General features: G+C 33.2%; 1 long non-coding RNA gene and 1 other non-coding gene across 4 annotated transcripts; one reads left to right on the top strand and one right to left on the bottom strand.

The window, feature by feature from the left end:
- The first annotated feature begins 2,494 nt into the window (after positions 1-2,494).
- On the top strand, positions 2,495-52,042 carry LOC102156840. 3 transcript variants are annotated; one of them, XR_005376454.1, is made up of 5 exons: positions 2,495-2,601; positions 45,532-45,725; positions 49,961-50,151; positions 50,607-50,678; positions 51,982-51,996. It is a non-coding gene; the product is annotated as an uncharacterized LOC102156840 (long non-coding RNA). The 3 variants fall into 3 exon arrangements; XR_005376452.1 differs by lacking the exon at positions 50,607-50,678 and having other exon boundaries at positions 51,982-52,042; XR_005376453.1 differs by lacking the exon at positions 51,982-51,996 and having other exon boundaries at positions 50,607-51,813.
- Positions 52,043-57,063: 5,021 nt separating this feature from the next.
- Positions 57,064-57,223, bottom strand: LOC119865251. The gene has a single exon (XR_005376641.1). It is a non-coding gene; the product is annotated as a U1 spliceosomal RNA (small nuclear RNA).
- Between the last annotated feature and the right edge of the window lie 4,463 nt (positions 57,224-61,686).

The raw sequence follows: 61,686 nt of genomic DNA, 5'->3' as shown, positions 1-61,686 counted from the left end.
GTGGAATCTTCTTTTTGGATGTGGTTTGAAAATTCATGAACATATTTGTAGTCATTTGAAAATAGAGGCAACAGGAGTGCAAACTGGTACAGCCACTCTAGAAAAGAGTATATAGGCTCCTCAAAAAATTAAAAATAGAACCACCATACAACCCCGCAATTGCACTACCAGGATACAAACACAGTGATTTAAAGGGCACATGCAACCCAATGTTTATAGCAGCAATGTCCCCAATAGCCAAATTTGGAAAGAGCCCAAATCCCAGATGTCCATCAACATATGAATGGATAAAGATGTGGAGATATGTGTGTGTGTGTGTGTGTGTGTGTGTGTGTGAATTTAAATTTTAAAAAAAGGAACTTAAAAAAAGAAGGAAAGTAGAAGCAGTATTCCTGGTTAATAAGAGAACTAACCCTTTCCCTTGCTCTGAAAGGTGAACAAACAAAGATATGTAATTCTGTAAGTCCATAGTTCTAATGGAAATCATCACAACTGTAGGTAGTTTTAAACCATGTAGAACAGGGATCCTGTATCATTGTTCTAAAATATTTGCTAAGTATTTGATCTCTCAAATAGACTCTGAAATGCCATAAAAGGAGAGTTTTTCTTTCCCAAATTTGATGTTTTATGGAAGTCATAGGTGTTGTTAGACTTTTCCTTAGAGAAAGTTGGAGGTTGACACAAGATAGGAACAAAATAGCATACATATCAAAAGTCAATTCAAACATAGATAAGTCCACAAATGACATACGTGCCATTGTAAATCACTGTACATTCTTTCTTCAATCAGTAAGTCACGTGCAGGAACAAAGTGGCATGGTCCTTTGTAAAGACTGGATTTTCAGTACAGGCAATAAGATAACTAGATACACTGAATCCTTTCAAAAGGATACTATCTTTCACAGAGTACAATAATACAGGGACGCCATTAAATGCTAAATAAAGGCAGGTTTACAATTTGCATTTGGCAGAGATCCAAAGAAAGATAGAGGAGTGGTAAAACTGTACAGTGAAAATGGGAAAGATTCAGATATGCCTCATTTAAAGGCTGTTAGCATGGGAAAGCTATAAGTGAGTTGACTCAGTTATAGGAAAGCAGGGCACCTCATGTGATTGGTTAGGGGTGAATATTTAGCTTTCTTTATTTGGCCCTAAATTGGAAGAGGGGGGGAAGCTATTGGTTATTAACAAGTCCTGGTCATTTGGGAACAATTGCTACAGGGGTTATTGCCTGGCTTCTTGAAATAATAGGAAGTAATAATAATAGGTTGGCTTTTTGAACTGGCTACTTCAGATAGTAAATCGGCTTCCTGGATTGGTTACTATAGATTGTGGGTCAGAGTTTCATCTTTATATATTTTATGCCTATAATCCATTTCTATATTCAGTTTTATATGTTCAGTTTATCATGGTGAAATCCTACAATACAGCTGCCACTAATGTCCTTATTATAAATATGAGGAAATTAAAACCTAAATGAATTAAGAAATGGTTTAAGATCACTCAGCTAAGAAATGGTGATGATGTGCTTTGAGTGCTCTAATATCATTCCTAATTTGTAGAGTGATGCTAACTGTAGAACTTTCTGTGATGAACAAATATTAATAAACTATGCTGTACAATAACATAACTCATGACCACATGTGGCTATTGAGCACTTGAAATGTGGCTACTGTGACTGAAGAACTGAATTTTTAAGTGTAATTAGTTTAAGTATGTATTCAAATAGCTAAATGTGGTTCATGGCTTCTGTATGAAAGAATACAGCTCTAATACAGGGTCTCTGAAAACAGGAGTTTTGAGGGAAATGTCTTAGTTCAGGCTGCATTAACTAAAAATCATAACTATGTGGCATAAAAAAAGAAAAAAATATTCTTCATTGTTCTGGAGTCTGAGAAGTCCAAGATCAAGTTGCCAGCATAGTCAGGTTCTGGTAAGAGCCCTCTTACTGGTCTCAGCGGTTTTCTTTCTATGTTTTTACATGGAAGAGAAAAATCATTTCTCTCATGTCTCTTCCTGTAAGGGCACTAATCCCATTTGTGAGGGATCCACCCTCATGACCTAATTATTTCCCAAAGGCCCCACAGTCAAATACCATCACTGGAAATCAGGCCTCAATATATCAATTTTGGAAACATAAATATTCATTCCAGGAAATAAAACATCGTTTGTAAACCTAAGTCATTTAGAAAGGGGAAAAAAAACAAACAAACAAAACACTTAGAAAACAAATGGAAGAGAGTAGAAGAGACTAGAATGAAGCATACTTGTGTTACATCATATATATATATGTGTATATATATATGCGATATATATATGTGTTTATATTATATATTCTCTCTATGTGTGCATGTTCTATATTTCATATACATGTTAGTGTTTTGCATATAAAATAGATTTACAATAGTTATAAGTAGAATAGAATAGAATTGAATGGAATAGAAGAATAGAATAGAATAGAATAGAATAGAATAGAATAGAATAGAATAGAATAGGAGAATACTAGAAGTGTTAGTAACAACGGTAAGAGAGAAGAAAGCTGATTCACTATAATACTGAAAATTTAAGAATTCCAGTTGTTGAGAAGGATCAAAGAGATACGTGAGTTGCTGAAGATCTTTCTACATCCCAACTGTGCAGCAGTCTCCATAGGAAGAGTTGTCATTGGGTTTATATGACAATTCTGATAATCTTATTTCTATACCCCATTAGTTGATATTACTTGGTGCTATCAGTTCTTGAAAATCAAATGAGCCAAAGACATTACACTTAATGTGTGTAATTTTTCATTGAAATCAAACACTAATTTCCTCTTTAATCCCATATGCATTTTATGATACACCATATTTTAGGTGGTGAGATTTAGATTGTCTTTCTTCCTATATAGCATTCAGCATACAAAAAATGGTAATCAGATACATAAAATGAAAATGTAAATGCATCATTTCTGAAATAAGGATCTTAAAGTTGTTATATCTCAATACACATTCTATGAAGCTAATATTTTATACTTCTGTTCAACCCTAACAAATTCTTAATGGAATATATATTCTCCTATTATTGACAAATGCTAAGCATCAACTTCTCTACCCTTATATTTTGCATAATGATAGATATTTCCAGTTAAAATCAAGTCAAAGCTATATTGTAATAGTAAATTTTACTTTTGAATCCACTGTTAAAGGAAGAATCAACTTTGTTTATCTACATGCTGCTGCTTCTGACCTTATCTTATTTTTTAAACAAGGAATATTTTAAATTCTTCCATCTATATTAACCAGTTGTGAGTTTTACTTCTCAGAATTTCTATCAATCTTGCATATGTTAGAGACAGAAAATCTTAATGCTTTTTATTCTCTTCCATACTTCAATTTGACCACCATTGCTGAGTGACTACTGTTCTCACAGATTGAAGATAATCACAGATAACTACAGTCTTAGTCTTCACATTGGATTTTGGACAAATAGTAAACTTTTGAAAAGGTGAACATTTGTAATATAATAGGATTATTATACTGAAGGCCAATGGTAGCTTTACATAGAAAATGCTACGGAAACACAGACATGGAAAATTCTAGCACACTTTGAAGTTCAAGGGAAGCTTCCTGAGAGAAGCACTATCATATAATAAAGCTAATAATAAGTCAACTATAATATTAATGCCAAGTGAAATAAAACATCTCACTCTTTTCAGTTCATTTTCAGTTGTTTTGGATGCAGAAATTGTAAGAAAATTATTCAAAGAATATTGTTTCATAGTTTTGCACCATCAGTGAGAGTTTGAAGCATTGACATGCATTTGTTACCTTAATATGGTTTTGATAATGGGTAATCAATCCAGATTTACATTTTTGACAGTTTAGAAACATAGTGAAACAAAGTAAATCAAATACAAATCAAGACATAATAAATTACTCATGAAAAATCCCATTTCAGCATTTCCAAATGTTTCTTTCTTAATTCATAAATAATAATAAAGTGAATGCTTATTAAATATTTTCCTGTATAGAAGACTCTGGATCCTCAAATTAAGTTAGAATTACACTTTAAAAATATTAATTAACCTAATGATATAAGAATGTGTTAATAGGTTAACAAGTTTATGACTCACTCACTCATTAAAGAATTCCTTTTTTTTTTTTTTAGATTTTATTTGTTTATACATGAAAGACACAGAGAGAGAGAGGCAGAGACACAGGCAGAGGGAGAAGCAGGCCCCATGCAAAAAGTCTGGATCATGCCCTGGGCCAAAGGCAGGCACTCAACGGCTGAGCTACCCAGGCATCCCTCATTAAATCATCCCTACAACAAATATTTTCTGAACACTTTCCACATATGTAACACTGTCCTAGGTGCTAAGTATCTGGCAATGGAAAACAAAACAAATTAAAATAGGAAAAATATCTGCCTTCCTCCAGTCTACTTTCTGGATGGGGGAGAAATAAGTAAAGAGATGCATAAATATACTCTATAGTAGTTTGTATGTGAGTACATAAACATGAATAAATTTTAGTAAGTGGTCATATGCATCAAACATCCTTTGATTTGGAAAACCTGCATTTTCTTTTAAAAATTTCAGTGTTTATGGAGACAGTCCTTTGTTTAAAACTTCTTTGGAAAAAATTCCATTTTAATGTTTTTTGACTTTAGGTGAGACTTTGCAGGCCATTTTAACTTTAATGAAGGCCAAGCTGATATTCACATTTAGAGGTCTAGAAATTGCAATTTATTCATTAATACTGAGGATGATAACCTGACTGTTCAATTTGTAAAATGTGTCTGAAGAAGAAGAACAACCTGCAGATTGGTTGTTTGATAAATTTAAAATAGGATCCTGCCTATTCTTTGGAGCTATTTTCATAGCAGGTTTATAAGTAGTTCTATATCATTGTGCAAACATTTCTTTAAGGGTCAAAAATTTAAGCACACTTAACAGTGATAAAGAGATACAGAAAACTTCTTAATCTTTTATTTTTCCTTATTCGGATATCACACAGACTTTGGTATAATAATCCTGCTATGTTAAAGCATGCAAATGTGAGTCTTTTTTGAGATCTGAACTTTGAAGATCCTCTTTTAGTCTTTGACAGAAACATTTAGACTTTTGTAAATGTAGGAAACACCCATACTCTTCACTCAGACATCTGCAAATTATCTTTTGACTTCATTCAAACTCCTTATGCATTTAATTTTAATACCACTTTATTGTTTTCAGCTTTAAAGAGCACATTTTCTCATTTAGTCCTTCAATTTTCTCATAGAGAAAAGAACCTTGACCAGCAGTTTTAGATTCTTATAGACAGGGATGGTTAGGAGCTCTGACTCTGAGACAACTTTAACTTGTGTCTCGCTAAAACCTGGAATAAGGAATTCACTGATCAGTCTTGCTGCCAGTATCCTGGGTATCACACCTCAATGACAGCATAAAGCTCTTCCACTGCCCAAATCAGGAAATTCCAAGAAGAATGATGGGTGTGTTTCCTATAACTGATGGGACAAAATTAATTCTGCTCAATTTCCTCCTTAGAATGGGGACTAATGGTGAATCAGTCGATTTCTCTCTGACTCAGTTATTCTGCAATTCAAGATCTAGGGAAATCAAGCAACCCAATTTCTCTGTAGGAACTAATTTCATTTTCCTACCTAGACTACCAGAAATTCTTTACAGGCTTTAATTACTTTTTCATTCATTCATTTCTTTATTTCAGTATGGATCCAGAAATATTCATTTCTTACTTTTGGCTATAAATCCATTCTGATTTCATTTCATTTCACTTTATTTTATTTTATTCACACTCCAGTTTTGGTTATTTGAGAGCTTCACAATTGGTTCCTGTATCCTTCTGATATGCCCTCATCATTATATTGCTTTTCCTGGTTTTTTGAACACTTTCTTATTTTCTGGCACTGCAAGATGCTTTAGATGCTTCTTGTATATCTCCTGCCCAGTCCTAAAATTAGTCATTTCTCAGTGGAGTCCTGTCAAACACATAGCAACTATCTCTGATCTGTTTAACATCTTTGTAATTCTGCTTTTTCTATAATGTCATATAAATGGAATCATACTCTGAGTAGCTTTTTCACACTGGTTCTTTCACTTAGAAATACACTTTTAAGATTCATCTATATCTTTCCAAGTCTTGATTGCTCATATTTTTATGATTCAATAAAATTCCATTAAGGAATATATGAGTTCATCTGTCCATTCACCTATTAAAGTGTATCAATTGTTTCCAAGTTTGAAAGAATCTGAGTAAAGCTGTTATTAACATACACACGCCGGTTTTGAACACAATTTTCAAATTATTTGGGTAAGTACTTAGGAATGCAAATGCCAGCCTTTTGCCTTACAAAAAACTGCTAAGCTTTCTTCCATACTGGGTCTACCATTTTCACTATCACTAGCAATAAATGAGAGTGTCTAGTATTCCAAAATCTTTCTAACAATTTGTAGTATCTATTTTCTGGGTTTTACAGATTCTGTTAAGTATTAGCATTGTTGTTTTAATTCAAAATTCCCAGATGACAGGGTTTGAGCATATTTTCACAACTTATTTGCCTTCTGTATATCTTCTTTTGCAAGATGTCTGTTTAGATCTTTGGCTCATTTGTTAACTTGGTTGTTAATTTTCTTACTGAATTTTTTTGTGAATTTTAAATACAAGTGCTTTTACAGATATGTGCTTTGCAAATAATTTCTCTTCATTTGTGGTATTTTCTTTTGATTCTCTCAACAATGTCTATCACAGAGTTAAAAGTTTTTAATGTTAATAAGATTAAACTTATTATGTATTGCTTACATTGATCATAGTTTATAGTTGTACTTAAAAACTCATCATAAAATACATGTTCATCTAGATTTTTCTCCTATAGTTTAATAAATTTAAGAGTTTAGCATTTTATATTTATATAAATAAATTTTGCATTAATTTTTGTAATAGGTGTAATTTTTAAAAAAAATATTGTATTTATTTATTCATGAGAGACACACAGAGAGAGGCAGAGACACAGGCAGAGGGAGAAGCAGGCTCCAATGAAGGAAGCCTGATGTGGGACTTGATTCTGGGTCTCCAGGATCATGCCCCGGGCTGAAGGCAGTGCTAAACCACTGGGCCACCGGGGCTGCCCTAGGTGTAATTTTGTAATCGGTAGAAGATCTGTGCTCAAGTTAAAGTTGTCTCAGAGTCAGAGCTCCTAACCAGCACTGTCTATACACATTATTTTACATATAATGTATATAATTGTTTCAACACCATTTGTTTAAAAAGACCTTCGCCATAATATTATCTTTTTTTGTTCTTTTGTCAAAGATCAGTTAAGTACACTTTTGGTATCTATTCCCAGGCTACTTATGCTATCCCATGTATCTACCTGTCTGTTTCCTTGCCATATTACTCTGTTTTGAACACTGTGACTTTACAGCAAGACTTGATATCAGGTAGTATAAGCCCAACTTTGTTCTTCATCATTGTTGTCTTACATGTACTAGTTGTATCACCTTTCCAGTTAATCATCTGAAACTGTTGATATCTATAAAACAGATATAGATAGATAAATAAAGATAGATAGATCTATAGATAGATAGATAAAATAGATACATCTATAAAATAGCTTGCTGTGGTTTTCATTGGGATTATGTTGAATCTATATATCAAGTTGGAAATAACTGACATCTTAACAACAATGTATCGTCTGATCCATTAACATGGAAATAGATCTGCAGTGTAAGGATTTATGTTAATCTAGCAAGTAATTGGACTTTATTTCATATTTGCTGTTGTTATAGACATCAGAACCTTCAAAATTCTAGTATTTGTTCCTTCTCTCCTCTTGACTTTGGTGCATCCTAAATGATGAGAGAGCAAAAGGCAAACTGAGTGCAAAAGGTGAGCTGACTGCCCGCCAGTCCTTTCAAGGTGGATACATTTGACATTCCTCAGATACTTGAGACTGTCTGAGAACAAACACAAGGGAGAAACAAATGGTGAACTGATAAAGATCACAGTCATGCAGGACATGAAACTACATCATAGTTTGTAATTGTTTTAGCAATTTACTACAAAAACACAATCTTAACAATAGCGCAATCTCCAGGAACCTATAGACTCAATTTCCTGGAACCCTAATGTCACCTTCACCCCTATAGGATAGAAAACCCTATATAATCAGTCACTCTTCACAAACACAAGTGCAGCTCTTTCTGCCCATGGTCCCTGTCCCTGTGCAATAATAAAAGTACCTTTCTTTGTGAGGTAAAATGTCTCAGAATTCTTTCTTGACCCTGACACTCAACGACCCCACATCATATCTGAATAAACAACTTAGATTCTTTATACTAAAACTCTTCCAAAAAAAAAAAAATAAATAAAACTCTTCCAGCTTCAATCCACTATTATTCTGGAGTTTTCTGAATATGGTGGTAGAGTGTCAAGGTGGGGATCCATTCTATATTCTTCCAATTAATCATCAGCCTGTTAGTGGTCCTGTAATTCTGGACAGTGACTTTCAGGGATGTTTCTTCTTCTACAGCACCCCCACCATTAGTTGAGAAAGGAAGTCTAAATGGGACTGGAGTTAAAAAAAAAATCCCTTTCACTGTGTTTGGCACAAGATTCAGGTAATGACTTTTACTCTGAAGATTATAACTTTATTACAGAAAAGGCTTTTGTTATATTTCACCAGGATTATACTACCTTTCCCACAGTCAGAGCCAGAAAGGGATCTTTTTAGGATCTTCATTGTAAGAAACTGGTGGGATCCTGGAAGATAAGCAGCCAAATGTATGAGGCTCCTTTGGGAGATTCTCACTATTACTGTAGTTAGCTTCCAGTAATTTGTCAGATGTACAATGTAAGTGTCCCTGCCCCTTCCCTTACACATTGGAGTTTAGGTCTCTAATGACTTGTGTACCAGTTGAGCAGAATTCCAACTGTGACTTTCTAAATTCATATGTCTCTTCAGATTTGTGGGGGTGACTGTTTTCAAATATTTTCTCTGAAGAGTCCAAGAAAAGCTATGGACTTTCACTGTATCCAGCTTTATCTAACTAGTTGGTCTTGATAATAATTTTATTGACAGGCTTGAAAATCTTAGCCACAATTTTTAAAGTCCATATAATATTCTATAGTCTGATGTACAAATGTAAACAACTTTAAATGGTTTAGCAACTTCAAACCATTTAATTAATTTAATAGGCAAACACTATTTTTTGAAAACAGTTCCATTACTTGATTTTTATAGGCAAAATAATTTTAAGGATCACATAATTATTTTAATTTCAAGAGATTAAAATGATGACTCTGAGGAATCTGTTTGAATCTAAAAAATTTGCAAGTCTTAATAAATTATTCAATATATTTTACCCTGGAATTGTAAGACTGTTATTCTAATAGATAAATTTTTCATATATGTTTTAATATATAAAAACCTAACATCCAGATATTCTTTACTATTAGGAAAGTTTAGTACCATGCTTTCTATTTTCTTAAGCTTTTTGTACTTAATGTAAAATCTACCTGGTGATAAAAGATGCACTGCTGCTAAAGAAGAGAAAATTACTTCCTTGATTAATTGATTTACTGGGAGATTTTATTTGATTGTTAGTAATGAAGCTACAAAAATTCAAAGATGCTTCTCATTTCCATGACCATTGTGAGCCTGTATACAATATTCACTATGTCATGGCCTTTTGAACTTAAAAAATGTGTTTGGACTCAGTTTATGTAGCCTATGGTCTTTGACTCATGTCATTAATTAATTATCCCTTCTATATATTTTAAGCCTCACACTGACACCAACTGAAATAATAGAAAAAGCAATGTCCGTTTTTTCAAATAGAATCTTACTCTATGAAGTTCACTCTTCTTTGCATTAATAATGGCTATTTCCTCACTATTTTCATGACAATTGTAATAGATTCACTAGATAAAATTTGAAGAAAAACAACATAAGATCTGGAAAATAACTGAAATCTGAGATGTTCAGTTTTCTAATAAATAGTGAATAGGGCCAAATAGAAAACTGAGTGACTGACATGCCTGATCTCATGAACAAAATATAACAGAGAACTAATTAAGAACACTTAGAGAGTAAGTGATGATTCTCCAGTCATCTTCAAGATCTAACCAAAAATATATTAAATCCTAACTTTAGCAAACTCTGTCTCCTGTCATAAGATAAAACATTTGATCTACTGTAAAACAGACCACAACACTCTAACAGGATCTTAGAGGGAATAAAATGATTCAAGGAATGAGTAGGCTCCCTTCTCTTATGTAAAACTGTGGGGAGGAGGATAATTAGGAATAGCCGTGCTAATCTGAAAAAGAACATGTTAGCAGATGGGAGAGGGAGGTAATGACACACTCAAATGCCTGACTCTGGTTTAAAATGAAATGTGGTGCTGGACAACATGTTTGCTGACATTAGATTTTGCAAACAACTCAGCAGAAAGGAAAAAAAAAAAAAAGAAAGAAATAATAAACAGCAGAAAACACAATGGCCCAGCTCCAAATTGTACTCAAATTATAGGAATAGGATGAGCATTTACTTTATTTACCATCCTTAATCTGAAGAAGAGTTTCTGGACTACAAAAGCATCCTGAGTAGAATCAACAGTATAAAAAAGGCTATGTAACTTGAGTATTTTGTTGGTTGCAGCAAATAAATACTGCCTTTTCCTTTTGCACTCAAATAAATATTTCACCTTCCTGTCTTCCTCTCTTCTTCTCCTCCCCCTTTGTCCTTTCCTCTCTTTTCTGTTCCTTATCTCATTTCCTTTGATTTTCTTTCCTTTAAATCAAACAAAAGGAGTGTTTAATTTGCTGAAAAATGTGTTGTGCCATCAATGATTTATACAAACCATTCCATAATCCATTTTGCAACAAAATCCATGCAAATTAATTGTTTTCACCCACTGCTGACAAGTTAAAGCTTTACACAGTCATTTCACATAGATTGTATAAAATTTGAATTTAACTGGAAAATAGATGAACATTCTCTCCTGTAATCTCAATAGACTATTTTGCCAGTGGAACAGGAGAACTCAGATTCCCACAAAGGGAATACAGATATGCTGAGCTCAGTTTAAAACAAAACAAAACAACAAAAACAAAAAACCAAAAATGAAATTCAAAGATTGTTCCAACTTATCAGTGTTTGCATAAACCATTGCTTTACAAGCATTGAAATAAAACAAAGATAAAGAATTAGTTTGTAGGTTAAGGCTAAACTAGAACATACAAAAGAAAGAAAAAAGAACAGAGATTCAGAAAAACACAGTAACAACACCAGTTATTCTTTCTAATCAGTGGATGGAAATACAATAACTTCTCTAGAGATATAAAACTATATACTGGTTTAATGACGCACTGCATATTCAATATAATGTCTTTAGAAAAACAGTTAATATATACTTGGAATTATTATTATTATTATTATTATTATTATTATTATTTTAAGAGGGACATAATTTCTGGTAATAAACTCAACTTGTATTGGTAAATATATTAAGAATATTGATATATTAGCTCTTTGAACCAAATTTTCATCCCAAAGTAGGTAAAACCAAGTAAGCAGAGAAATTATTTTTTTTCATTTTTTTTAAAGATCTTATTTATTTATTCATGAGAGACAGAGAGAGAGAGAGAGAGAGAGAGAGAGAAGCAGAGACACAGGAAGAGGGAGAAGCAGGCCCCATGCAGGAAGCCTTGACGTGGGACTTAATCCTGGGTCTCTAGGATCATGCCCTGGGCTGAAGGCAGCACTAAACCGCTGAGCCACCCACCTGCCCAAAACCAAGTAAGCAAATTCCTTTTAGATATGATCTGTATGTGGGATTCCTGGGTGGCTCTGTGATTGAGTGTCTGCCTCTGGCTCAGGGCGTTATCCCATGGTTCCGGGATCGAGTCCCACATCAGGCTCCCTGCATGGTGCCTGCTTCTCCCTCTGACTATGTCTCTCCCCCTCTCTCTCTGTGTCTCTCATGAATAAATAAATAAAATCTTAAAAAAAAAATTTGATCTGTATGAATATTCTCTCAATCTTTGTCTGTAATAGATTTTTTTTCAAATTCTCTAAATACAATTATTTTTCTTTGGTCTGGCAATATTTTCAATTCTTTTGTTTCATGAAATCTACTTACTTCAAGATAGACTAGGCTTGTGGATACTGAGCAGGTGCCAGTATGCTTTTTTGTTTTTTTAACTTCAGTGTGAATTTTGCTAAAGAAACAAGATTCCTTCCAGTCAGGCATGAACTGCTTACTACTCAACAAAATGTTTTTTTAGTGATAAAAATTCCAGAAGAATCGGAGGGGCTTATTTCTACTTTTGTTTTGGCTCTCGACACACAGATTTATATTAGACCCGTTAACATTCTCATTAATGCATTTACTAGATATTGTTTGCCTTTTATTTCCACTGGCTGTGGAAGACTATGAGGCATCCAATTACCTCAGACTCACCCACAGTCTCATCTACACCCAGTGTAGACTGTAAATGGAAAACCAAAACTGGAAATGACTAGTGAGTAAGAAGCCCTATCCCCAATCTGCCATTTTACATGCCTGCTAACCAACTCTTCCGTAATTCACAATTATCTGTAATTTGATTCCCCAATTCTACAAATACCCCATTATAGATGTGAGAGTCCTAATATTTGGCAGTAAGAACATTGGCTTATTTGTAAAACCGTAGGCACTGCTAAAAATAAGTGGCTGATTTTGGCAACATGGATGTTTTAATCCCAACCTGGATTTTGCAAATCTTAAAAAAATTAAGTAACAAAATTCAGGGCATTCACATCTGAGGAATGTAGTCACTATGCTTGCTTTGTCTCTTTTCAGGGAGGATAGTTAGAAATGACATCTGTACATTTGTTCAGCTTTCTTGAAATCTAATGACCATTCTCTCATGTATGCACATTTGGTTAGAAATCATCCAAAGCCATGCCTTAGTGAGCCTGTGGACTAATTATGAAAGTATTACAAGCAGTAGTCACATCAGTTGTGATAATTTGTAATGTTATGGTACGCTGTCTTAGGCCACAGTGCAAGAATCCTAATTAGTAGCCACCATGCCAAGACTCCGCAGTCAGTAACAGGCTGTTGCTAGTAAATACGTTCAAGAGCATTAATATATATCCTAGGAGGACTGCTTTTAAAAGAGAAATTCATTCCAAATCAGATCAAAAGGTGATTGTTTTTATAAATGTCTGTAGGTATGTATGTAAATATATACAATGTATGTATGTAAACATAATAAAATATCAATACAGTGAAAATGTATTATTTTTAGCATTAACCAAGGACTAGCTGCTGAGCTGATAATGTAACAAGGATTATCTCTCTCAGTTCTCACAAAAAACATATTTCTGTGCTCATTGTACAGTTGTGATAACTGAGACGCAGTCATTTTAGCCATTTGTTTATGTTATAACAGCCAAAAATGAGTTGGCAGAGGTTTCTATGTGCTTATGATCACCATGGAAAAGAAGCATGCCATAGAATCTGATTTACTGTAAATATACCTTATCTCCATTGGAAGGAATAAGTTATCAGGCAGCTCATTTTTCATAGTATCTCATGTTCACATTTGTTGTCCAGCTTGTTGCTCCCTTACTCCCCCATTTTTTCTCCCTCTTCTCCTCCAATCTCTCATCTGTGCTTCTCTTGGCATTTTTCCCCTAACTTCTTGTCTGCAGAAAAGCTTCCTCTGGTAAAAATTCCATAATCTGACTGGTTTCTAACTTAACTGGAGTATATATCTCATTTAAAAATTATCAAAAGACAACCAATTGTCTGAATTAGGTTCAGAGTACAGATACTTACTCATATAGATTTTAATCATTAGACACTGGTGAAGTGGTCAATTAAAAATTTGATTATTCAGCTCTGAGGGTTGATATGTTTTTTCATAGGATATGTTTGACCTATGATTTAATGGAAAGCCTGAAATAGCTAAGTCAAATACTTATTTAGAACACTTATTTCAAGAATTCTAAAATTTTAGAAATCTCACATAAACTTTTCAATCCCTTACTCATACCTAAACATCTATGGGTATAAAATAGTAAATTGTATATCTATTTTGAATCCCACTTCAATAGCCACCTCATGCTCATATTTTTTTTTCACCTACCCTAGAAACACTATTCTGTTCCTTCAAAGTACATCAGTGCCTATACTTTTTTCACCTGCCTCATTCAGCATTTAGAACGTAATAGAGATAAGGTTGACACCCTTGTCTGTTCCGCTATATTCAATTTCGCAGTAGTTACCAATTCCATAAAAGAGCCTGTCATTACTCTGAATCTATTTCGTGTAAAAACTCAGGAAATTTATCTCAGGCTGTTTATTTCAAAGACAGACACCTTGAATTGGGACTCAGATATACATGTTCACTTTTATTCAATATTCCTCTGGCATATGCTATGACAACTAAATTTCCATTTGGAAGTTGATGTTAAGCAGCCTCTAAGCAAGTAGCAGTAGTATTAGCAGCATAAGGCAAATGCAATAATCCCGTTATCAATCCCTTTGCTTCTAGTTTATTCCCTACCAAAATCAATCATTTTAACTGCTGCTATATAATCTTCCAAAATATCACTTTCATCATGTCATAATATTGGCCAAAATGCTATAGTTGTCAAAATCCATTGTCTCAAAGAATAGGAATAATTTCCTTTCTACATTTTTTCAGTTTCCAAACTGCCTTTCTAACATTATATATTAATATTATAATATCAATGTTTTCCATGCTAATTGAAGTGTTTGACTAAAAGCTTTCATACTGTATCTTCCTGATTTTCTAACACTTCCTGAAATAACATTGAAGACGTACTTCTTCATAAGTCACAATCTTCTCTATATTTGCATGGGAATTTCAGAATAGATATTTACCTTTTTCTGATTCCACCTACCCACAAAAGTCTGAGGTTGTTCTGGTCATAAATATTCTAACATCTATTAACTTACTAATTAAAGGATGTATACAATTGCGTACTGTGTCTTAAACTGTTGCAGTTTTGTTGTTTTTTTTTTAATTTACCATGTAGGACTGAAAATAATGCATTGTCCTCAGCCAGGTTGCTTTTATCTCTATTCTGAATATGATGGAACATCAATGAAGCATGATTTTTCAAACAGTGTGCTGGAAGTTCTATCAATATCATATTAGGTCACATCTATAAGCTTACTTCATTCATTAAAATTACTTTGACTTCCCAATACAATGTCATAATATTTTGATTTTAAAACTTTATGTTCTCAATCTATTACTTTCTTCAGCATAATGTAATATATGTATTATGTGTTCATGTCTTATTTCAACAAAACAGATTATGTTTTGAAGGCTGGCATCCTGTCTTGAGTTAGTATACCACTAGAAGAGTTCCAAATCTCTTTTACTGGCTGTAGCATTTTAAGAGATAGCCTACATCTTTATACTTTTATCCTATATACAAAAAGTGATTTAACAATTGTTCAATTATTCACTTGTTAATTTAATAAATATTTACTAGATGCACTAATATATCAAGCACAGTGAATAAAAGAATGGGTAAGGTAGAGTTCTCACCTTTAAGGTCTTTAAGTGCTAATTAAAGCCAATGGCTAAACAATAAAAATCGCAATTTCTGATGTTTATTTATAGGCAACAAGAAAAGGATATATGAAAATGTGGACTTTGGCAACTATTCAGTCTTATCTCATGGGGGAGGGTGTAAATATAATGAAGCTAGTAATAATGGAAATTATCATTTGTTGTTTATTATATAAAACACAGAGTATAGGGATGCCTGGGTGGCTCAGCGGTTGAGAGTCTGCCTTCAGCTCAGGGCATGATCCTGGAGTCCCGGGATCAAGTCCCACATCGGACTAACTGTATGGAGCCTGCTTTTCCCTCTGCCTATGTCTCCGCCTCTCTCTCTCTCTCTCTCTCTCTCTCTGTTTCTCATGAATAAATCAATAAAATCTTAAAAAACACAGCGCATAACATTCAGTTTAATGACACAACAAAATTTCGGGTACATTGACATTCTAAAAGGATCATGAAGGAAAATTTCAGAAAATTGCACTGGTGCCAAGTATACTTAACTAATAGTTAGACTGCATCCTGTCAGAGTAAGAGTATCTTTAAACTGAGGTCTGAACGAAAAGTCTAAGAGAGAAAGAAAAAATATAGAGAGAGGAGGATAGATTTCATACAGAAATATGTTCAAAAGCCAGAGGCAAGGAAAGCAAAATGAATTTTTGGAATAAAAATTTTTCAGGATCAACTGAATAAAGAGTAGAGTGAGATATAACTCTGGTCTAGGTCTCAAGTGTCATAGCACTACATTTTAAATTTAGAGAAAATTTTAAGAAAGGAATGAGGGTGGTAAGAAGGTAGTAAAAATTTTAAGACAAAATATGATAAGGTTTGTAGGAAGGTATGCAGAAAGATCATTCTACCTTCAATGCAAAAAACAAATTGCAGAAAGTCCAGTTCTGGTAAGGATAGGCCAAATTATTTAAAGGAATCTAAAGCGAGGAAAACTCTATCTAAATTTTAAAATACATGCCCTAAAACTTAGAATAAATAAAAAAAAAAGACAACAGTTTGAAATGTCCATGCAAATTATGGAGAAAAGCCTGAAATTATAATGGCAAAAAGAGTATTGAAGAAAAAAAAAAAAGTTTTCTTATTCGAATGGCATTTGTGAATACCACAAACTTAGACTTAGTTTGAAAATCTTCCAGTGTTAAGGAGGGAAAAGTCAAAGCCAAAAAATTACCTCCAGGTAGGAAGTTTCTAAAAGTCTCTGCTCTGCATTATGGTGATAGCACAAATCTCTATGTACCTTCAGGATAGTAGCAAAGAAGAAATTCAACCATCCTGCCCTACACACGATAAAACTGAGTTGGTGCTAAGCAGGAAAGAACAACTACAGTAACAACAACAATAAAGTTGAGAAATGGAGAAATCCCTAAAAAGCCGTGGCAGCAGATGAACAATATAAAAATTCCTAGCCTAGATACACATACACAGTCTGTGCTGATCAAAGAACCTGAAGCAAGGAATCTGTATTTTACTAGTTTAGATCTGGTTATGCCCCCAGAAAGCAAACACAAAGCATTTCCAAAACGCTTCTTTCTTAGACAATGAACAGCACACAAGAAGTCAGGTGCACAAGAGGCCAAGCAAACTGTCAAGCATACATGACAACAGATCCACACACATTTTGCATATATATACATTATCAAATTATATGGTAGCCTAAAAAGATCAATATAAGACAAAGTTTGGGCAAGTTTACTATAAGAAACATTATGAGGCTTTATTTAAAGAAGATTTAGGGTAGTTTAGCAATTGAATGTCTCTTTGGCTCAGAGCATAATCCCGGGTCTGAAGATCGAGTCCCACGCATCAGGCTCGTTGTGAGGAGCCTGCTTCTCCCTCTATGTCTCTGCCTATCTCTGTGGGTCTCTCATGAATGAGTGAATAAATAAATAAATAAATAATAAATAAATAAATAAATAAATAAATAAATAAATAAATATCTTAAAAAAAGATTTAAGTAAATTATATATACCATGCTCATCAATTGGAAGACTCAGTTACGTAAAGCTATAGTTTTGCACAAAAGTCTTAATAGATTCAATGCAATATTAAGTAAAAAAACTGCAACATTAAAAAAATTCAATATTTTTTTAAAATGGAAATGGATAAGCTAAGATTCATAAGAAAACCCAGTGAAGAGCCAAGACACCCTTGAAAGCTGAAGAACAATTATGAAAGGAGAAGTTACTCTACCAAATACAAAGATTTACTACAAAAAAATGAGTAATACTCTCTCATTTAGTCTCAGGCATAGATAAATAAATGCCTAAAAGAGAAAAGAGAGCCTCTAAATAATATGCCTGTGGACATATGATAATTTGATGCATAACAGATGTTCCACTACAAATCAAAGGGAAAAACACAGGCCTTTTTTTTTTTTTTTTTTTTTAATAAATGGAGTTTGGCAACACTATGTGACTATAAAGATTTTATAAGAGAGGAAACTTTAGGTAACATATCAATAAATTCAATACTTGGTAGGAAGAGAAGTATACAAAGAAAATCCCAAAGCAAGTCTAAGGGATTAAAAACAAACAAAAAAGAATGCCATTTTTGGAGCCAAAGTCGGGGGGAGGGAAGCAATTATTCAGTCAAAAACCTTGACTGTCAAGGTTTTTGAAAATATCCTTTGGAAATCACATCAACATGATACTGATATTGTTGGTGCAATTTTTACAGATTTGAAGAACTAACATGTTGGGGAGCATTTCTGGTGTAATGAAGTCAACTGTAACTTAGTGTAATGGTCTTGGTGATGTGTATGTGAGGTCCACACAGGAAGACAGCTGTGATCGGCCTTTCTGTTCTCTGTTACATGCCTCTAAGGTAATTATTACATCACCATGAGCCAGATATATAACAGGGTTGTCACATCTAGGGTGGGGGTAAAGAACAGGGATTGACAGCTTCCTCCCTGTTACACTATAAACAAACAGGGAGAAAAGCTAATGAAACAGGTGAAGACAATTTCTCTGACATTCAGAATTTTCTGAAGAGAAAATTCTTGATCTGAATGGCCAAGCTCAACCATAATACTATAGTCTCTGCCATGGAGAATGCCTCCCCTTCTTCACACTTTAAAACTATCAGAAGGAGTAAGGCCTTGGCCTTGCTCCTTCTACCTTATACACACTACAAGCCAAGTATGTGGTACCTCCAAGGATAAACAAGTTCAAAATCCAAAATCATAGGTACTTAAGAATCAAACTATAATAAGAAAAAGACATCAGAATTAAAAACACACACACACACTAAATAAACTAGATTTGATGAAACACAAGAAAATATTACATTAAGAATGATACCTCAAAGAGATGATATTCGAAATAACATAATGAGAAAGTAAGAACTGGTTATAAAGAAGATTGAGCATAAATATTAGATAAAAATAATGAGTTGAAATAATTCACTAGAAGGAGAAATAACAGAACTAAAAATATAAAAATATTTAAAATTTTTATTTATATTTAAATAAATTTAAATTTAAATTTAAATATATAAGCTAAACTGGAAATTCAATAAAGGAACTCTTATAAAATTCACATGAAAAATAAAGGAACAGGTGACATATAACAAAAAATATTAGATGTGTAGGATTACTATTGAGGTAGTCCAGATGTATGAGAAAGAAAAAAAGAAAAAAATTATTATACAGACTTTTAAAGAATTATAAGAACATAGAACACCTCTGATTGAAAGGAATATGACAATTTCAAATAGAATATTTAAAAATCCGCACATAGAATGATAAGAAGGTCATCAAAGAAAGAGTTATTTTCAAAAGTTGTTAAAGCTAATAGAATCTCAAAGGAAAAAAGAAAATCAGATTTTGACCAGTGTCATAGTAGTGACAAGGGGATAAGAAAACAGTGATCTTTTCTAAATTTTCATAGAAAAAAATTTGAACTACTGATTTTCTATCTAATTAATATATTAATAAAACATGAGCATATTATATGAATATTCTTTCAATAAATGTAAAGTTTTAAAAGTTTACCGATACTTACCAATACTGAAAACCCTTAGTAGAAATAATTTTAAAAAACAAGAGACAGAGAGAGGTATAGACATAAAAAGATTTTTTGAAGAAAGAATTAAAAATTTAAATAGGAAACAAAGACAAGTAAATATTTAATAAAGAGAAGAAATAGATGTTAGCTAAACCTTGTTCGATACCAGTCAAGTAATAATGGAACAAGAATCAAATAAACAAAACAGAATAGAAAAAAAAATAATTTAGGAAAAGGACAGGAATTCATCCAAAGCAGTGACACAGGCATGGAAGTGTGCAAGCAGCCCTGACAGCTGAGCATACCCCAAAGGGGCTCCTGCCCCAGGGAGAGGGAAAGAAAACCCCACCTACCAGTTCACTGCAGTCCCAGCAGTGGGCAGGGAGCCTAGATCCAGTCTGACTGCAGGACTGACCACCAATGAAAGCTTCTCAGGAGACAACAAAGGGAGAACACCATGCAATTCAGTGCTACTAGAGTTCTGGTAAATGCCTGGCCCAACCCCACTCAAGCAGAAGTAGCCCCAGACTAGCCCACTAACAACACAGGAACCAAAGAAAAAAAAATGCCCCCAATAGGCAAAGAGAGCCATTACAGATGACTGAACTAAAGGCAAACATGGGTTAGCTACAATAAGGGGGTTCACGTATCACAGGAGACACCCCTGAAGCTCCAGGTTCTGGTTAATAGAGGACACTGCATTGCAGAGCATTATAGGGTCACTTCTCAATAAGGTTGCTATTTTCAAAAGCAGAGACATAACTGACTTTCCGAACACATAGAAACAGATTCAGTGGGTTAAAAATAGCACTACCATAAGACTCTATAACACCACTACTGGATATTTACCCAAAGAATACAAAAACACCAATTTAAAAGAATATATATATATATATGTTTACTGCAACATTATTTACAATAGCTAAAATATGTAAGCCACCCAATTATATGTATATATATATATATATATATACATACATAAACCTATACATATATATTTTTATATACACACAGAATACATATGCATACACACACACACACACACATACTGGAATATTGCTCACCCATAAAAAGAAATGAGAACTTGCCATTTGAAAAAACTTGGATGGATCTAGAGGATATAATGCTAAATGAAATAAGTCAGTCAGAGAAAGACAAATATCACATGATTTCACTCATATGTGGAATTTAAGAAACAGCAAACACAGAAAAAAAGAAAACAGAAAAAAAACAACACACTCAAGTACAGAGAACAAATTGGTGGTTATAACAAGGAAATTAGTTGGGGAGATGGGTGAAATAGGTGAAGGGAATTAAGAGTACACATTGTGATGAGCACTGAGTAATGTACAGAATTGTTGAATCACTGTAATGTACACCTGAAACTAAAAAAAAAAAAACATTAAATAAAAATAAGCCCTACAGGTACAAAAAATATTAAATGACTGAAAAAGAATATTAGAAGGAATGTATACCAAACTTGGATCTTGGGACACCTTGGTGGCTCAGCAGTTGAGCATCTGCCTTTGGCTCAAGGAGTGATTCTGGAGTCCAGGGTTCGAGTCCCACATTGGGTTCCCTTCTCTTTCTCTCTCCCTTCTGTGTGTGTGTGTGTGTGTGTGTGTGTGTGTGTGTCTCAAAAATAAACAAATAGAATCTTTAAAAAAATGCTTAACATCATTAGTCATTAGGAAAATACAAATCAAAAGGACAAGAATATTTCATTCACATCCAGTAGTATGGCAACAGTTGGAATGGAAAACAGTAAACATTGGTGAAAACATGAAATTAGAAACCTTTTATATTGCTGATGGAAATGTAAAATGGTTCAATGGTTATAGAAAATTATTTGGCAGTACCTGAAATAGTTAAACATAGAATTATCAAATGATCCAGCCATTTCACTCCTAGGTGTACATACAAATACAAAAAGAAAGGGAATAGGCAAACCAGCTTATGTACATGCATGATCAGAGCATCATTGCTCACTGTAATAAAAAGATGGAATCAACCAAAATGTTTATCAACAGATGAATGAATAATAAATTATGGAATATACATACATTGGAATATTATTCAGCCATAAAATGAAATTAAATACTAAGACAAGGGGATCCCTGGGTGGCGCAGCGGTTTGGCGCCTGCCTTTGGCCCAGGGCGCGATCCTGGAATCCCACATCGGGGTCCCGGTGCATGGAGCCTGCTTCTCCCTCTGCCTGTGTCTCTGTCTCTCTGTCTCTGTCTCTCTCTCTCTCTCTGTGACTATCATAAATAAAAAAAAAATTAAAAAAAAATACTAAGACATGATATACCACATGCACGAACCTTGAAACATTGTGTTTGGTGAAAGGAGTCAGAAACAATGAACTACAGGGTGCCTGAGTAGCTCAGTTGGTTAAGCATCTGCCTTCTCTTCAGCTGGTGATCCCAGGGTCCTGGTATGAGCTCCGTGTCAGAGTCCTTGCCCTGCAGGGAGCCTGCTTCTCCCTCACCCTCTGCCACTTCCCAGTGCTCTCTCTCTCTCTCTTTCAAATAAATAAACAAAATATTAAAAAAGTAAAAGAAACAATGAGCTACATATTATATCATCCACTTACATGAAGTATCTACAATAGGTAAATCCATAGAGGCAGAAAGCAAATTGGTGGTTGCCAGGCGCTTAGAAAGAGATAATGGAGAGTAATTGCTTTAAATGAATATGGGATTTCCTTTGTGTTGACGAAATTTTTTTTCGAAGTAGAAAGCTTTAGTTGCTGTTCAACTTTGTGAATATACTGAATATAACTGAATTGGTCACTTTAAAACTTAATTTTAGTTATGGGAATTTCACCTCAAAAAAGAAATCATAAAAAATACAGGAATGGAAATTTCACAGTAGAAAAATATAAACAAAGAAAAAATGCCATGAAAACAAGTTTTTAAATACACACACACACACACACCTACACACACACTGAAAAATCATACTTTGATAAAGAGAAATGCTATAAATTCAAGTATAAAAACACTGGTAGGGATTCCTGGGTGGCGCAGTGGTTTGGCGCCTGCCTTTGGCCCAGGGCGCGATCCTGGAGACCCGGGATCGAATCCCACGTCAGGCTCCCAGTGCATGGAGCCTGCTTCTCCCTCTGCCTATGTCTCTGCCTCTCTCTCTCTCTCTCTCTCTCTCTCTCTACTATCATAAATAAATAAAAATAAAATAAATAAATAAATAAAAATAAAAACACTGGTAAATTTTTTTAAAAATACAGACATATGTATCTAACAACTTGATTTCAAAGTACATAAAGCAACAGCAAGAAGAACAAGGGGTAGAGGTACATAAATCAAATTTGTAGTAAGATATTTTAACATACATGTCCAAGGGAGACAAAAAAATATCTGGACATAAGTGAGAGAGACACAGACACAGAGAATTTGAAGAACAAAGTAATGAAATGGAATTTATACACAAACATATTAATCTCAATTTTTATATTAATTTTAAATGTGTGTCTATGTGTTTTGCCTTTACATGCTACAAATAATGTAAATTTATTTAGCCTCACATCAAAAATGTATAAAGTTAACTACTTACAAGTTTATAATGATATTCTAAATACATTTCAGGAATCAACATTATATAGATTGTGTTCTTTTGACCACAAATGAATTTATAAATCATAATTGGAAGCATAGCTAATAACAATCCTTATACTTGAGACCTAAATTATATAGTCTATAAAAATCTCAGGCAAAAAAGCTAATACTTAAAATGAAGCCATAATAAATCTATTTTAACAATTTATAATAATAAAATAATGTCAGTAATAAAAATAGCAATAATAAAATGTCTGGTGATACATCGTTTAGGAAATACTCAAAATATAGTGTGTTTGTTATTACCTTTATCCAAAGAGGACAATAACTGACTAAAAAAAATGTACATTTAATTTAAGAAGTTAGAAGAGGGAAATTGAACAAATTAAGTGAAAACAGAATGAGGAAATAATAATCCTAAGCACATTAAAATAACTGTCTCAAGGTGGCAGAGACATTAGATTGTAAATAAAGACAGCGAGATAAAAATAAAATACACAAGAGAATATGGACATGCCATGGGCATGGACAGATACAATGACTTCTGAAACAAGGAATGAAACTGGGTATTGAGTTAGAGCCAAAGCTCATTGTAAGTTATTAAGCTATTTTCTTTATTAGTTAAACTAGCTGTTAGAAACACAGAGCATATATAGGTCTTTTAAATATAGGTCATATATAGATACAATGACTTCTGAAACAAGGAATGAAACTGGGTATTGAGTTAGAGCCAAAGCTCATTGTAAGTTATTAAGCTATTTTCTTTATTAGTTAAACTAGCTGTTAGAAACACAGAGCATATATAGGTCTTTTAAATGTAGGAAGTACATAGTATTCAGAATTACAAATTGAAAAACTGTAAGACATAATTTGGTAAAGAAATTTTTGAAGATGAATTGAAACATAGAATTCAAATAAAATTAAAGACCAGTTTAAAAAAAAAAAAAAAAAGACCAGTTTTTTACGACATTTTTGGTGTCAAAATCAATAAAAACAGAGCATTTTAGATTTTAGAATACCAATGATTGTGGCTCTATCTATATAATTAATATAAAGACATATTTTGCATATATACATATATTTTATATAAAAGTTTTGATATGTAGTATTTTTGTTGTATTTATTTCAATGCTATAAAACCAGTTTCTAGTTTCCCTTTTGATTTCTTTATTCATCTATGGGTTAATTAACATTTTATTAATTTATAATAGTCTCTTATCTCTTGATATGTTTAGTATCATTGTTTCATGGCCAAAATATGTGTTTCATATGATCCAACTCATCAAAAATTTGTCAAACATTGATTTATAGTATAAAGATTTGTTAGTGGATAGAACTGTTTCAGATGTATTTGAGAAAATATATATTGTCATTAACTGTTAGGAGCTCAGTCCATTAAATTTTGTTAATTGTGAGATTAAATTTTTCTATAGTCTTACTGATATTTTGTCTGCTTGATTAATGAATGATTGGAAGGGGTATTTTAAAAACTCAGGGTATTATGGTAAATTTACTGATTTCTTTTTGTGTTCTCGTAATTTGAAAGAATTTTAGTAGGTGCATACAATTGAAACATTATTATATCTTATTCTGAAGTGAGTCTTAAATCATAATATAGTTAACCCCTTTATCATTTGAAATATAGTTTGTCTAAAGTGTTATCTTCTTTTCCTACAATGTAACTATAGAACTCATTTTTATTAGTATTTCTGCAGTATATCAATGTATATAGTCTATAATATGTTATTGGCTAACTCATGTCCCTTAAATTTAATGTTAAAGTTTTAACCCTAAGTACCTCAGAATGTGACTGTGTTGTTTTTTTAATTACTTAAAGAAGTAATTAAATTAATTTAATTTAAATAAAATGAGGTCATTAGAGTGGGCCTTAACCCAATGAGACTAGTGTCTTTATTACAGAGATATGTACAGAGAAAAGCTGATATGAAGACACAGGAAGATGATGGCCATCTATTAATGTAAGGAGAGAGGCCTGGAACACATCCTTCCCTGTGGTCCTCAGAAAACAAAACAAAACAAAACAAAACAAAACAAAACAACAACAACAACAAAAAAAAAAACGACCATTCCAACACCTTAATTTTGAACTTCTAGCCTCTATAAATGTGAGAATATAAAGTTTTGTTGTTTAAGACAGCTAGTCTTTGGGACTTTATTATGGAAGTCCCAGCAAGCTCATATGCTATTCCTTTTCTTTCTACCTATTCATTGGTGTTCCTCTTTTACACTGTATTTAGTTTCTTTTTTTTTTTTTAAGATTTTATTTATTTACTCATGAGAGACAGAGAGAGAGAGAGAGAGAGAGATAGAGGCAGAGACACAGGCAAAGGGAGAAGCAGGCTCTATGCATGGAGCCTGATGTGGGACTTGATCCTGGTCTCCAGGATCACACCCTGGGCTGAAGGCAGCACTAAACCGCTGAGCCACCCAGGCTGCCCTGTATCTCGTATTTTTAATCCAACCTAAATCTCATTGAATTCATTTAATCATCTTGTGAATATGACATATTTGAATATTTTCCTATCACCTGGTTCTCTGCTTTCTATTTATCTCCTCTTTTATTTCTTCCAACACAAGTTTCTTCCTCCTTTTAATTATTTTATAATTTTCTTCATTTCCTTTTTCTACAGCCATTAACTTATGTTTAAAGATTTATTTATTTATTTGAGAGAGAGAAAGAGAGGGAGAGAGAGAAGGAGGAGAGGCAGAGAGAGAGGGAGAGAGAGAATCTCAAGCAGACTCGCACTGACTGGGAAACCTGACATGGAGCTCAATCCCATGGCCCTGAGATAATGAACTAAGCCAAATTCAAGAGTCAGACACTTAACTTACTGAACCACCCAGGTGCCCCTACAGCCTCTAATTTAAAAGATATACAAGTTTCTGTTATTTTAGTGTTTACCCTCCACACCTTAATAAGTGTAGTTAATTTAGCATATTCTAAAACAAATCAGTGGTTGACTCTTCTAAACCAATAAATAAATAAATAAATAAATAAATAAATAAATAAATAAATAAATGGAATCTAGCATACAAGCAGACCTATCCTAGTTCTAGTTCATACAAAATGTTTTACGTATATTCCTTACTTTACTCTTGCTTTTCTAAACTCTGTCTAAACAAGGATTTGTTACTCTTGCCAAAGGCAGATACTCTACCACTGAAGCACTGAACCAAAGGCAGATACTCTACCACTGAACCACCCAGAATATGCCTCCCCTCTAACCTTTTTAATCTCAAAATCTTGCACCTTTCTTCAGTCTTTCACTGCCTCTTTAATTTCTATATCCATGATAAACTTCCTTAATTGTTCTGTATTTGGTAATTTCATTAGATGATATGTTCATTTATCTGCTTCTGGTTTTCCTTAAATTCTCCTACATTTGTTTACTTACTTCTGCATTTTGTGTAGATTTTTTTTAAATTAATTATTACTACAAATTCACATTTCCTGGAATTCTCATGGAAATGTTTGAGAGCCATGTTGAGGGAGCATTTATTTTAGAGGGATTTATGTTTGCTTATATCAATTACCTAAGAATATTATAGTCTCATTTTTATTTTAAGTTTCAAAAAGCATGTAGTTTTTGAGATTCCTTGAGAATCAACAACCAAATTATTTGAAAACTAGCTACTATTAACCAATTTTCAAGGGAGTCTTTTGTTTGTTTAAATCTACACTCAGAGCCAGGAATGAAACAGAAAATTTCTCTTGCTCTTCTGCCTCTGTGGTAGGATTTTTTTTTTTTAATTCACTTGTTTTTTGAGAGATAAGCTTTCATTGGAACTTGACATATATGAGGTGGTCCTGGATCCAAATTCCCACTCTACTCAGGACAAAACACTAAATTTCTAGGCAATTACCATTGGTTTATAAGCCCCTTGGTAGCTGGCAGCCTCAGCATTTGTGTCACTGCCTGGACCTGTGAACTTTGTTCCCATCCACAATGGGATAATTGTCTTTCTGGGTTTCTAATAATATAAACAAGCATGAGTATTATTACATTTAGCATTCTTGTATGCAAAATAGCAGAAGATTGCCAAGATGTCTCTTGTATTACTATAGGCAAAGGTCAATGCAATTCAATAAACATTTATTAAAATATATTATGTATTATATGTTATCATGACTATCACTAATTCAATAATTTGTAAAAGGCTCAATTCTATATTTTGAAATGTTATTCATACAGCAAAGTATTTTATATATTGTAGATGAATTATGGTGGCTAGTGAATCAAATTTAGAAAATAATATAGCTCTATGGCACATCATTAGAAATATGTTTTGATCTGGCCAGTTGATCAACAATAGTTCTTATAAGATATGTTTGTGCATGAGTCTCATATTCACTGTGTGATGATTATTTCTGTAAATAGTTACTTGATGTATGGCTAATATAAATCTCTTTGAAACCCACATTTATTGCTAGTATAATTACCTTAGGATTTGCATCATATTCTAAAATAGGTCAATTGTAGGTATAGAAATATGCAATACAACTCTGTGATTCCACATGTCTTTAAAGCACATGTAATTCTTAAAATTTATTATTCTGCATTTCTTTACCAAAGGTATCATCTTTTTCTTTCTTAATAGAACTTCAGTAAGCAACTGTCTCAAAGTGTGAACAATGTTATGACATTGTCTATTGTCCTCCTATTATTTCTGAAGAAATTAAATTACCAGTAAGTTTATATTAATATTTATTTATTTTTAAAGATTTTATTTATTTATTTGAGAGAGAGAGAGCAGAGGGAGAAGCAGACTCCTAGCTGATCAGGGAGCTTGACTCAGCACTTGATCTTAGAACTCTGAGATCATGACCTGAGCTGAAGGCAGAGGCTTAACCACTGAGCCACCCAGGCACCCCTGAAATAATCAACTTAAACTGAGAATAGGTAAGACACCATTTAGAAACTAAGAAAAAGTTGTTGGTATATCAAAAGATGCATAGGATTGAATGATTTTTGAAAAGCCAAAATAGTTCTTTTCTTCTCAAAATAATCTCATAATGATTTCAGTTAAATTTTTTATTTTTTTAAGTTTTTTAAAATTTTTAAAGATTTTATTTATTTATGCATGAGAGACAGAAGAGAGAGAGAGAGAGAGAGGCAGAGGGAGAAGCAGGCTCCATGACAGGAGCCCGACTTGGGACTCGATCCCGGGACTCCAAGATCACGCCCTGGGCTGAAGGCAGGCGCTAAACCTCTGAGCCACCCAGGGATCCCCTCAGTTAAATTTTTAAATGTATTTTGCATTTGTTTTCTTAAATAATTATTTTATACTTGGAAATTATCTGTAGTATCTAACAATTGGATAATAATGAATATTTTCATCTTGAGATTAATTTTGAGAAGCATTTTCTATTTTCAAACAGACAAATATATTCTATTCATTTCTCTATCACTTTTCCTCTGAATCGCAACTTTATTTTGTACGTTTTCTCCATTATTTCACGTAATGCCTGATGATATTATCTCCTCAAAATGTTATTGTCAATTTTTTTGCCTCCCTTTAATATTACTTAATAAGGAGATTTTGACTTTAGATTTAACAAAATATGGATAGCTTTTTTTTTATTAAGGATTTTATTTATTTATTCATGAAAGACACAAAGAGAGAGACAGAGACACAGGCAGAGGGAGAAGCAGGCTCCATGCAGGGAGCCCGATGTGGGACTCTATCCTGGGACTCCAGGATCACACCCTGGGTCAAAGGCAGGTGTTAAACCGCTGAGCCACCCAGGGATCCCCCAACTTTTTTTTTTTTTTTTAATGACTAGTGAAGCTTACAAAAATCGTTTAATATACTCTTGGGTATGTTCTCACTTCATGTTTGTTGCAAAAGGTATAGCAATAGTTATTACTCCAAGCTTTTCTTGGCATATTATACATATAAGGCATTATAAAATCATCACAACTCTAAGCCTGAGTCTATCCACTCAGCATACTTTTACTGACTGACCATGTACCAGGCCCTGTTAAAAGCCCTGAGATCATGATGAAGAATAATGTAGATGTGGGCTTGAGCATCATGGGGATACAGTTGCAGGGATATCAAAAATAAAAATCAAGTGGTTAAAAAAAAAAAAAAAATAAAAAAAAAATAAAAAAAAAAAAAAAAAAAAAAATCAAGTGGTTTATTTTTTTTTTTTTTTTTTTTTTAATCAAGTGGTTTAGAAGTATAGATACAAACTTAAGAAACTAATTAATAAGCATATTTTCCTTTGGTTATGGTTCCTAGTTATTTCACTCTAGCAGCCAATTTTTCTCCAATGAAAATGACATGAATTAAATAAACTGATGTAGAAACAGTTTTATTAATTTGATTAGGTTGATTGAAGTGCCAAAAACATTGTTCCTTAGTTTTGATAATTTATAAAAGCCATTTGCAATGTTTCTTACATCATTCCATAAAATAGTCCTTAACATTTTAGAGTTAATTATCAATAACTCCAGTCCTCCTTCATGGTTTCTAAAAGATGAGATAGTCATTGTGGCTCTATATGGTTGAAGAGTGAAAATGTAGGCATTATTTCCTGCCAAGCATACCAGAGGTATCAAACTCATGAAAGTTTTCCAATTTGATACCCATGGAAAAACTAGCACTAGAATGTAGAAAGGGAAGAAATTTCACTTTTAAATTATCAAGAAACTTCCTATATACAAACCAATAGGCAATATTTACAAAGATGTATAAAATATTTTGTTTTAAGGGTGCCTGGGTGGCTTAGTCCATTAAGCATCTGCCCTCAGCTCAGGTCATGATTTCAGGGTCCCAGGATTGGGCCCCACATTGGGCTCCATGCTCAGTGGGGAGTCTGCTTCTTCCTCTTCCTCTGCTCCTGCTTGTGCTCTCTCTCACTCTCTCAATTTATTAATATTGATTTACTTTAATTAGGAGTCCTCTGCAGATCAGTAATAGTATTTTAAATGCCTAAATATGAATGTTCTATTATGGTTTTATTCAGACTAGAATTAAGTAATGTTCCATAGAGTAATGTATTTATAAACTGAAGAGTTTTTATTAAATACTTAGGATTAAAATAGAATAATAAAAAAGCAAAAAAAGTAATTAATAAACCAATATATTTATGCCTACATCTCTTTATCTAGATGAATAATCATTATAGATTTTTCACTGCAGTATAGTTTTGATATAAGATTATCTAAATGATCAATATTAACAATAACAGTCACTTTAGTGATATTTAAATATCCAATCAATAACCACTAGAATATTCTGAAATTTCAAATCCTATCTACAACCCCGTATAGTATAAGTAACATCCAATTTGTGTAATACAAATGAAATAACCATTTTGGGGACTCTAAAATTTCATGACTCGAAAAACTGTTTCAATAAATATTTCATTTGTCAATGCATTTCTTTGATATCATGTAGGTATAGACTAAAGATGTTCCTAGTCTTGTTCCTATTTAATAGTACTTTAAATTTATTTATATTGGATTATCAGTGATTATCAAGCTGTATAAAACCAATTGTATTGAAGTATTTTCCATGCAAATCTTTTGAAGCATAGTAGGTAACTATAATTTACTGACTTTTTGTCAATTATTATTATTATTTATGATTTATTTATTTCAGAGAGATAGCACAAGAGGGTGGGGGAGAGGGAGAGAGAATCTCAAGTAGACTCCATGCTGAGCATGAAGCCAGATGTCAGGCTCGATCCCACAACCATGAGATCATGACCTAAGCCGAAACCATGAGTCAGACACTCAACCAACTGTACCATTCAAGTGGCTCTGTTGTACATTTAAATAAAGTTTAGAACTAAAGAAAATATCAGTTCTTCTTTTCACATTCAAAAAATTGATGGGAAAAATTGATCTTTCAAATCATAATTGACGGGATGAGCACTGGGTGTTTTTCTGTAAGTTGACAAATTGAACACCAATAAAAATAAATTTATTAAAAACAAACAAAAACAAAAAAATGCAAAAAAATCATAATTTAAAATAATTTGCATAAAATTATATTAATTTAGACAGAAAGTATATCTTTAAAAAGCAGATAGCATAGATAATCTCTTCTTCTGTTAAAATATCTGTAGAGGGTAGCCCTGGTGGCACAGCGATTTAGCGCCGCCTGCAGCCCAAGGCATGATCCTGGAGACCCGAGATCGAGTCCCACATCGGGCTTCCTGCATGGAGCCTGCTTCTCCCTCTGCCTGTGTCTCTGCCTCTCTCTCTCTCTGTGTGTCTCTCATGAATAAATAAATAAAATCGTTAAAAAAAAACATTAAAAAATATCTGTAGAAATCTTACAAAGGTCTAAGCCATTCTACATGTTGATTTCTAAAAGACAATAAATTCTAATTGGTTTCTGTAATAGTCTATTTACTGAGGATACTTTCTTCTTTAAGTATTGCTCCTTCTTAATGCAAAATAGTAATGCCAGCCACATTTTAAGAAGTTTTATAATGATTTATATGTGTTGTGGGTCTAACAAAATACATATTTCAATCGGAATGTTCGGCTACAGTGGTGATGAGAAAGAATCATGGAGCCTTGTTTCCCCTAAACTCAGCATCAAGAAATTCTAACCACGATATATGCAATGCAATTATGTCATATATCATATTATATGTCATACCATATATATTAATTTTCCAGAGCTGCCATAAGTGTATCACAAACTGGGTTTCTGTTTAAAAAAATGGGAAGTTACTCTCTCAAAGTTCCGGATGCTAGATTCTGATATCAAGATGGCAGCAGGGTTATCTTTCTTCTGAAGTCTCCAGGGAAGAACTCTTTCTTCTCTCTTCCGAGCCTGTGGTGGTCACCAGTAAATATTGGTGTTCTAGCTTGCATCTGCATCACTCCAATTTCTGCCTGTGTCATCACATGGCTTCTTCCATCTGTGTATGTCTTTCCTCTGTCTCTCTCTAAAATTCTCTCTCTTTAAAAGGATACCAATCATTGACTTTAGGACCCACAGTAATTCAGCATGACCTAATCTTAACTTGATTACATTTGAAAAGACTATTTACAAATAGTTTCCAGTGGATATGGATTTTGGGGGGACATTATTAACCCAGCACATCATATGTATCATATCTCATATTATATCATACAGTATGAAGAGATTTTACCAATTCTGGTTTTATTGAGATAATTGGGTACAGGTTGAACCTAAACTAGGTGTGGGTTTACCTAGAATAGCAGAGTTTCTTAATCTTATTATTGGCATTTTGGATTGGATAGTTTGTGTTTGTAGGGAGCTGTCTTGTGCATTATAGAATGTTTTGAAGCATCCATGGCCTCTACACACCAGATACCCCACCTACACACCAGTACCAGTACTGGTACTACACACCCCACCTCCATCTCTTGAGGGAATATTATAATTATTTTCATAATAAAAATATCCTCAGACATTAAGGGGGAAGGGCAGAGAGAGAAAGTGAATCTCAGGATGATACCCCACTGAGCATGGAGTCGAATGCTGGGCTCCATCTCAGATCCCTGAGATCATGACCCTGAGGTCATGATCTGAGCTGAAATCAACAGTCATATGCTTAACCAGCTGATCCACCCAGGTACCCTTACCTTTACTCTTACTTATTAGACCATTACTCTGCAGGAAGTCTAGTTTTTTATTTCTTCCTGAGTGAGAGAGAGAGAGAGAGAGAGAGAGATCCTTATGTTATCCTATTTGTTATATATATGAAAGTAAAATAAAAGTGTTTCTTAAGAGAATGATATATGAACCACATGCCCATGTTGTTCTGATAGCAAATTATGTCATTTTAGGGTATCTACATGAGGAGAAAATTATCAAGAATTTGATTGCTATGAATCAGATTAGGAAAATGTACTTCGCCATATGAATTTCTTATCAGATTTACCAATAGTGAAGTACCTGATACAGCCTTGAAAACTCTTCATGGAAAGGCAGAACACCTGTTTTCCTAGATGAGATTTGGTTGGGCATGTCCACGGTTTTCCTTTAATTATTTTTTAAAATTTCTATCATTTTTTCCTAATTTCATTGCTGTCTAGGCCTTATAATTGCCACATCTTTTGTTTAAGCATGCTATTGTTTTAATCTTAGTTGAAAGAATAATGTTTATCTGCAGCCAGAGGACTTGAGGGAAATATTCAACATTTCAAATTGCTTAATAGTCAGTCCTCATCCACTGTCTTGACTGCATTTTTTACACTTTTATAAGACTATCTAAATTGCTACTTACTGAAAACAAGTAACTGACAAACAATCTTGCTCTCTTTCTCTAGCAACCAACAATAACTATGTATTTCCCATAGGAAAGAAATTGTTATCTATAATTCTATATTGTAAAGAAACAATTGAAAAAAAAATTTCAGTGTTATTAGGTCACAGATTTCCAGAACACATTTTATTCTTATATGCATTTCAGCAGCAGTTTTAACAAAGAAGACTTTCTAGACATCTGTTCTAACAGTTTTTCACTTACCACTCTACCTAACCTATTCTTATGCTTAAACTATTATTATATTCAACCCAATAAAACATGTCATTCTTTCTCTAAGACACTTATTTTTGTTTTTCCTCTATCCTTTTTTTTTCATATTATGCAGAGCATCTCAGTTCCAGTCTCTGGTTCTCTACTTGGTCTAAGCTCACTCCATTAGTGGTCTCTTCTTATATTACAGTTTTACATAAAAGCCAAGAAAAGCCAAATCATATCTTTGGAACAGTTCTTTTCAGAATTCCTGCCTCCTACCTCCAACTGCCTATCTGACATATTTGCTTAGGTATCTACTACACAGCTCAAACTAAACTGAAACAGAAGCCCTGTCCTTTCCCTTCAGACCTACACTATCTTCAATCTTCTTCATTCTATTCCTCCCATGGCTCACAATATATTTGAAGGTATCCTTGATTCCTATTTTTTTCTACACTCCACATTCTGCTCATCAGCAAATTCTGCTGGACAGATCTCAAGAACACACACATTCTAATCACTTCTCACCACTTATAATGATAACACCCTGGTCTCAGTTACCATCACCATCTCCTTCATTTGTGAAATGACCTTCTATTTGGTGTTTCAATAATTGTATCTATAATCCACTCTTGAGATTTAATCCAAATGAATTTAGAGTGAATTATAGTTCAGAATGTGTTATTCTGTCCTAAACCCTAAAGTGGCTCCCTATGTGGCCCTATATGGAACTAACTAACACTCTGACTTTTTGAGACCGAGATGTATTTTAAAATTGCCTTTGCTTGGATGGACTGAAGTTGGTATCTTTAAGACATGATTTGAGTTTGTTTCTGTAAAATGTGAAGTAGCATGACCACCATGAGAACACTTAAATTCTCCCTATGAGGTTTTGGGGAGCACCATATTTGTAGCATAAATTTAAACCTTAAATTTGAATAAGTACCCTATAGTTCAATAATTCAATGGAGATTTTTACCCCCTTGTTCCATCTTTTGTCATGATAGAGACAGCTAAATCTCCTTGCTATCATTTTCTATTTGTCCCCTTTATAGTGTGTGCAATTACACATACCATTAGACTCTTAGTTGACTCTCATTTCTGATATTTTGCTTTTTAATATTAAATGATGGTAAATGCTGGGTTTGGGGAATTTAACAAGAGATACACACACATATTCTAATCTCTGTTCAGAAAACTTTGAAAAACCTTTTGTGCATTCCTATTTGTTTGATCGTCCAGAAGTTAAGGTGCATATAACATTCTGTGTTGGATTAGCATCCTGGTTATAGTGGAGCTTCATTATATAAGAACTGAAGCGGATTTAGTTTTAGGATTATATTTCAGTACAATTCAGGAGGGCTAGGCAATTTTTAGGTTTTATATTTAACCAAAAAAAAAAAAAAAGGTTCAATCAGATAATTATAAAAGTGAGTTTTATAAAATTAGGACCTGTTGTTTTCAAATAGACTGTTCACAAGATGCAAATCAGCCAGCTAATTATAAACAATATTATTCTATGCTCTTGGGCTGTTGAACATATCTAGGCAGGAAGTTTCCTGAGCAGTATTATGAAGAACAACATTCATTTGTGTCAAAGCACTGGATTTTTGGTGCCAAAGAGAACAATAACCTATGGGGTGACTACATTTACCGTTTTTCATTCAGTTAATACTCAAAATAAAAAATAATGTGTTTTGTTATCTATTTATTTAGTTCCTGATTTTGTTTTAATAAGTGTTTCTAAAGATGAATAAGATTTAATGAAGAATAAGTCCTTTGTAAACATTCCACTGAGTACTGAGGAAGAGGCAGCAAGCAAATCACTAACAAGTGCATTTAGGGAACCAGGTCTCAATAAGGTTAACTATGTCAGAGAATTGTCAAGGACTGATAGACCTAGAGGCATAAAATTTAAGTTGTATTGATTCAAAATCTAGTTTGCAGTGGTCGACACCTTCATTAACTCGTTTGGAAGCAAAAAAAGCTTCAATAAGCCAGTTGTATTCCTGTGATTGGAAAGCAAAATCCTTCTGTCTCTATGTGAATTAAAAATAAATCAATGTGTTTCAGGTCAGATTTCCCTTCTAGGAGTATCCTGATTTGACATTTTTTTTTTAATATAAGTTTGAAGAATTCCTAAGAAAAGCAATGAAAAAGCATCCAATCTTTCATTCTTGCATAAGGTTTTAAAGGATTAAAACACAATCTGAAGTTTTCTTATGGCCTCATATGGATCCAGAGGTCTAGGATAAGAATTTCTGCCCAAAGGACACCATGGTAATGAACACCCTGAAGTGTTGGGCTCTTTTCCAGTGGAAATCCTGCTAGGATATTCCTTATATACATAAAGAACACTAGAATAGAGAGTACAAATAGTATGTTTTTCTTAATTCATTTGTGGATATTAAAATTGAGTTTTAAGACCTAATTCAAATATAAAAGATCAAATTACAAAAGCAAAGTAACATTTTTCAAAGGTAAAAATCTACTTAATATTATATGTTAAGGACAGTGCTGGAACATATGTATACATATACATACACTGTATATAATACATTTTGTTGAGTACATTATCACATACTGCAATGGGATTCTGAACTTCCATCATTTTTATATCTCATCTTTCCTGGATATATCTTTTTTCTTATCATATCACCCTCTACCACCTTATCTATCCCCATAAGATTTATTGATTTTTTTCAATAGGTAGTGAATAATCACTTGTAAAAGCAGGCAGGAAGCAGGTAAGACTTTTATTAGGAAGTTTTTGGAGTTAAGAATGATATAGTTTGGGAGAAGATGTCAGTGCTACCAAAAAAATGTTATGGAAAAAAATGAGCCACTGGTAACTAGAAAATCAAGGTTTATAAGGTAAATATAAATCTATGACCTACCATCCAGGATAATAAATTCATATCTGAAGGATTATTACCTACAATTACTCATTACTCTTTTTATTATTTGATTCAAAATATCTTAAATTTTCATTTAAAGTATTTTATGATGTTGTGCCAACCTACCACCCTAGATCCATTGTCCTATGGTTCTTTGTACATTTGGCTTTCTACCATGGCCAGATTAAACTAATACTTCTTACTAGTGAACTGTTGGGAAGTTATTTTAATTCTCTCTACCAATATCCTCAATTTGTTAAAAGATGACCAGATTTCACACAAGTGCACATGTGCGCGCACACACATATACACACAAAAAAATTGTAGGGAAAATTAAATGAGTCAAAACATGTAAAATTGCTTATACAATTCTCTCTTATATTGGAACACTTTTATTTGCTATTTTTGTATTAAATAAATATCTCCTTATGTCATACATAGGTCTTATTTAATCCACTAGTCCATTCATAATGTAAAGTATCTATGAAACATAATTTAGCACTTTATACATAGTATATGAATAAAGTGACTGATTACTGGATTTAGAAAGCACATGCCTATACTGGTAGTAGGTGTACAGTGTGACTTTGATCTTGTGATATTGATGGTTTTAATGATGATTCCAAAAGCTATGTTAATAAATTTAAATTTATTCTAGAATGCAGTTTTCAAAACTTCTCATGTGGTATATAAAATCTTTATTTACCATGTAGAAACAATGTATATATAGCCAAAGAAAAACTAATTTCTAACTCTAATGAATATAACCCTGCATTGTAGGAAATTCAAAATTTGCTTTCTACAGTCACAATATAAAAAATTACTGGTTAAGTAGAAGAAAATACATTTTTGAGATGAAAAACAAACTATTAAAATATTGAAATATATCCATGATTCTACTTAACAGTGATATAAATCAAATTAAAAACTCGTGCCATGTAAGGCTGGAAACATGACAAACAACAAAATGATACTCATGTGAAAACTGTTTCTGTGACCCTCTGTGTCTCTCTCTTTCTCATTATACACACACAAACATATGTATACATATATAATAAAGAACTGAACCAAAAGAAATGTGAAGATATACTAAGGGAGCAATGACAATATTGCCTATGAATAGAAATAAAATATAACAAAAATTGAATAGAGCAGTGCTATGAAAATAGGATAATACTCTTTTCATTTAATTGATATTTTTAATTGATATTTTTAATTAAATTTTTATTCAAAATATTTTTAATTAGTTAAAATAGAAGAGAAAATAACACTAAACAAAAAAAAATATTTAAGGTAATAAAATCCCGGTTAATCTTCTAGTTGAGCTAAGGCACTGGATGCCTGGTTAATTTTCCAAATAACTTCTGTATTTTAGTTCTTATAAATCTCATTTCATAAACTCCACTGTATTTTTTTACATTTAAATATGTTTTATTTTTCAATGGGAAATATGACACCTCTTTAACGGGAACATTTTCTAAAACCTGCTAGCATATCATTTCTAGAAACATCAACCCAAAATTACATGAGCCAGATACATTTTACGAGGGCTACTGAGAAGACCTATGATAGAAATTAAAAGAAACAGGAGTACCTGGGTGGCTCAGTTGTTGAGCATCTGCTTTTGGCTCAGGTCATGATCCCAGGATCTTGGGATTGAGTCCTGCATCAGGCTCCTCATACACGGAGGAACTTCTCCCTCTGTCTATGTCTATGCCTCTCTGTCTCTAATGAATAAAAAAAAATATTTTTTTAAAAAGAAAAAAAAAATTACAATATAACACTTTTCACCTTCTCATTTCCCCCTGTGGTTGTTTATGATTGATCGCTAATCACAATATGTTCATTACATTCTTTTGAACATAAACAAATAATAAGTGGTAATATTATGAATTAATTTGAAACCTAAAATGTTATGCATTAATAGTTTATTTTTTTCAAATTAAAGCAAAAGCAGATATAAATATATAAATGATAAAGAAATATAAAAGGAAATAGATCATTAGCTGTAAGGTTTATTCTAATATCCCGTGTTTTTATTTCCACGTGCAGAAAGCAGTTTTATAGTTAGTTTTTATATTTTAACTAACTTCAATGTTCTCTTTCTTGACCATTTCACAAAATTTCAGGTAGGGAAGAAACAATTATACTTCAATCTAAGATCTAAGTTAATGGCACATGTGGTGGATTATCTTGTACCCTGCACGTCCAAACTGTGGTTATAAAATTGTGAATAGATGGAGTGCCTAGGTGGCTCGTCAGTTAGGCAGCTGCCTTTGGCTCAATCATGATCTTAGGTTCCTGGAATGGATCCCTGCTTTGAGTTCCCTGCTCAGTGGGAAGCCTGCTTCTTCCTCTCCCTCTGCCCCCTGCCCCGCTCGTATGCTCACTCTCTCCCTCTATCTCTCTCTCAAATAAATATATAAAATCTTTAAAAGAATACAAAAAATTGTGAATGGATAGCACATTTCAGCTATAGACTAAAAGAAAGTATAATGTTTACATGAGTAAGTCTATCGGTATTTTTTAGAAGCAAAATATTCCATGCAGGAATTGTTAATCATAAATGAACTGTATCTATAACCCATTACCCTCTCTTCTACCCTTTTAATCAGCCATCATACAAATGGATTATTTTATTAGTTTTGCTTTTTAAGGGGTCTTCCAAAACTACTATTAAATAACATAATGTGGGGCAGCCCCGGTGGCTCAGCGGTTTATCGCAGCCTTCAGCCCATGGCCTGATCCTGGACACCGGGGATCAAGTCCCGCGTCGGGCTCCCTGCATGGAGCCTGCTTCTCCCTCTGCCTATGTCTCTGCCTCTCTCTCTCTCTCTGTGTCTCTCATGAATAAATACATAAAATCTTTAAAAAAGTAAATAAATAACATAATGTTAGTAACTACTGGCCAAGCTTTTTCTGGTTTAGTCATAAACAAACATGTAAAACTTATATTGTGCAAAACTTTTCAATCAGTAGATTAAATAAAGCAGATTGCAATGCCTAAAGTGATAGCCCTCATCATATTACCCAAAGGCCTGAACAGGGGTGCAGGGGAAGTTTGGCCCTCCCAATGAGTTCTAGGAATTCCTCCCTTTTGCACACTGGCTTTCACACTTTCATACTTGAACTCAAATAGTTCTACTTGAACTGCAAACATTCTAGCTTTTTAACTTAAACTCCTACACCATTGGCTCTCCTGGGTCTCTGGCTTTCTGACTGTATATTTTGGGATTTGTCAGCTTCCATAATCACAGCCTAGTTCCCTTATAATGAACTTCTCTCTCTCCATCCCTCCCTTTCTCTTTCCTCTATATATGTATCTAGATAGATGATAGATAAATAGATAGGTGATAGATAATTTTTATCTATATCTATATCTGTATCCAATTGATTTTGTTCCCCTGGAGAACCCTGACTAATACAGATCTCTGACTGCTTGCTTCCATTTGGGTTTGGCCATTGAGAGGCCCTAGAGAAAATGGAAAGGTTTGAGGAATTTTCTCTTTTAGCTCTAGGGGTTGTAAGAAATTCCCTAATAGTCCCATGCCCTATTTTTAATATTATTTTCTAATATTTGTGAGATAGAATGTTATGTTTTTGTTCCACAAAGAAAAATAATAGAATGCTATTCATTTAAAAAACATATGAATCTTTGCTTAAGGAGCTATTTGTTTTTGTCCTAAACATTGAAAATATCTTTTCAAATACAATGAAGAAAACATTTTTGAATTCTAACTCTTCTACTTCATTTCTGTCATGATTTTGTGACTGTGTTGAATCATAGTTTTCCCTTTGTACTATTTCTTCCCCAAAGGTTGGGGAAGTTTCCCCTGTTCCCCAAACAACAGGCTATTGTAATCATTAACTTTATAATAGAAATATCATTTTAAAATATTAACCCATTGCATACTATTTTTCTCTTAAATCAAGCTTTTATGTTTCCTTTCACCAACTAATCTGAGTCATGAGGGTTATCATCACAAGGTAAGTTGTTTGTAGACAGCTGATAAAGGAGGAAAATAGAGATATTTAAATTATCCTGTGCAGGCCTAAAACTAAAGGAAAGATGCATATTAGGTATTTTTTGGAATTGAAGAAAAATAGCATTGGGTCAGCTGTGTTTAGAGGCAAGAAAAAGCTTGAACAAGTATTTCTGAAGTTTCCTTGGTTCCGATATAGCACCCAAAGAACTAGAAGTTCCCAAATACTCTAAAACAAAACAGTGAATATAGGCAGGTACCTAACTCACAGGATTCCATAAGAGGTTTCTCTGGCAGAGGAAAGCAATCAGGTGCTTGAAGGTTGTGTGGCAATAAGCTCTGACAAAGAAATAATTTGTGTCCAAGATTTCAAACCAGACCAACAAGAAACAAAGCGTGACAAATTGTAATAAAGGACCATGATATCACAATCATTTGTGAAAGAGATCACATGTTCCCCTAATTTTAAAATCATTAACAGATGCTAAGAACAAAATATTTAAAAATAAGTGTAACCAAAAAGTACAAAATGTATACTTACTGTAAACTATAAAACCTCACTGAAAGTAATTAAGATCTAAATAAATGAAAGAGGATATCATGTTCATAGATTTACAAACCTGACATTGCAAAGATTTCATATTCCCAAAATTTATCTTCAAACTGAAGATATCCCTATTAGAATTCAACTTTCTTCTTTATAAAATCCATAGTTTGATTCAAAAATTCACATAGAATTACAAGGGACCTCAACTAGCCATACAAATTCAAAAAAAAAAAAAATGAACAAAGGTGAAAGACTCACACTTTCTGACTTGAAAACCTACATAAAGCTATTATGGTATTGGCATAAACATAAACTGAAGATCATTGGAATAGAATTGAGAATGCTGAAATAAACATATGTCTATAGGCTACTGACTATGGCAAGAGACAGGATCATTAAAGGAATAAACAGTCTCTTAACAAATAAATTAGGGCATCTGGATAGCCATATGAAGAAGAATGAAGTTGGACCCCCACCTCACAACATATACAAAAATCAACTCAAAGGCCTAAATGTAAGAATAAAACACTTTAACATTCTTAGGAGAAAACATAGAGGTAAGTTTTCATCACTTCGGATTTGACAATGGATCATTATATATATAATACCGAAAGCATAAGCAACAAAAGTAAAAACGGAGTGAACTTCATCAAAATTAAGAACTTTTGTGCTTACAAGTATAGCATCAATAAAATGGAAAGACAGTCCAAACAATGGGAGAAAATATTTGCAGATTACATATTTGAAAAGAGATTTATATCTAGAATATATGTTTACAACTCCATATTAATATATTATATATGCTACAACTCAATAATGAAAAGACAAATGACTCAATTGAAAATGACACAGTATCTGAATAAACATTTCTCTAAACATATAAAGTGGCCAACTAGCACATGAAGAGATGATCAGCATCTCCATTTATTAGGAAAATTTAAATCAAAACCACGAGATAGCATTCACACTAAAATTACTGTAATAAAACCTTAGATAATAACAAATGTTAATGAGGATGTGGAGAAATTAGACCCTTTTATACACTCCTGTTGAAGAAGAAAAATGGTGGAGCCACTTTGGAAAAATAATCTGGAAGTTCCTAAAAATATGGCTAAATATATTAAACATTGAGTTAACACATGATTCAGCAATTACACTCATAGATGTATACACAAAGAAATAAAAATACATACCCTCACAAACATCTGTACGTGAATATGAACAGCAGCATTATTCATAATAGCCAAAGGCTTGAAAACAACTCAAATACCCATCAACTGATGAATAAACCAAATATGTATATGGACACAATGAAATATTATTTGACCACACACAAACATTAAGTAATGATACATACTATAATATAAATGATTGTTGAAAACATTATGCTAAGTGAAGGATACCAGTCACAAAAGACTATGTGTGATATGATTCAATTTATATTAAACGTCCAGAGAAGGCAAATGTATAGAAACAGAAAGTAGATGAGTAGTTACTGAGGGCTGGATAGTTTGGAGAATAGTGGAGTGAGAGCACTCCGTTTCTTCTTGAGGTGGTCAAAATGTTGTGAAATCAGGGGTGGTGATATTGTATATTCCTGTAAATAAGCCAAACCCCATTGAACTGTGTAGTTTAGACACTTGAATTGTGTGGTATTTTAATTATATCTCAGTAAAACTATATCATAAAAACATACTAGCATATGTTTGGTGTAAAAATAAGTTTGTGAAGTTAGTTGCAATGAAATTCAGCACTAAATTTTCAGACTTATACATGTTCATGTACATTTACAGAGATAATGCAAACAGTGCAGAGAACCCAAGGTTAAAATATTATGTCCATTCATACACATACATACATATATATATATGTGTGTGTGTTTGTACATCAATAGTATATTCAAGAATGGCAATAGAAGCAATTTTCAAGGAATAGTAATAGAATTTTCCCATGCCTAAAGGGAAAAATCAAAAAGCATTACAGGTATATATTGCAAAACAGTACAAGTGAAAATAAAATGTAATATTAAACATTTTATGTTTCCTTTTTACATTTTCTTAATTTTCTTTATACTAGACAGCCCTGATAGGTTTCATCAAAACTTCATCGTATTTTCAAAGACATTAAGATTTACAGTTTAACAATTACAAATTAATATTTTCTTTGACAAATGACTGTTGTATTAGAATATTGGGAAATTAACAGTAAGTTTGAATTTATAATATAAAATGCTATTTTAATTTTAATCATAAAAATAGTGATGAAAAAGTAACAATGGACTGAGAATTAAAAAGGTAGTTGCCTGAGACTTGGGGGGCTGTGGCTACCCAGCTCTGTAACTTCTATTTGTGTCAAATGTTCCTCTAATCTAGTACTCTGTTATATTCCACTTTTGAAAAATCTTATTTATATGTTGAATATTGATAAACCACATTGTTATCTATTTCCTTATTAAGAATCAAATTGTTTTTTAAGCAAACAATTTTGCCTGAGTTGCCTCTCTACTATGTAATATACTAATTAATTATATTACAGAGATAATTAAAATAATGCATCTTTAGTTTATACACAATACATTAGGAAAAACAGAAAAGTTTGCTCTTTGGAATGATTTTCAGAAATGAAAATAATTCTGTATTTTCAGAATCTGACAAAATTGTAGGAATAATGAGATAATTATACTTAGAATCTAAACTATGTAACATTTTTTCTTATCAATTTCACCTTATGTTATCATTTGCATTAGCACATACTGCATATAGATTTTATGCCTTTTCGGGATCCCTGGGTGGCTCAGGGGTTTAGCGCCTGCAGGCGTGATCCTGGAGTACTGGGATCGAGTCCTGCATCAGGCTCCCTGCATGGAGCCTGCTTCTCCCTCTCTCTTTGCCTGTGTCTCTGCCCCTCTCTCTCTCTCTCTGTGTCTCTCATGAATAAATAAATAAAAATAAATAAAAAGATTTTATGCCTTTTCAAAATAAAAAGGAGGAAATATACGGTGAAATTTATTCTGATAAAATCGCAAATCAATTGCTATTGAACAAACTGATAACTCTTTTTTGGGTTTTTAAAATTCCTTTGTAATGACCAGTTCTTCCCCATGTTTCATAGACATCGTTCTCGTTTTATACAGATAAGCAGGAGCCTAGGTAGAGTGCTTGCATAAATGTTACTAAAAATGACAGTGTTTGATGTTTTCTGAGGTAGATCATGGTTGCTTACTTAGGAGAATGAGATTGTGAACTTTCTTCCCTAGGACTACACCTTCAGGAGAAATAGATACACATTGGTGAAGAATATGGAAAAAAAGCTCCCTTCTTTATTTTTTAGAAAACAGGTTTAAAAAAAAAAAAAAATCTTTTCAGCATGGATCTGATAACAGTCTTAAATTTCATAATTGCAGTTTCACTTACTTAAGTCATTTTTCCTGTCAAAAAATAAATGATTGGTCGGTATACAGCATGTGTGTAATGGGTATTGGCCACTATAACTTATTCTTTAATCTCATCTTTCTAGTTACATTAGCTAAAAGCAGTTACGAGCAGATGAGCACAGGGAGGTAAATAGCACTGGCTACTGTTAAACACAGTGAGAGGGCCAAAGGCTCTCAAGAGGAGTAGGGAGGTGAGGCCAAAAGCGAGATCACATCAAAAAACAAACGTTTCTGATCTAATTATGTTACTCTGGGTCAGTCTTCATTAGCCATTACTGGAAAACCATAAAGCCTAAGACATTTATCATTTCCCTATCTTGCCTTCCTTTTGGAACATACTAATTATTTTATTTGGTTTAAAATGCTACAGATATTCTTTGAATCAGTGAGTGCTTACAGCCTAAAATGGAGAAGAGATAAGTTTATCACAAAAGTGTAATTTATCAACAGAGGTTGAGAGAATAAAAGGAGGAATTTAACTCCTATTCATTGGAAAATGACAGATCTTCAACATGGAAAATTTTTTGAGATAAAGCTAGATGAAACATTAAATAGATGTAGTGCAGAATACAGAAAATGTCAAGCACCTTAAACATCACAATCAGGATATATGTAAAAAAAAAAAAAAAAAAAAAAAAAGAACAGAAAGCCACTACATAATGCTTGGAATGAGAATAGGAATAAGAATTATCTGGTAACCTGAATGTAGTTTCTGGTATTTTTAGCATATAACTAAATAGGAACTGTAGGGAACATAAGTTTCTTCTCAATGACCCACAGTAGAGAGAAGATAATAGAATAAGATTACAGAACTATATATCTTTGAATTGTATTTTAATCCTCTTAGGTGTATGAACAATGAATTCAATAGCAAGCCAATAAAAAGTGTTGGTGAATTTTCATGGACCTGGAAAGGGGAATGAGAGTGTCCTGTTAATATCATTTTCCATCTTGCTGAAGGAGAGCATATCTGCATATCTAATGACCTTATTTGTACATTCCTTAGGTCTACACAGGAGGTGAATTTGCCATATTAAGAGTTGATGCATAAAAAATTATCTTGACAACTGTCAAAGTCAGAAGCTATACAAACAAGGAGTTTTTAGTTAAGGTGTTTCTGTGTTGGATCCCAGAGAATATTATGAAGTATAAAGGCTTCTACTCCAAATATGCAAAAAAGTACTCCCTAAATAGTTGATGGTAAGTTCACTATTACTTCACTCTATTTTTTTTAAGGTAAAGAAAATAGTATATAATTTATTTGGCTAGCCCTGAAATAATAAACAATAGTTCAATGTTGAAAAAGTAGATTTTTCACAAATCATAAATTCAAATAGTTTGACTTTTATTTCCAGTGTCACCAAAGAGGGAAATCAGAAAATCTATATATGACACACAAATGTGTGTATATATTTAGTGTATAATGATTGTAGTGGAAGACATACACTTATGAAAAAAATTCTCTAAGAAATATAATTATCACTTTGAACTTAAACATAGAACTGAAGAAAACATCTATATCATACTGTACTATATTCACCTACTGAACCCACAAAATTCCTCTGGTTGTATTCACTCTAAAACATTATGTACTAGCAAGTCTTATGTTTAGATGTGAATTAAAGAAATACTCAGGGGGGCACCTCAGTGGCTCAGTGGTTGAGCGTCTGCCTTTGGCTCAGGTAGTGATCCAGGGTCTTGGGGTCAAATCCCACAACAAGCTCCCTGCAGGGAGCCTGCTTCTCCCTCTGCGTATGTCTCTGCCTCTTTCTCTGTGTCTCTCATGAATAAATATTTAATATTTTATTAAATCTAAAAAAAAAAAAAGAAATACTCAGGATAACACTGTTGTAAAGATGATAGAAGAGTATCTATTACTCATGGTTAACAAGTATAGAAGTAGTGAATCCAGGCCTTCAGTCCACTTGATGTTGACATGGATAAATTACTTTCCATCATGATACTCTACCCTCTCTGATTTATGTTCCAAGGTCACCACACAGTACAGGATAATGGCTGAAGATTTATTCATTATGCCTGCATTTCAGGCAGAGGGAGGGAATAAGAGAAAAGAGATATTGGTCCCTTCTCTTCAAGAATATTTATCAGAACTATTTGTGCATGCCACCAGTAAAAATTTAATTGCATGATCAAAATTGTCAATAAGGATCTCTGGGACATACAGCATGATCTTCATGCCTATTTTTGAGAGAAGTAATTTTTTTAATCCAAAAATTGTGATAATGGCATCTATCTCGGTATCTAATACTGTAGTTTTCTATGTTACTTATATAAAAGAGATTATATTAGAAATAATACCTTAATATACATATATATATAATATATGTCACTTTATAAAACCTTAATAACACCTTAATATATGTGTGTGTGTGTGTGTGTGTGTTGCTTTATAAAACTTCAATGGTACCTGATGGCCTAAAGGTTATCTGAATGCTATCTTTCCAAAAACACCTCCTCTTTTTTCAGAACATTTTTTTTGCTTCATCAGTAATAATTATGTTGATACTAGGGATGATCTCCTGTCTTTGTCCTTAGAAAGTTTACTTAAAGCTAAATGAAATAAATAATTAGAGGTAAAATATACACACACACATACACACACACACATCATAGTTCTGAAGTTCTAAATCAAGGCACATTATTCTAAAAATTTAGAAAACTGGGCATGAAAATATTTTTAAAAATATATATGTATATAAATATATAAAGAGGAATTTTGGTCACTCACAAAAGATTAGGGATCTGAATAGGTCACTTACAAGGTTTAAGAATCTGAATGGAATAAAATTTATCCAGAGTCCAAAAGATAATATGCAAATGTATTCAAATTTCTGAGAAAAATTAAATCAACCTAAAACTCTATATCCAGAAAAACCACAAATCAAATGTGGCAAAATAAAGACGTATTCAGGTGTGCATCATCTAAAAAATTATGCTCAACACATAGAAACATCTCAGAAAGTTATAAAGAGACTCATACTAACAGAGTTAGGTTGCAAATCAGTTTAACTTTGAGTTAACAATAACATATCAATATTGGTTCATTAATTATGACAAATGTACCATACTAATGTAAGATTTTGTTTTTTTTGTTTTTTTTTTTTTTTTTAAATTTTTTTATTTATTTATGATAGTCACAGAGAGAGAGAGAGAGAGAGAGGCAGAGACACAGGCAGAGGGAGAAGCAGGCTCCATGCACTGGGAGCCCGATGTGGGATTCGATCCTGGGTCTCCAGAATCGCGCCCTGGGCCAAAGGCAGGCGCCAAACCGCTGCGCCACCCAGGGATCCCCAATATAACATAGTGTTTCATATGTATCCAGGCAGAGCAGTGGAGTTGCTGTCTTGCTTCATCTAACTGCCCACAGTAAAATTAAAAAGGAAAGACAGGAGTTTAAAATAAAGAATTTTTCAGTATTCAAACAAAAGTCAAGAAAATAGAAAGGCAGCAGGGATTTCTGGGTTTGAAATTTAAATTATTTCTCATTCCCACCTACTCAAGATTTTCAAATAAAGAAAGAGTTTCACAGCAAAAATGAAACTCAGCATGTAAATATAAGATCATTGGTAAAGACCTGGGAAATATTTAAAGAAATGCCTCAGAAAAGTGTTCAATTAGGTGAAAAGTCTCATGAGTGATCTTGTAGATGTGCTTCATAGTTTTCATTTAACTTTAGAGTTTCTGAAAAATCTTAAGAAAGCATTCTTCAGCAGCCTTGCTGGAAGCCCAAGGCAGAAAAGTTCCTATGTTGGAAGAAAATCTTTAATTTGGCTTTTGTCTAATTGAGCAGATTACCAATTGATTCATAAGAATCCACAAAATTTTTATAAAGAGCTATTTTGACTTGAATTAAAAGGGACAGAGAGAGTGCAAAATGGAAAGGGAACTTTGGATCCTCACATCTCTGAATGACAGCACCAGGCTCCCAACACTTCTTAGCTGGCAACCTCTGCCCAGCTGTGCTTCAGAATCACTAGCAATCTGTGCACCTCTGAGATGCCTCCCATTTTCTCCCTTTCTGAATGGCTATAGTGATTATTTTATTCCTGTTTCAGCATTATATTTGATTTATAAATGTCAGAGAACTAGTCTTTTTAGTTTTTGGGTCTCAAGATTGAAAACTAAACTCACCGTTTTATAAAAGAAATCACATACAAAGACCTGAGATCCTAGACCTCAAGCATGAGCATTATGCAGTACATTAGTCAGGAAACTATGGGCAGGAGGGCAATATGATCTACCTGTTTCTATAAATAAAATAGAACACAGCCTTATATGCTTATTTACATATAATCTATGCATGTTTTCAATCTATAATGGCAGAGCTGGGTAGTCTTGACAGAGACTATATGTCATACAACATTACAGTATTTACTGTTACATAGATGATTCTTGAGAGATGCATCTTAGGAAATGGTAAATGCATTTTTCATATAAAAATAATGTAAACATTGTGTAACCAGAGGTCGGAGAGTGATGGTTTTAAAACGACACATTTATCAATTCTTCTACAAATTTTGGATATAATTTCTCTCTCCTCAATTATAGAGTCTAGACTTAGTTTCCATTTCTAATGAATAGACTAGAGTAAAGGCAGCAGTATCCAAAGCAAGGTCCTCCAAAATACTACAGCTTTTGCCTGACTTAATCTATCTCAGAATACACACTCTTGGAACCCAACTAATGTACTCTGAGGAAGCCTAGATTAGTTTACAGGGAGAGAAACATGGAGAAGCCCAAGTGGAGAAAAACTACAAGCCTACTTCAAACAAACCAGCAACAACCACCACACACCAGCGGGAAAAAGATGTAGATGATTTCAGCTCCCTGGAAGAGAATGTATGAACGTGGATACTTTATCTTAGGACTTACTGATTTTAATATATATCTTACCATTCAAAACTTGCCAACCTAATAGAATGGTAAAATGTCCTTATAAAGACTGAGTTAATTTGCCAGCTTAGGAAAACAACCTTTGAGTTGCTCCAGGATGCAATGCATTAGCTTATACACAGTATTGTGCCCCAAATAGCTAAAATATGTGAATCCAGGAAATAAGGAGTGGAAGTGGTATCGGCCCCATCTCTTAATCACTCCCTGTGATTCCCTATAACTTACAGCTCTGCATGTTTGAAATATTGTTTGTTTGTTTGTTTGAATTAGGGTTGGTGAATTCACACCTTATTAAATAGAATTGTAAGGATTACAATAGACTTAAAGCTATGAATAACACGTGGTCATTTGGGGCCCTCATTAAAGAAGATTAGCGGGGGGAAAATGTTACTTTATTGTAAATTCCATACAGACCCAGATCCTTATAACCACAAAGGGCTAAGGTACTTGTACCTAACTGTAGTAGGAACGGTAGGTGTGGAAGCCAAGAAATTCATTAGGGTGTCCCAATGTTCTTCCAGATGTGTGACAATAGTGAAGGACTGGTATCAGTGATTATGGTGCATCATCAGTAATTGGACACTTTATAGAGAAAGATGCAAGTGACTCCATCAGCCAAGAACCTAGACATGCCAGATTCTTTAAAGAAATCAAAATGTTCACTTAAGGAGGCAGAGGATATATATCAATTACAGCCCTAGAAACAGTTGCAGTAAGTAAGAGGAATTGCTGTATATGCTATTAGACCTTAAAGAAATTGCTATTAAGAACCTTAAAGAAATTGCTATTAAGAATTCACTAGAAAAAAAAAAAGAATTCACTAGAAAAGGCTCTATGAAAAATTCAGCTTAATGGTGGGCAAGAGTTGATTTATGTTGTCCAGTGAATGGACTGTACTGATTCTTCTTATGTACAAATTTAGAATTCTCTTGGTCCCTCCCCTTCTTCTAGCTCAGCCATTATATCATGCAGCATTGCGCTGGTTTTATGTGCATGGAAAATGGCCCTGTTTTACTTTATATCATTGTTGTATACCTCATACTTTCTGTTCTGGAGATTTTCTATTATAATATAGGATGCCACCTATGCATGGTCAACTCTAGAATGTACAATTGTTACCACCCATAGATTTTATGATATGTAAATACTGCTTTCTTAATCTTCTAGGCTAAGAACTCTGACATGAATTTCAAAATGCTATTTACGCTATTCTGGTGGGATCAAGTACCAGTCACCTGAGTGAGCAGTGGCTAAATCTGCAATGCATCCTTCTTTTGGCTTTCCTCCCCCCATGTTCTACTCCCTTGCACTTTATATCCACTTCCTCAGATCACATCCCCATGTAAACTAAATGTACACAAACTTTCGTCTCAGATTCTGCTTTGTGGAGAACCAAGGATAATCTTGATTTTATCATTCTCCAATGTTCTGTTGACAAGTCATCTGTGTGATTATCTGCTTATTCTTTTAGTTTTGTAGATTGCAATTTTTAACTGTTACTAATATCCCAATGTCGTGCTAGAAGAAAAAGTGATAGGTAGATACGTAGGTAGGCAGAGATAGGCAGATATAGAAATATGTATATAGAGAAATATTATGTGTGGGAATATGTTCAACTGTCTGTATTTACCCAGATGCCTAAAATTCTGTGTTTATGTCACTCAATTTTAAATACACTGTATATGAACTCCTTGTAAGCAAGGAAAGTTTCTAATTTATCTTTGTATACTTTTTGAATTTACTCTTATTCAAAAGTGATCTCTCTCCTAACCCCATCCCCCACACACACACAAAAGGAAAATCAAGCAAAAATAAGAATAAAAGCAAATGCACAGTCTGATAATTTGTTCCTAGTTAGTTGATATTTTATTAAGACTACTTATTTCAAAAGAAAGTTATGAAGCATTCCAAAGGTACAGTATTTTTTGTTGTACTTTAGTTTTTTATTCAGATATGTGTCAACAAGAACAAGATATCATCAAAGACTGATATCTTAGATGTTTTACATTTATGGGAAAGAAACTTTGGCAGACTTATTCTTTAATTTACAAAATACTGAAATGTGTGTTAAGAGTTATACATGTTATAAATTTATAAGTGTTATAAAGAGAAAGTCCATAGATTGTGAAAAGATAAAGTTAATTGAAGGAACCAATTACACTTTAAGTCCTTCACTTACCTTTGACATAGAAGTAATAATGTGAGCAGAAAGAAAGGCTCTAAGCCAGATCACACATACAGGAATCATATATGAAAGGGAACTATACATGAAGTTATATTCTTAAGTAGATGATAGTTTACTCAGATTCACTTACTAAGAGATCTTGTAAATTATTTCTAAAATCTGATACATTTTTATAGCAGTATATCACTTAAATATTTGTATTAGGAAACATTTGAGATAGTTAAATATGGAAACAGACAAAACATAAAGAATATTTTCAGTTTTATTTTTTATATTTTTCACTTGTGATATTATACTTTGATATTAACAAACATTTCAGCCTTTTCAATATAAGTAAGTTTTTAAAATGTTTTTTAGGGATGCCTGGCTGGCTCAGCGGTTAAGCATCTGACTTCAGCTCAGGGCGTGATCTTTGAGACCCGTGATTGCGGCCCGCATCGGGCTCCTTGCATGGAGCCTGCTTCTCCCTCTGCCTGTGTCTCTGCCTCTTTCTCTGTGTTTTCCGTGAACAAATAAAATCCTTTAAAAAAAATGGGAAATTTTAAAAAATGTTTTTTATTCAGGAAAAAAAAACTCACAAAACCCTCTATTTTAATGCCTTTAAATTATTAAGTTTAACTCTCAAGTAGGTTTAAACTATTCAGTGGACATTGTTATGTTTTTAAAAACTAAAAAGTAAATTGGTGAATAAATAAACAGATATTAGTGTATAAAAATATATATGCACATAGAGCAGAAAGAATCACTATGTGGCAGGTGCATATCCAAACCTTCAGTCAGATTTTTATATTTCCTTTCTACTCCATTGTATGTCACCACCATAGTCACATACTCAAATATAATAGCCCAAAACAAACAAACAAAAAAAAACATTAAATACAAAAGAGGTCTTCCATCATTTTTAACTACTGAAAGAAAAAAAAAACAATTGAAATCTATAAAATCAGCATTTAACAATATTCTCACAATTGAGGTAAACAGAAACATCATTGAAATCACATGGCTATATTCTCCTTTTCCTATGATTTCACACATTCGTACAAACATCAAATCTTTGTCCTATCACACATTTTCTCTTAATTTTAGCTTTGTGCTACACACCTCTATCCTGTCTCCAAGAAGATTCTTTACAATAAACCCAGCACATCTGTCCAGAGCAAGGGTGTAAAAAGGCAGAAAAAAAAAAACCTCAATCGCACTCTATTTCCAAATTTCAGTCAGCAAATTCAAAGCATAGGCCAACACCTGTATCTGATTAATTGTTTCTGTTGAAGTTACACTTTCTTTCCAGGATGAGTTTGATTCACTTTGGATTTGAAATTAATCCTCTAGACAAGGTTTAAAATAATCATTTAGTTTGGCATCACTCTTTATTTTACTGTCACCACAATTCCACTGCTCAAACTTAATCCCTATCCTCTTCGAATTACCTCATTGGCTGATAATAAAGTGCTGATTTTTCATCAAAATAATATTTGCTATATTAACTGATGATTTTCTTTTGAGTATCCTTTTCATTTCCTCTTCCTTATTCAGTTAGCTGTTTTTTTTTTTTTCTCTCTTTTTTTTTTTTCTCTCTTTAGTAGATCACTGAATGGATAGCATGATGATATACAAAAGTGTTTATTCTTGATTTTTCTTTTTTTTATTTTTTTTACTAAGAGAATACTTTGGTAAAAAACAAGTTTCTTTGATATAAAAATCAAAACACTGAACTAAAAGTAAATAATTTTCATCCCATACATCTCAGACTGGAGGAAAATGAAAGAAATGCCTTGGTAGGAAACTAATGTATGTTTCTGATCAAGAGAACAGAAACCTCTCTTCATTCCTCCTCTTCCACTTGCTCCAAAAGTAATGCTTATAGCTTGCAGAGACTTGTTTGGGAAAGTAGGTGTCAGAATCAAACAAGAAATTTGAGGCTAAGGAAGGTATATTTAAATAGAGCAGTGCTGCCCCTCTGGGTTGATTCTGGGGAAGCAGCAGAGCTATGCATTTATAAATTATGACTGGGAATGGAATAGCTTTGAAATGGTAAAGATGTCCTCCTATGAGAGTAGGCATTTCCAGCCTATCTCTCAGAGGGGAGTGAATGCCTTTAGGAGGATATATGGTGAAAAAGATGTACAGTTGTCTGCAAAAGCAATAAAGACTATCTATAGAAAGGATTTGCTACCAGTATTATTAGATGACAAACAAGGACGAAGATCTGCACCTCCCACCCCCCCCACACACACAAAAAAAAACGAAAGAAAGAATCAAACAAACAAAACTTACAGCTTGATTCTTCTTAAGGAACCCATAGATTTTTAAACTCTTTTAAGAATGAGATGAAGAAAAAAAAAAAAAAAAAAGAATGAGATGAGGAAGATTTTAAATTCATTGAGATTAATTTTCTAAGATCCAGGAAGAGGAGATTCTAATTAGAATTCAGATTCATTTATAAAACAGGAAATAATATTTCTTCCATATGTATATTTATGATTTTTAGCTGCTGTATGTGTAAATTTAGGTATCTGAACACTAAATACTGTAATGAAAAAACTTAAATGTTAAAAAATATACTTTGATATAATACATTTGATTATTGTATGAGTATGGCATTAGTATGGGGCACAAAGATAAACGTATATAGATGAATTATTTCAAAAAAAATAATAGCAAGTCTTTGTTAGAGATCTCAAAATATTCTCCTATAGGTTATTGATTCTTTAAAATACACAAGTGATATCACAAAATATAAATTAAAATCAGCTCAAACTTACTGAGTTAGTCAGTCTGGGCTGCCATGACAAAATATCATAGACTAGATGTCTTAAACAACAGGAATTTATTTTCTCACAGTTCTGGAGGTAGAATTCCTAGATTAAGGACTGATCTGTCAGGTTTATTTTTGATAAAGGATCTTCCTGGCTTGCAGACATCCTTTTCTTGCTATACTCTCAAGTGAGTTTTCCTAGGTGAATGGACATAGGGTGGGGCTGGACTCTGGGGTTCTCTGGTGTCTCTTCTTCCACAGACACTAACCCTATCAGATCAGGACCCAATCCTTATGAACTCATTTAACCATAGTTATTTCCCTATTTCAAATATAGCCACACTGGAGGTTAGAGCTTCAATATATGAGTTTGGGGGTATCGGGGAGGAAGGAATATAAATATTCAGTCCTTAATACTTACCACCCTAAGATTAAAATAATACATGTATGATTTTGTCATAAATTCCATAGCTTATGTATTACACATGAAGCTTTTTAAATTTACCTTAACACATATATTTACTAAGAGTATATAAGAGCAGTTTTGACATTGAACACTTAATTCCCAGTATTAGTACTGGGAATATATAAGATCATTTTTTATTGCCACCATATTAGGAGGCCCTCTTTGCACTTAATTATCAGAGATGAATGATTTTAAATGTTCTACATAATGCTGGTTAGTCCTATTCAACAAATTTTACCATGGCCAAATAAGTAATGATTCAATTTAGGAACAGCATTTGTCCTTTTTTTTTTTTTTTTTTTTTTTTAATTCACTTATCCTCTAAAATTATACCCAATGGTAGCCATGACCTTTCCCCCAGGTATTCAATAATGGCAACATAGCAACATGATACCTATACTTTCATATTTTTTCCATCACATATGTTCATAACACCCTATATTGCTTATCTGTTGCCACAATGATGCTGTATAACAAAACACACCAAAATTCAATGTAAAAAAATCAAGTAATTATTGAATGCACAAGTCCACAGTTTAAGCAAAGATTTTCTTGTGGGCTTGGTTTGGCTCTCTTATGCATCTGTAGTAATTTCAGGTTGATGAGGCAATGCTGGTGATCTTGGCTGGGTTCTCTGGCATATCTGAGGTTCAGTTGTCAGCTGGTCTATTGTGGCCTGGGAGGAGACACTGGGGTGAGACAACTCTGGTCTGTCTGTGTCTCTTCCTCCAACAGACTTGCTCAGGAATACTTTCAAGGCAAAGAAAGAATAATAGCAAGAAATAGCTGAAATGTACTAGTGTAAGCTCAGTCCTTTGCAATTACTGGCTACAATGAATCATGTGGATGTGCTGAAAAGGGTCATAACCCATCCTCTTGACTGGAGGAGCTGCAAAACTTCATTGCAAAGAAAGTGAACATGGGAAGTAGCAAATAATTTGGGCCATTAAAGCAATATATGAGTTATATATTCATACATGCATACATACTTACCTGTAGGATTGTCACTGTATTTTCTGTATTAATGGGATCCTATTACCCTATATTCTATTATGCATTTCTCACAGTAGACTGGTAGAGATTTTTGCCTGGTACTATTTAAGTTTTTCTTTTAGCTGCCTATGTAATAGTTCCATATACTTACTCTATTCTAGATAAATAACCAAATGTACTATCACTATTTATCAAGTACATCTTTTATTTCTCAAGATGTATATTTAAAGTCCATATATACTTGAATTTAAGTCTATATACACCTGATTGTTTTTCTAGTCTTTTCCATTAATCAGAATATAGTAGTAATGAGTATTCTTATTATTGCATTAAATAGGTAATAATAATAGTGATTGATTCAAAGTGCTGTGATGATAAATGTAAAGTCCTAAAACAATTCTTTGTATAAAACTATTCTATGTTGGCTGTTAATATTATCACAAATATTTATTATTGTAAGCAATACAACTTTGAGAAAGTACTTAAGTGCTATAAGCTTTAGTCACTATTTGAAAGTGACACTAATAATAATTTTGTAAGTTAATTTAAAAAATAAGTGATAAAATGTAAGTGTAGGTACTACATATATATTTTTTCTATTGTATTGTTTACTTAACATGCTAATTTTAAAAAATGAACACCAAAATAATTGCAAGCTCATGGAGTTTTTCATTTGTTTGTTTAACTTTAGAATGAAACATTTTTTTAAAGATTTTATTTATTTATTCATATGAGAGAGAGAAAGAGAGAGAGAGAGAGAGAAAGGCAGAGACATAGGCAGAGGGAGAAGCCGGTTCCATGCAGGGAGCCTGACGTCGGACTCCATCCCGGGTCTCCAGGATCAGACCCTGGGCTGGAGGCGGCGCTAAACCACTGAGCCACCCAGGCTGCCCCAGAATGAAACATTTTAAATTTTAAATTCACATTTTTATTTATTTGCATTCCTGGTTTTGCTCTTCTCAAGGAAACAGATACAAGTAATTGTGACTATGTATATTATGGAGGGTGTTAAAAATAATTGTGTCCACTGAATTCACCGAGATTCAAAGGAAAAATAAATTAAATGATGTGTTAATAAACCTAAAAAATAATATATTTGCCTTCAGTAGTTCACTGTCAGTACATGTGTGTTGGTATAATTTTCACATACACATACTTACTTGCCTTATATGTTTCTCAGCTCTAGCCCTGATATAATTTTTTTCCCTGTTTTTATAAAATTGGGGAGACTGCAAACGCAGTCCCACTACCACAAATTATTCAGTCAAGTTTCCCACGTTTAAGGAAATCTCAAGGGTCAGCACAACCAGAGTGCAATGGATGAGCCTTGCCCTAAGAAAACCAACTTCAGGATCATGGTATCTCCCTTGTCAGGTAAGTATTATAATTTATTTTAGTTAGACAAGTCATCTTAGTATATTTTAACCAAAATTATCCTTTGGAGATTTTTAGTTGTGAACTAATTTCTAGTATGTTATCTGGTTCCAGTACATTATCTGGTACATTGTCTTGATCTTAGAATTGTGGCAGGAAATAGCAGTGCAGCTGATTTCCCAAAATTATTAGTAAATATGTTGATACTTGTAGTCAACAAACTTCTACCTGTAAGTTATAGGTACTTCAAAAAGATGCAAAATTGGGTGTTATGATTTACGTCTGTATTCTAAGCTTGGGATAAATGCACAAACTAATTAAAATTAAAATTTTTATAGACTTATTTCCTTTATTGAATGAAATATTAACACTGATAGTATGTCAGCCTCTACACCTAAGCTTAAAACTTTGAACTAAAATACATCTTTTATAGACTCATGCATAATTTGCATCCATGGATAATCTTAGACAACATTCTTAAAATACTCATTAAGGTTATTATCTAAGAATTGCTATGTCTCAACATTTCACTTAGTCCTAAAAATAATATTTGCAGTTGTTTTTGTTTGCTTTTAAAATCTTTGTATCATTTTGCCCTGCCTCCAAAATTTTGGTAGCCCTAAGGTTTTAGGAGTAAACAGTATTTCTTTTTGAAAATAGTTAAAATGATTCTGTAGTTTGTGAACGTCAGGTTCACTTTCAACAAAAATGTCCTCATGTTATTTCGGGAAGGGAACCTAGCATAGTATTAATAGTATCATCTATGTATTCAAACTATCCAAGCATGGATCCTCTCTAATCTCCAGAGCTACTGAACATCTGAGTGCTTTAGTTGTTTCTTACCTAAGCTGGAAACACTAATATACCTAATCCATGACACTATTCACTATTACAAGGACTGAATCAGTGCTGTTGTTTATGTTATGTTAGAATACTGCCTGGCAGATAATAAGAAATAAAAATATAATCAGCTGCTTTTGATTTTGTTGTGTTTGTGTTATTAAATGAAAGCACTGTCAAATGTAGCAAATATGGGCTCTTCTATACATTTCTCTTTGCTTTGAAATATATCTGAAAGTCATCCACAGAGTATAAATGACCTTTTATAGCAATGTGTGTATGTATATGTGCGTGCATGTGTGTGTATATACACCTCAAATACATATATTTGAGAAAGAAAATAAAATATATCATCCAAGTACTCCAGTGTGATGACTATGTATATGATATATCTGAATATCAAAAATGTAAGTAGTTCTCACAGGGTATGAATCAATTATGTTTGGAAGGTGATTTAACACCCTGTTACTTTCAAAATTTACAATTTCAGTAAACTGTGTTCCTTTATGTGTACATGGAAGTTAAATTTACTGTCATAAAGTGTCCTCTTTATTAGTGAACACAATAGATACCTAAAAAAATGTTTTTGCATTTATTCAGGTCAAACTTGTATAATATTTGTAAAATACTAAATTAGCTAATGATTGATTTGTATCATACTCTTTATTTCTCTAATGAAAGAACAGTTTTTGAGCCATTTTTTCATGTATGACATTGTTTTGAATGATAATCATTCATCATTTTAAATACATTTTCATATTTTCTCAAAATCCATCCAAAGGTTATCTTTTTAGTAGAGTTACCAGCACCTTCATTTTCTCACCTTTGTATATAGATTAATGGCACATCTTCATCATGCAGTCTGCACAACACAGAATCTTTAATTAATACAAAAATCTGTCAGTAATATTGTGCAGATTCTATCTACAATACGATGAGTAATACAATGTTTTTGGCTGCCAACAATTTAAAAGGAAAAAACTAAGGCTCATTGGTTTAAGTACATGATCTGTCAAAAATGAATCATAGGCAATTAAATTTGACACTTACAGAAATGTTTTTCCGAAGTTTCTCAAAAAGCAGAATGATTCCAAGTTGTTGTTTTTTTTTTTTTCTTTAAAGACAGCAATTCAGATTCTAAGTACTTAACACAGGTTATAAATATGTGTGGTATAAACATGTATTTCTCTGTGGTGTATCTAAGAATGTACATAACACAACACTCAAATATAAAATCCATTTGTCATGAGTTACCAAAGAGCATACTCATATTTACTCTAAGACTGATAAAATCCTGATGCATAAGGAAACTTTCTGTATTGTATATGTGTATATGTAAATATTTTTTCTTTTAAGAGGATGATAAAAAATATTTGTTAAATAAAATGGATTTTATTTCTCAGTAATAAAAAAAAAATACTAACGGGAGATACAAAGAAAAAAAATGTCTCTGGAATCCCAACCATTTTCAAAAGGGTATATGAGTCTGCAACCCAATTATCTCTGATAAGAGTTAATTTTAATGTGCTTATTAGTACTATATTTAAATACATACATACATGTATGAATATATACCTAATTCCACATCTACTCAGAGATGGAAGAAAATTCATTTTTTAATTAATTAATTAATTAATTAATTTCAGAGAGAGAGCAGGGGGAGGAGCAGAGGGAAAAGAAGGGGAAAAGAACGTCAAGGAGACTTGCTGAGCATGGAGCCCACTGTGAGGCTCATGGCTGCTGGATCCCACGACACTGAGATTATGACCTGAGCCAAAAACAAAGTCAGACTGAGCCATCCAGGTGCCTCAAAAGATCAAAGACACTTTGAAAAGTACATCTTTTCCTTCATTTTTTTTTTAAGGTTTTATTTATTTATTCATGAGAGACACAGAGAGAGTGAGAGGCAGAGACATAGGCAGAGGGAGAAGCAGGCTTCAGGCAGGGAGCCCTATGCAGCACTGGATCCAGGCATTCTGGAATCACTCCCTGAGCTAAAGGCAGATGCCCCACTGCTGAGCCAACCAGGCATCCCAAAAGTACATCTTTTCCAATCCAGGTTTCACCTCGGGCAATATGTAAGATTTTTTATTACTCATTGAGGCAACTTCTAATTGTACTTAGTCACTGCTTTTGAAAGATGACAGTGATGAGAAGACATCATTTTGTTTTTTTTTCAGAGTACTTCATACCTATGTAATTTTAATTATTTAGTTATTTATTTCATCTCTAAGATATCTCTTTTCCATTATTTCAACTGCAGTTTATTGATAACAAATCCATTGTTCATCATGCATGTGCCTGTAACTACAGATAACATTTATTTTCATAGGCAGAATTATTATGTGATTTTCTAAAGATGAAAATATTGTAAATAAATTATATCTCCATGTGGAATTTCTACTCAGTGATTCCAAAGTTCAAGAACAACAGTTGGGGAAATTATACCTTTCAGTTATTTTTAAATTGTTAACATTATTCCTTAATAATAATTTACTTTGCTCTGTCAACATTTAAGTTTTTATATATTGAAGTTGTGAATAATTTCTAAGATCCCTTTCAAAAATAGTGAATACTAAGAGATGAAATGGTATCTTGTCACTTTTAATACAGATCTATGTATTTATTAAGCACCATATAGAGTTAATTCTCATCCTCAGCTATAGAAGAAAAAATGCATTAAACAACAACAATAGAAGAAACTCAGCAAAAGAAGGCATGTGTTGGGAGGTGCAACAGAGAAAGAGACTGAGAGAGACTGATTTTCTTAAATTCCATTTCTGAATGATATAATCATGTCCTCTTCAAGAATGAAATGTATGGTTGATATCTTAGTGGCTAAAAAAGGGGTATAGTTGAAATAAGATTAGCTATTAGCTGATAGTTTTTTGAAGGAAGGGAATTCAAATATGAGGTTTTATTAAATCCTTCTACTGTTGTGCCCAAGATCGCGAATCCGAGAAACCGCCAAGGAGCCCCGATGCAAACACACAAGGGTTTATTAGCAAGCTCGAGCTTGGGTCCAAGTGTACCCGACACAGCAGAGCAGGGACTTGGACCCCGAGGTGGGTTTCAGCTTAGTTTTAAGGACTGGTCTAGGGGACCTCCAGAAGGGGTGGAGCAATTCCTCAAGTTCTGTTTACATTTTGATATGGGGCCTTCAAGGGCATTGAACTCTGGTCTTATTCTAATAGAGGGCTTCCTGCCCTTGGCTTGGGCTGTTTTTATTCTAATATGGGGCTTTCTAGGACGTTTAGCTGTAAGCTGTTTTCTTCCTGTAACTGAAGTAAGGTAAAGTTCAGCTCTTGTTCACAGGGGCCTGGGATGGCTGTACTTGTGCTAACGCTGAACTTAAAGTGGAATGGCCTTAATTTTCTTGGCCTCCACACCTTCTACATACTGTTAAGTGCATTTGAACTTTTCATAATAAAAAGTAAAAAAATAAAAATAAAAATATTACACTAGAGTACTTTTTTTTTTTTTAACCAAAGCTCTTTTGAAGCATATAAATAGATGGCAATCTAATTCTGACATTTTTTTTATTTTGGGGATTTATGTTACTAATTGCCTGGATTTATACATGCCCAACAGAATTGATCTTCCATTAAGGTTGCCAATCTATTGTGATGTA

Source organism: Canis lupus, chromosome 22 (assembly GCF_011100685.1).
Source record: "Canis lupus familiaris isolate Mischka breed German Shepherd chromosome 22, alternate assembly UU_Cfam_GSD_1.0, whole genome shotgun sequence".
NCBI classification, from domain to species: Eukaryota; Metazoa; Chordata; class Mammalia; order Carnivora; family Canidae; genus Canis; species Canis lupus.
This window is presented reverse-complemented; position numbering and strand designations above follow the sequence as displayed.